This window comes from Lepisma saccharinum, chromosome 19 (genome assembly GCF_977018435.1).
Source record: "Lepisma saccharinum chromosome 19, izLepSacc3.1, whole genome shotgun sequence".
Taxonomy (NCBI): domain Eukaryota; kingdom Metazoa; phylum Arthropoda; class Insecta; order Zygentoma; family Lepismatidae; genus Lepisma; species Lepisma saccharinum.
Genome location: NC_139247.1, coordinates 7,269 through 79,357, shown reverse-complemented (window position 1 = coordinate 79,357; position 72,089 = coordinate 7,269). Strand labels below are relative to the sequence as shown.

General features: G+C 43.0%; 2 non-coding genes and 1 pseudogene across 2 annotated transcripts; all 3 read right to left on the bottom strand.

Moving 5' to 3' along the window:
- Positions 1–29,656: 29,656 nt before the first annotated feature.
- LOC146003203 (large subunit ribosomal RNA) lies at positions 29,657–38,623 on the bottom strand (annotated as a pseudogene).
- An 841-nt stretch (positions 38,624–39,464) lies between these two features.
- Positions 39,465–39,616, bottom strand: LOC146003205 (5.8S ribosomal RNA). The gene has a single exon (XR_014443807.1). It is a non-coding gene; the product is annotated as a 5.8S ribosomal RNA (ribosomal RNA).
- Positions 39,617–41,093: 1,477 nt separating this feature from the next.
- LOC146003201 (small subunit ribosomal RNA) lies at positions 41,094–42,924 on the bottom strand. Its single transcript, XR_014443805.1, has one exon. It is a non-coding gene; the product is annotated as a small subunit ribosomal RNA (ribosomal RNA).
- Positions 42,925–72,089: the final 29,165 nt, after the last annotated feature.

Sequence of the window (72,089 nt, the reverse complement as noted above, 5' to 3'; positions counted from 1 at the left end):
CGCAACGCTCTGAGTCCGTTTTTGGAAGCAAAAATGCAAAGCATGCCCCTTTCCGTTGCTTTTTTGGTGTTCCGTTGCTGTTTCGTGCATCCAGAAAAAAGCCTATTTGTAAGGTTCAAATGGAAGATAGCGCTAACCACTGAGCCACTGTGACAGAGGAAGGTCCCTGGAAGATAACTTAAACGTGACGTAATCGGGAGGTGTAGTGTTCGGGTCACTTTAATATTTTTATTCTAAATTCGAAATTCAGAGTAAATGATAAATTATAACGGTTTTTTCAAGTTTGAATTGCAAAGTCAGTTTTGGCGGGAATGTTTCAAAATTCGATAGGATGCAAGATGCAACATTGGACTACAATAATCAAAGTAAGGAAAGCTAAGCGCAACGGTTATAGTAAGTTTTCGGAAGCAAAAATGCCAAGCATGCCCGTTCCGTTGCTGTTTCGGTGATTCCGTTGCTTTTTTGTTCACTCATAAATCAGCCTTTTTGTCTCCTTCAAATGAATGATATCGCTAAGCCCTGAGAATGGGTGAAAGGAGAAGGTCATTGGAAGATAGCGTGATGGTATGGTAACAAGCAGGTTTAGGGTTCGAGTCACGGGAAATGTTTGATTCTCCATTGGAAATTCAGAGTAAATGCTCAATTTGAACGGTTTTTTCAAGTTTGAATTGCAAAGTCAGTTTTGGCGGGAATGTTTCAAAATTCGATAGGATGGATGATGCAACATTACACTACAACAATTAAAGCAAGGAAAGCAAAGCGCAACGCTCTGAGTCCGTTTTTGGAAGCAAAAATGCAAAGCATGCCCCTTTCCGTTGCTTTTTTGGTGTTCCGTTGCTGTTTCGTGCATCCAGAAAAAAGCCTATTTGTAAGGTTCAAATGGAAGATAGCGCTAACCACTGAGCCACTGTGACAGAGGAAGGTCCCTGGAAGATAACTTAAACGTGACGTAATCGGGAGGTGTAGTGTTCGGGTCACTTTAATATTTTTATTCTAAATTCGAAATTCAGAGTAAATGATAAATTATAACGGTTTTTTCAAGTTTGAATTGCAAAGTCAGTTTTGGCGGGAATGTTTCAAAATTCGATAGGATGCAAGATGCAACATTGGACTACAAGAATCAAAGTAAGGAAAGCTAAGCGCAACGGTTATAGTAAGTTTTCGGAAGCAAAAATGCCAAGCATGCCCGTTCCGTTGCTGTTTCGGTGATTCCGTTGCTTTTTTGTGCACTCATAAATCAGCCTTTTTGTCTCCTTCAAATGAAAGATATCGCTAAGCCCTGAGAATGGGTGAAAGGAGAAGGTCATTGGAAGATAGCGTGATGGTATGGTAACAAGCAGGTTTAGGGTTCGAGTCACGGGAAATGTTTGATTCTCCATTGGAAATTCAGAGTAAATGCTCAATTTGAACGGTTTTTTCAAGTTTGAATTGCAAAGTCAGTTTTGCCGGGAATGTTTCAAAATTCGATAGGATGGATGATGCAACATTACACTACAACAATTAAAGCAAGGAAAGCAAAGCGCAACGCTCTGAGTCCGTTTTTGGAAGCAAAAATGCAAAGCATGCCCCTTTCCGTTGCTTTTTTGGTGTTCCGTTGCTGTTTCGTGCATCCAGATAAAAGCCTATTTGTAAGGTTCAAATGGAAGATAGCGCTAACCACTGAGCCACTGTGACAGAGGAAGGTCCCTGGAAGATAACTTAAACGTGACGTAATCGGGAGGTGTAGTGTTCTGGTCACTTTAATATTTTTATTCTAAATTCGAAATTCAGAGTAAATGATAAATTATAACGGTTTTTTCAAGTTTGAATTGCAAAGTCAGTTTTGGCGGGAATGTTTCAAAATTCGATAGGATGCAAGATGCAACATTGGACTACAAGAATCAAAGTAAGGAAAGCTAAGCGCAACGGTTATAGTAAGTTTTCGGAAGCAAAAATGCCAAGCATGCCCGTTCCGTTGCTGTTTCGGTGATTCCGTTGCTTTTTTGTGCACTCATAAATCAGTCTTTTTGTCTCCTTCAAATGAAAGATATCGCTAAGCCCTGAGAATGGGTGAAAGGAGAAGGTCATTGGAAGATAGCGTGATGGTATGGTAACAAGCAGGTTTAGGGTTCGAGTCACGGGAAATGTTTGATTCTCCATTGGAAATTCAGAGTAAATGCTCAATTTGAACGGTTTTTTCAAGTTTGAATTGCAAAGTCAGTTTTGGCGGGAATGTTTCAAAATTCGATAGGATGGATGATGCAACATTACACTACAACAATTAAAGCAAGGAAAGCAAAGCGCAACGCTCTGAGTCCGTTTTTGGAAGCAAAAATGCAAAGCATGCCCCTTTCCGTTGCTTTTTTGGTGTTCCGTTGCTGTTTCGTGCATCCAGAAAAAAGCCTATTTGTAAGGTTCAAATGGAAGATAGCGCTAACCACTGAGCCACTGTGACAGAGGAAGGTCCCTGGAAGATAACTTAAACGTGACGTAATCGGGAGGTGTAGTGTTCGGGTCACTTTAATATTTTTATTCTAAATTCGAAATTCAGAGTAAATGATAAATTATAACGGTTTTTTCAAGTTTGAATTGCAAAGTCAGTTTTGGCGGGAATGTTTCAAAATTCGATAGGATGCAAGATGCAACATTGGACTACAAGAATCAAAGTAAGGAAAGCTAAGCGCAACGGTTATAGTAAGTTTTCGGAAGCAAAAATGCCAAGCATGCCCGTTCCGTTGCTGTTTCGGTGATTCCGTTGCTTTTTTGTGCACTCATAAATCAGCCTTTTTGTCTCCTTCAAATGAAAGATATCGCTAAGCCCTGAGAATGGGTGAAAGGAGAAGGTCATTGGAAGATAGCGTGATGGTATGGTAACAAGCAGGTTTAGGGTTCGAGTCACGGGAAATGTTTGATTCTCCATTGGAAATTCAGAGTAAATGCTCAATTTGAACGGTTTTTTCAAGTTTGAATTGCAAAGTCAGTTTTGGCGGGAATGTTTCAAAATTCGATAGGATGGATGATGCAACATTACACTACAACAATTAAAGCAAGGAAAGCAAAGCGCAACGCTCTGAGTCCGTTTTTGGAAGCAAAAATGCAAAGCATGCCCCTTTCCGTTGCTTTTTTGGTGTTCCGTTGCTGTTTCGTGCATCCAGAAAAAAGCCTATTTGTAAGGTTCAAATGGAAGATAGCGCTAACCACTGAGCCACTGTGACAGAGGAAGGTCCCTGGAAGATAACTTAAACGTGACGTAATCGGGAGGTGTAGTGTTCGGGTCACTTTAATATTTTTATTCTAAATTCGAAATTCAGAGTAAATGATAAATTATAACGGTTTTTTCAAGTTTGAATTGCAAAGTCAGTTTTGGCGGGAATGTTTCAAAATTCGATACGATGCAAGATGCAACATTGGACTACAAGAATCAAAGTAAGGAAAGCTAAGCGCAACGGTTATAGTAAGTTTTCGGAAGCAAAAATGCCAAGCATGCCCGTTCCGTTGCTGTTTCGGTGATTCCGTTGCTTTTTTGTGCACTCATAAATCAGCCTTTTTGTCTCCTTCAAATGAAAGATATCGCTAAGCCCTGAGAATGGGTGAAAGGAGAAGGTCATTGGAAGATAGCGTGATGGTATGGTAACAAGCAGGTTTAGGGTTCGAGTCACGGGAAATGTTTGATTCTCCATTGGAAATTCAGAGTAAATGCTCAATTTGAACGGTTTTTTCAAGTTTGAATTGCAAAGTCAGTTTTGGCGGGAATGTTTCAAAATTCGATAGGATGGATGATGCAACATTACACTACAACAATTAAAGCAAGGAAAGCAAAGCGCAACGCTCTGAGTCCGTTTTTGGAAGCAAAAATGCAAAGCATGCCCCTTTCCGTTGCTTTTTTGGTGTTCCGTTGCTGTTTCGTGCATCCAGAAAAAAGCCTATTTGTAAGGTTCAAATGGAAGATAGCGCTAACCACTGAGCCACTGTGACAGAGGAAGGTCCCTGGAAGATAACTTAAACGTGACGTAATCGGGAGGTGTAGTGTTCGGGTCACTTTAATATTTTTATTCTAAATTCGAAATTCAGAGTAAATGATAAATTATAACGGTTTTTCAAGTTTGAATTGCAAAGTCAGTTTTGGCGGGAATGTTTCAAAATTCGATAGGATGCAAGATGCAACATTGCACTACAAGAATCAAAGTAAGGAAAGCTAAGCGCAACGGTTATAGTAAGTTTTCGGAAGCAAAAATGCCAAGCATGCCCGTTCCGTTGCTGTTTCGGTGATTCCGTTGCTTTTTTGTGCACTCATAAATCAGCCTTTTTGTCTCCTTCAAATGAAAGATATCGCTAAGCCCTGAGAATGGGTGAAAGGAGAAGGTCATTGGAAGATAGCGTGATGGTATGGTAACAAGCAGGTTTAGGGTTCGAGTCACGGGAAATGTTTGATTCTCCATTGGAAATTCAGAGTAAATGCTCAATTTGAACGGTTTTTTCAAGTTTGAATTGCAAAGTCAGTTTTGGCGGGAATGTTTCAAAATTCGATAGGATGGATGATGCAACATTACACTACAACAATTAAAGCAAGGAAAGCAAAGCGCAACGCTCTGAGTCCGTTTTTGGAAGCAAAAATGCAAAGCATGCCCCTTTCCGTTGCTTTTTTGGTGTTCCGTTGCTGTTTCGTGCATCCAGAAAAAAGCCTATTTGTAAGGTTCAAATGGAAGATAGCGCTAACCACTGAGCCACTGTGACAGAGGAAGGTCCCTGGAAGATAACTTAAACGTGACGTAATCGGGAGGTGTAGTGTTCGGGTCACTTTAATATTTTTATTCTAAATTCGAAATTCAGAGTAAATGATAAATTATAACGGTTTTTCAAGTTTGAATTGCAAAGTCAGTTTTGGCGGGAATGTTTCAAAATTCGATAGGATGCAAGATGCAACATTGCACTACAAGAATCAAAGTAAGGAAAGCTAAGCGCAACGGTTATAGTAAGTTTTCGGAAGCAAAAATGCCAAGCATGCCCGTTCCGTTGCTGTTTCGGTGATTCCGTTGCTTTTTTGTGCACTCATAAATCAGCCTTTTTGTCTCCTTCAAATGAAAGATATCGCTAAGCCCTGAGAATGGGTGAAAGGAGAAGGTCATTGGAAGATAGCGTGATGGTATGGTAACAAGCAGGTTTAGGGTTCGAGTCACGGGAAATGTTTGATTCTCCATTTGAAATGCATGAAAAATGCTAAATTTTAACGGTTTTTCAAGTTTCAACGGAAAATCCAGTTTTGGCGCGATACTCAAATAATTTCTTAGGATGGAAGCTACATCTTTCCCATACACGAAAACATGCAGGGCTAGCCTAAATCAAAGTCGAAAGTTTGACTTTTCTAATTAAATCCGCGAGCCTGCGTCCTTCTCGTCCCCTAAACCGCCATTTCGGGAAAAGGCCGTTAAAGTGTACTTCGGGCTAACCGGGGAAGACAAAGGTTGGGATTCGGGTAATACAGTACCTCTCCTCACAGATTGTAAAATTTGATGAGGTTCGAACCAAGCAAAGTGTGAAAAAGTGAATAAAGAAAAAGACAATGTCCTTCTCGTCCCCTAAGAAGAGCTTCTCGCCCCCTAAGCCATTTTTTCGATTTCGAGCAATCGAGTTGAAATTTTACACAGACCTAGATCAAGTCAAGAGAACAAAAAAAGGTAAATGCCATTTTGAGATATTTCCAAAAACGCGGCCTCCATCTTGGAAAATGGCGGATTTTGTCCCCAGCGACCAGCACCTTCGCCCCTAAACATAAGTTGAAACTGGTTCCAGCAGACGCATCGCGCTAACGCCTAACGCAGGGTGGTAGGGGAAGGAGGCTGGAAGACAACGTGACGGTAAAGTAAGCAGTGGGTGGAGTGTTCGAGTCACGGGAAATGTTTGCAATTAAACCAACTATGTAGCAATCACCCAATATTGGGTTACTTAAACCCACAAATGTAGCTAGGGGCCATGGGTTTTGCAGCAGAAAGACCAATTTGTATTAGGGATTAGGTTATCTTCTTCGATCGTGGTAACCGAAATCCAAGCTCCGTATGTAACGAAAGTCCATATTTTCTTTCCGAGACTGTTGCACAAATAAGAGGAACGATATACGAGACCAGTTGAGAAAAACAAATCGAAGAAGCCATTTTTTCGATTTCGAGCAATCGAGTTGAAATTTTACACAGACCTAGATCAAGTCAAGAGAACAAAAAAAGGTAAATGCCATTTTGAGAAATTTCAAAAAACGCGGCATCCATCTTGGAAAATGGCGGATTTCGTCCCCAGCGACCAGCACCTTCGCCCCTAAACAAGCGTTGAAACTGGCTCCAGCCGGTGAATCGCGCTAACGCCTAACTCAGGGTGGTAGGTGAAGGAGGCTGGAAGACAACGTGACGGTAAAGTAAGCAGTGGGTGGAGTGTTCGAGTCACGGGAAACGTTTGATTCTCCATTTGAAATTCATGAAAAATGCTAAATTTTAACGGTTTTTCAAGTTTGAACGGAAAATCCAGTTTTGGCGCGAAACTCATAATATCGGGTGGGAGGGAAGCTGCATCATTCCCCTACACGAAAACATGCAGGGCTAGCCTAAAGCAAAGTCGGAAGTTTGACTTTTCTAATTAAATCCGCGAGCCTGCGTCCTTCTCGTCCCCTAAGATCAGCTTCTCGTCCCCTAAACCGCCATTTCGGGAAAAGGCCGTTAAAGTGTACTTCGGGCTAACCGGGGAACACCAAGCTCGGGATTCTGTTAATTCGGGACGTTTCCTTTCAGATTGTCAAATATGGCAAAGTTCGAACCACGCAAAGTGTGAAAAAGTGAATAAAGAAAAAGACAATGTCCTTCTCGTCCCCTAAGAAGAGCTTCTCGCCCCCTAAGCCATTTTTTCGATTTCGAGCAATCGAGTTGAAATTTTACACAGACCTAGATCAAGTCAAGAGAACAAAAAAAGGTAAATGCCATTTTGAGATATTTCCAAAAACGAGGCCTCCATCTTGGAAAATGGCGGATTTCGATCCCAGCGACCAGCACCTTCGCCCCTAAACAAGCGTTGAAACTGGCTCCAGCCGGTGAATCGCGCTAACGCCTAACGCAGGGTGGTAGGGGAAGGAGGCTGGAAGACAACGTGACGGTAAAGTAAGCAGTGGGTGGAGTGTTCGAGTCACGGGAAACGTTTGATTCTGCATTTGAAATTCATGAAAAATGCTAAATTTTAACGGTTTTTCAAGTTTGAACGGAAAATCCAGTTTTGGCGCGAAACTCATAATATCGGGTGGGAGGGAAGCTGCATCATTCCCCTACACGAAAACATGCAGGGCTAGCCTAAAGCAAAGTCGGAAGTTTGACTTTTCTAATTAAATCCGCGAGCCTGCGTCCTTCTCGTCCCCTAAGATCAGCTTCTCGTCCCCTAAACCGCCATTTCGGGAAAAGGCCGTTAAAGTGTACTTCGGGCTAACCGGGGAACACCAAGCTCGGGATTCTGTTAATTCGGGACGTTTCCTTTCAGATTGTCAAATATGGTAAAGTTCGAACCACGCAAAGTGTGAAAAAGTGAATAAAGAAAAACACAATGTCCTTCTCGTCCCCTAAGAAGAGCTTCTCGCCCCCTAAGCCATTTTATCGATTTCGAGCAATCGAGTTGAAATTTTACACAGACCTAGATCAAGTCAAGAGAACAAAAAAAGGTAAATGCCATTTTGAGATATTTCCAAAAACGCGGCATTTAAACATAAACGAAAATATATAACACAAAAATTTATCCACCTCTGATGAACCCCTACTAAATATACGTACCATTTTCTTCTATTTCATAAGTAAGGATCAACTTTAACCTACACTATATCACAGTACGGATTTACAAACACTGCAATCGGTAACTTCACAACCTTCGTCTCAGACAGCAAACAAGGAAGTGAAAGTTATCAACGTCCCAGGTGTCTCAAATTTCAATCAGTGGAGTGGGAGGGAAACAAGTTACTTCCCACTCACCTGCATATTTGGTTACAGAATGACAACTTAAACAATATCCAATGAAAATGAAAAAGTGAATAAAGAAAAAAAAATGTCCTTCTCGTCCCCTAAGAAGAGCTTCTCGCCCCCTAAGCCATTTTTTCGATTTCGAGCAATCGAGTTGAAATTTTACACAGACCTAGATCAAGTCAAGAGAACAAAAAAAGGTAAATGCCATTTTGAGATATTTCCAAAAACGCGGCCTCCATCTTGGAAAATGGCGGATTTCGTCCCCAGCGACCAGCACCTTCGCCCCTAAACATAAGTTGAAACTGGTTCCAGCAGACGCATCGCGCTAACGCCTAACGCAGGGTGGTAGGGGAAGGAGGCTGGAAGACAACGTGACGGTAAAGTAAGCAGTGGGTGGAGTGTTCGAGTCACGGGAAACGTTTGATTCTCCATTTGAAATTCATGAAAAATGCTAAATTTTAACGGTTTTTCAAGTTTGAACGGAAAATCCAGTTTTGGCGCGAAACTCATAATATCGGGTGGGAGGGAAGCTGCATCATTCCCCTACACGAAAACATGCAGGGCTAGCCTAAAGCAAAGTCGGAAGTTTGACTTTTCTAATTAAATCCGCGAGCCTGCGTCCTTCTCGTCCCCTAAGATCAGCTTCTCGTCCCCTAAACCGCCATTTCGGGAAAAGGCCGTTAAAGTGTACTTCGGGCTAACCGGGGAACACCAAGCTCGGGATTCTGTTAATTCGGGACGTTTCCTTTCAGATTGTCAAATATGGTAAAGTTCGAACCACGCAAAGTGTGAAAAAGTGAATAAAGAAAAAGACAATGTCCTTCTCGTCCCCTAAGCCATTTTGTCGATTTCCAACAATCGAGTTGAAATTTTACACAGACCTAGATCAAGTCAAGAGAACAAAAAAGGTAAATGCCATTTTGAGATATTTCCAAAAACGCGGCCTCCATCTTGGAAAATGGCGGATTTCGTCCCCAGCGACCAGCACCTTCGCCCCTAAACATAAGTTGAAACTGGTTCCAGCAGACGCATCGCGCTAACGCCTAACGCAGGGTGGTAGGGGAAGGAGGCTGGAAGACAACGTGACGGTAAAGTAAGCAGTGGGTGGAGTGTTCGAGTCACGGGAATCGTTTGATTCTCCATTTGAAATTCATGAAAAATGCTAAATTTTAACGGTTTTTCAAGTTTGAACGGAAAATCCAGTTTTGGCGCGAAACTCATAATATCGGGTGGGAGGGAAGCTGCATCATTCCCCTACACGAAAACATGCAGGGCTAGCCTAAAGCAAAGTCGGAAGTTTGACTTTTCTAATTAAATCCGCGAGCCTGCGTCCTTCTCGTCCCCTAAGATCAGCTTCTCGTCCCCTAAACCGCCATTTCGGGAAAAGGCCGTTAAAGTGTACTTCGGGCTAACCGGGGAACACCAAGCTCGGGATTCTGTTAATTCGGGACGTTTCCTTTCAGATTGTCAAATATGGTAAAGTTCGAACCACGCAAAGTGTGAAAAAGTGAATAAAGAAAAACACAATGTCCTTCTCGTCCCCTAAGAAGAGCTTCTCGCCCCCTAAGCCATTTTGTCGATTTCGAGCAATCGAGTTGAAATTTTACACAGACGTAGATCAAGTCAAGAGAACAAAAAAGGTAAATGCCGTTTTGAGATATTTCCAAAAACGCGGCATTTAAACATAAACGAAAATATATAACACAAAAATTTATCCACCTCTGATGAACCCCTACTAAATATACGTACCCTTTTCTTCTATTTCATAAGTAAGGATCAACTTTAACCTACACTATATCACAGTACGGGTTTACAAACACTGCAATCGGTAACTTCACAACCTTCGTCTCAGACAGCAAACAAGGAAGTGAAAGTTATCAACGTCCCAGGTGTCTCAAATTTCAGTCAGTGGAGTGGGAGGGAAACAAGTTACTTCCCACTCACCTGCATATTTGGTTACAGAATGACAACTTAAACAATATCCAATGAAAATGAAAAAGTGTGAAAAAGTGAATAAAGAAAAAAAAATGTCCTTCTCGTCCCCTAAGAAGAGCTTCTCGCCCCTAAGCCATTTTTTCGATTTCGAGCAATCGAGTTGAAATTTTACACAGACCTAGATCAAGTCAAGAGAACAAAAAAAGGTAAATGCCATTTTGAGATATTTCCAAAAACGCGGCCTCCATCTTGGAAAATGGCGGATTTCGTCCCCAGCGACCAGCACCTTCGCCCCTAAACAAGCGTTGAAACTGGCTCCAGCCGGTGAATCGCGCTAACGCCTAACTCAGGGTGGTAGGTGAAGGAGGCTGGAAGACAACGTGACGGTAAAGTAAGCAGTGGGTGTAGGGTTCGAGTCACGGGAAACGTTTGATTCTCCATTTGAAATTCATGAAAAATGCTAAATTTTAACGGTTTTTCAAGTTTGAACGGAAAATCCAGTTTTGGCGCGAAACTCATAATATCGGGTGGGAGGGAAGCTGCATCATTCCCCTACACGAAAACATGCAGGGCTAGCCTAAAGCAAAGTCGGAAGTTTGACTTTTCTAATTAAATCCGCGAGCCTGCGTCCTTCTCGTCCCCTAAGATCAGCTTCTCGTCCCCTAAACCGCCATTTCGGGAAAAGGCCGTTAAAGTGTACTTCGGGCTAACCGGGGAACACCAAGCTCGGGATTCTGTTAATTCGGGACGTTTCCTTTCAGATTGTCAAATATGGTAAAGTTCGAACCACGCAAAGTGTGAAAAAGTGAATAAAGAAAAACACAATGTCCTTCTCGTCCCCTAAGAAGAGCTTCTCGCCCCCTAAGCCATTTTGTCGATTTCGAGCAATCGAGTTGAAATTTTACACAGACGTAGATCAAGTCAAGAGAACAAAAAAAGGTAAATGCCATTTTGAGATATTTCCAAAAACGCGGCCTCCATCTTGGAAAATGGCGGATTTCGTCCCCAGCGACCAGCACCTTCGCCCCTAAACAAGCGTTGAAACTGGCTCCAGCCGGTGAATCGCGCTAACGCCTAACTCAGGGTGGTAGGTGAAGGAGGCTGGAAGACAACGTGACGGTAAAGTAAGCAGTGGGTGTAGGGTTCGAGTCACAGGAAACGTTTGATTCTCCATTCGAAATTCAGGGTAAACGCTAAATCTTAACGGTTTTTCAAGTTTGAACAGAAAATCCCGTTTTGGCGCGAAACTCAGAATATTTGGTGGGATGGAAACTGCATAATTCCCCTACATAAAAACATGCAAGGGTAGCTAAAAGTGACGTTTAGAATACGTTTCGGGAAGCAAAATTCCCAAGTCTGCGGATTGTGTGCTGTTTTGGCTACTTAAGGTGGACCTTTTTCAAAATTTCACACAAAATTCAATTTCATGCGCGAAAGTGTCAAAAGTCGGGTGGAAGCAGGCTAGGTCCTTGCCCTAACAGAATTTGTACAAGGGAGGTTTATCGCGAAGGGATGAGCACCCTTTTTTGAACCGAAATCGCGAGATTGCCGGATCGTGTACTGTTTTGGTTGCAATTAAACCAGATGCTGATAAAAGACCGGTTGCTAATAAACCAGCTGTGCAGCAAACACCCAATACCCGGTTTCGTAAACCCATAAATGGAACGAAAGACCATAGGTTTGGCAGCAGAAAGACCAATTTGTTTATCGCGAAGGGATGAGCACCCTTTTTTGAACCGAAATCGCGAGATTGCCGGATCGTGTACTGTTTTGGTTGCAATTAAACCAGATGCTGATAAAAGACCGGTTGCTAATAAACCAGCTGTGCAGCAAACACCCAATACCCGGTTTCGTAAACCCATAAATGGAACGAAAGACCATAGGTTTGGCAGCAGAAAGACCAATTTGTGTTAGGTTAGGTTAGGTTAGGTTAGGTTAGGTTAGGTTAGGTTAGGTTAGGTTAGGTTAGGTTAGGTTAGGTTAGGTTAGGTTCTCTCGTGGTAACCAAAATCCAACCTCCGGATGTAGCACATATACGTGGAACTATTTGTGGAACCAGTTGAGAAAGACATTTTTAGAGTGGAATAAAGAAAGTGTTACTCAATATTTGTTTTAAATTAAATGATCATTTATTATTTCAAATAACATGCAACAGAGTGAAAGTACATATTTCTTTATTAACAATAAGTGAATTATTTAAACTGCACTCCACAATACACAAAATAGAAAACACTTTTCTTTACATTAAATATGGGAGATACACATTCAAGTTCGAAAAACTTCTGAATATTTGTTTTAAATTAAATGTTCATTTATTATTTCAAATTACGTGCAACAGAGTGAAAGCACATTTTTTATTATCAATGAGTGATTTATTTAAACTAACTGCACTCCACAATACACAAAATAGAAAACACTGTTCTTTACATTAAATTTGCAAGATACACATTCAAGTTCGTAAAGTTTCTTCTGTATGCGATTCGTTCGTTTTCAATGTCCAAGAGAATAAACAATACAAAGTTTCAGCCTCATCAACGTATACTGAAGATTGAAAAATTATTATAAATATCTGATTTTAAAAATACCAACAGCAAATATTTCAGTCAAAATGCATAAGGCCTACAGCCACCAACGAGCTTTCAAAAAGTTTTATATCAAAGTTTTTTATCTTTTCTTGTTCCCCGAAGCACGTAACCATCTTCCAATCTCACGATACTCGGCGAGACAGCGTTCTGCCTCGTCTGATGAAATGGCCTTCCTTCGAAGCTCAAGAAATTTAACAAAACGAGAAATGGAACCTAGATAAGATAGACACGTCCCAGGTCTTCTATCCCGTATTTGATCTCGAAAGAAGAGACCGACTTTGGCAATTGCCGGTTCCTTGGCGATTTCGTCGTGACTTTCCAGACCGGCGGTGTCGATGACCGACTTCGCCTGTGACATGTGCTGTGCTGCAATCCTAGAATCGGTGCTCCCATCCGTCGATCTCAACCACTCCCGGAATTCGGCAAACGAGTCCATTTCGGGGTTGGGGGGACATGCTTGTTCTTTCTCGTAGTTGTGGTTGGCAACCTGCTCCAAGCAGTTCGACGACTCGGCCGTGAACTTTCCGAAAGGCATCGCGTTCTTCTTGTAACCGTGAACAAACTTGCAGTGCTTATCCAACCTTTTCACCTTCGAAGGACAACCAGGAAGAGGACAGTCCTTGCGACGCCCTGCCCTGATACATTCCCTCAATCCTCCCGGCGTGTAGCGATAGCCCGCAGATCTCTCGTGGCTCCAGGAATGCTTCCTGCGGAGATGTCTCGGGACGTTGACTAAACTGGCTTCACATTCTGGACAGACCTTTTTCATCCTCTTCCGCTCGCTGCCGGTAACCTGAAAAGATAAGAAGTTCCAAGTAATTATAATCAAGCTTTCCGATCGCACAATTTTAAAGATGAATCGGAAAAAAAAGTTTAGAACATGCATCATATTGCTATCCTGGCAATGCAGTGGACGTGGGTTCGAATCCCGGCCAACATGACACCGTCGTGATTACCTCAACTGCATAAAATGGACTGGGAGTTTACGTGGAATAGAACACCATTCAAAGGAGTAAGCAACAATGGGAGCAAGTACCTTGTGCAAAACAATCATGCCCAAATGCACGTTGTAGTGTGTACTAAATACGTAAGAATGATGTTTTTAATACGTGATAAATGAAATATAAGTAAGCAAGCATACAAACAAATGTAACAAAAAGTTACTATATCAAGATAAATTATTACAATTATAATATAGATTGATAAGAAAGAAAACTTCACACACTTGAATACACGCACAGAGAATGAAAGTAAAAAATTACCATGGCCTTTTCCTTGATCCTTCTGTACGCTCGCAAGAGCCCCATCGTAAAGGCGACATCCTTTGGAACTAGCGAGTTTGACTCCGTTTCCTGCAACTCTGGGAGAGTGGTTAGAGTTTGAACGCTTTCGGTCTCCCCCGGCTTCAGGCCTTCCAACTCGATGCGGCCAACTTCCTCTGCCTGGTGAGGCAGGACTCGCAAGAATCCACCTTCTCCCTCAAATTTGTCGATGGGTGCAACAGCATCGCTGCTCACCGAGGTGCATTGGTCTTTAGGTTCCTCCATGAAGCTCAAAGAACTGTGCGGAAAGTAGCACAAACCCCAAATGCAACAGAGAGAAGATGACACGCTTCCTTTTATAAGCGAAGTTAAGGGATGCCAAAAGTCAAACAGGGAGTCGCAAAGATCAGGGTGTACTCTGGAGACCGTGACTTGTGCTACATAGCAACGCGAACAGCTTTAGGTGATTGAATCACCACTCATCCTCGTCTTCGCGATTAGCGAAAAGTGTCAGAATAGCGAATTAGAAATAAACCACGGGAATGGAATGAATGGAATTACTTCTAGGACGGTAAGGCTAATCTACAGTACGAACCATCTGTGTATCGAACCCGTGACCCCTTTATTACAAAGCGTCCAGCTACATAAACAAACTACCATAATTAATAATTTGTGTAGTTATGTTGTTGAATACGTAATTCATTACATTGAACCTATCAGATATTTTTATGATATATATATATATATATATATATATATAAATATATGCTGGTGCCGACCTCCGTGGTGTAGTGGTTAGCACGAAAAATCCCGGTGTATCATCACTTGTCCTTACCTTGGCAATTATCCGTCAATCAATCAATATCCTTGATGCAGACACGTGTAATGTAACTCTTTCCATAAGGAAAGGTCAAGGTTTTCTCACAGAAATATTGATTGATTTGGTGTTTTAAGTCCACTTTGTGCACAGTAAGGCTAATCGGGATGCGACCTACAGTTTAAAGTGGGATCCGAACCACTATGTGCCTCCACCGGGTATCGAACCCGGGACCTCTTGATTACAAGGCGACGAACTCTACCACTGCGCCATCGGGGAGGCCCTTACACAGAAATATTCAATTGCAGGTAGATTCTTACACATCATTAGAAAAATAGTAATGTACGTAATTTCCATGTTTTATTGCGTAATCTATACAATACCTCACAAAAATAGCAATTACGTTAAACATTGATATCTAGAGTACACTTACACGATTAAAATAATGAGAGCACGACTTGTCGGAAAACATTTTCCCTTATCTACAGTGATCACAACAAAGATGAGAGATACATTGGTTGAAAATACATTTGTTCACACTTGAAGGATTGATCTAACTTATTTCAAATTTTACTAAAGATGAGAGATAATGATTAAAAATACACCAAATGCATTTGTTCATACTTGAACGATCGATCTAGCCTTATTTCAAATTATACTATAGATGAGAGATAATTACACATTTGTTCAAACATGTTTCAAATTACACTGCGGCACAACACAAACTGAAACATACACGTGTCAATTTCACAAAGGCTGAATGTCCTCATTTCTTATTGCATCCGAGTGTGGTGCGCTGGTTGGTTTCCTCAGCATGTTTTGAAGGGTTACCGATGTTAAAGCACTCTGGTAGGGACGCGTGTAAAACTTGTAAGTGTTCTCAGCCGTGGTGAGCGAATGGCTCATCAAACCTGCCAGATCGTTCCTTTCGTTCGGCGCTTGGGAGTGTACAAGAGAAACAGCCGTCTTTCTCATAACCCTGGAGGTAATCTTGGTGTTGCACCCAGCCTGGGCCCATATACTCTGTATGCAGTGTGAAAATTGGGAAACCGACATCCTCTTCCCTCCGTCTGTAACGAAGACAAAGTCGTGATCGGGGAAACAGCCGGGTCTAATGTTTTCAACGTAGGTCTTCAAATGGCCGTACACTTTGTGGGTGACGCAAATGTTAGCAGGTCCACAGTGTGCCGCCGTCTTGTGATCATGAACTCTAATGACGTGCACATCACGTTTCCCTTTCTCCACCTGTACCTGCAAGCAGGAAGTCTCCTGGAATTCCTTCAGTGTCATGTTTACAATTGCTGACGGCCTTTGCGCGGTGGAGAGTAGAATCTGCAACAACAAGTAGTTGCGGACAGTGGTGCGATCAGCTCTTGATGGCGTGAAGCTTTCGTCCGAAGTTACCTTCCGCAGAATCTCCTCGAAGCGCCGGGATACCGGCCCATTTTCAAACTTTGACACATTTTCGGGGGTTACGGCATTTTTCTGTTCTATTTCCATCACCTCGGATCGCCTCTTCTTCTCCAGAACTCGGAACGACTTTGCCCATTTCTGGTAGTGACCGAGACAGCATCCAGCTTGCTCGGAAGAAACCAATTTCCGCTGCAGCGCAAATTTCACAAGGTTCGACAGAGAACCGAGGTAGGAGAGGCAAGTTCCCGGTCTTCGGTCGGCCAGGCTGTCTTCGAAAAAAGCTCTAGTCTTGGAGATCCCTCGAGCCGAAGCTAACTCGTTCAGATGTTCCAAGCAAGCAAAGTCAATCGCCGACTTTGCCTGAAATGCATGTTGATCCACTATCCGACGTTCCCTTACGAGCCCGCCATCCAGCGTCCCAAGCCACGACCGAAAATTTGCATACAGTCGTTCCGATATCACAGATCTTGCATCCACCACATCCTCTTCATATTCTCCACCAGCACCATCTTCATCCTCTCGGCACGATCTTGAGTCGACTCTCATTCGCCGCTCCTCTGCAAGCAGACCTCTGTAGTCCTTGGAACTCCTGTCGTATCCGTGAACCACCACCAAATGCTGGTCCAACCTCCTCACCTTAGCAGGGCAGCCGGAAATCGGGCAAACTTTCAAACGTCTCTTTTGAATGCTTTTCCTCAAAGAGCTTGGCAAGTAACGGAATGCAGAAGACTTCTCGCGGCTCCATCCGTGTTTGTTTCTGAGATGCCTCGGGACGTCCATCATGGAAATTCCGCAAGCCGGGCACACCTTCCTGTTGCGTGCACGCTTGTTTTCCTGGAGACAAAAGAAAACAAAGTTTTACTTTACATCTTAATTACCATTTTCATTCACAATGAAACATAAAGAGCACATACAGGTAAGAGGATTGCAAGTGTACGACGATAAAGCTGTCAATCAGAACATATCAGGTGTTGCTGAATGAGGAAAGGCAGATGCGAAAGTGCTTAAAACAATGCAGAAAGTTGATATTTTGAATGAGAACAAATGTTCGGATAAAATGCCGTAAACGTATCTAAACCAATGCAGAATGTTGAATCACTACCTTCACTTAAAACGAAGATTAAACTCACCATCCAGGGGAGATGCCAGAACAAGTTCCACCGTAACCGCTCGCCCGCGCACCGTCTTGCTCCAGCTATCAAAGAGAGACCTCGTCAAGAGGTTGCAGAGGCGTCAACTGAGGATAAGCACGCTCGAACGTAGGCTTTGTGTTTCCATATTGACTGTGCTCCTAGAGCACGCTACATGATTTGTGCTTCGATGGAATCCAAAGGACCCTGCAGCATTTGCGCCTCAATGGAAACTGTGCTTAGATAGGATTCCACTTTAAACTGTAGGTCCAGTCCTGATTAGCCTTTCTGTGCATAAAGTGGACTTGAGACAACAATTAAATATTCATTTTTGCGATTAAACTAAATGATTCGGGTCGCACTTGAAACTGTATGTCCAGTCCTGATTAGCCTTTCTGTGCATAAAGTGGACTTGAGACAACAATTAAATATTCATTTTTGCGATTAAACTAAATGGTTCGAGTCCCACTTTAAACTGTAGGTCCAGTCCTGACTAGCCTTTCTGTGCATAAAGTCCAGTCCTGATTAGCCTTTCTGTGCATTAAGTGGACTTGAGACAACAATTAATTATTCATTTTTCCGATTAAGCTAAATGGTTCGGGGCCCACTTTAAACTGTTGGTCCAGTCCTGATTAGCCTTTCTGTGCATAAAGTGGACTAAAGACAACAATTCGATCATCATCAACCACGGTTATATCATAACTGTTATATGTATTTCATTTCTTTAACCTTTAACAAAACCAAAATGTTCATTACAAAAACAAGAAGCAAAAATGGTTTAAATAAAATTCCTCACGTACAGTTTTTAAAACGTAAATATACTTTTATTTCTTAAATAAAAACAATCAAACAATTAAAATAAATATGGAAATACCAAATTTTATAAAAATATCAATAGAAGAAAAAACGCATAACATATTTTGAATTAGAGAAATTATTCAAAAAAATATTGATCAAAACAAAAACAAAGAAACCAAGAAATTAAACACATTTATAAAATAATCCGTCGTCTCCTACGATGCCCGAACCCAGCCTCTGGAAAGGGCCATCATATCCTTATATTCTCTCGTCCCCTTCACCATCCCGTGCTGTTGCACAAGATGCTGCCCCATCTTCACAACAGTCCCCTGGCAGCCCTCCATCCTACACCTGAGGCGGCGGCCAGCATTCCTTATTCTCCTCTTCCCCTCGGAGGAGGCAAAGTACATCTCCATCATCTTCCTCGAGTAAGAGTGCCTCCTCCGCAGGTGTCGAGGAACTGCAGCAGACTCCTCCCCGCACTCTGGGCAGATCTTCTGAAAAACACAAAGGCATGAGTTTAACACTGACACGCATAGATTTATCGATTTACAATTAAATACAGGCAGAGAGGGAACATTTGAATTTCAACGAATTACTCACCTTGCGCCTTATGTTGTTCCTCTTCTCTTTCAGTGCGGGTAGAGGTGGGGGAGCCGGAGCCTCAAGTTGTTGTTGTTGTTCGGGCATCACCTCCTCTATATGTTGTTGCGGTGGGAAATGCTGTGTTTCTTGTCGCTGCAAAGACAAGAATGAAAACAAAATAGCTGTAGAAACGGCAACAACATTTTAAAAGATTGCACACACGAAAATACAAGTGAAACATCGTCTCTGTTACCGTACTCAACTTACTATTAACTCCTCTACGATCTTCAAGGATCTTTCCAGTTGCTCCACAGACATATTCTCGGGTTCCGGGATTCGCAACTCCCTCTTGTCAAGTTCAAGTTGCACCAATTCGCCCGAAATGGAGTCCAGGAATTTAATATCTTCGTCGGTAAGGCCTCCTTCGACTGGCGTTGCATAATTCGGCAGCATAGGATCGTTACTGTTGGAGAAGAAAGGTATTCGTTTAATGAAAAGACATCGTTATGCGCGTGGCACAAAATAACACAACAAATAGCGCATTTTAAAATCCACACACTCACCTGAAATCCATCTTGAGATTTTGGATTCGCTTCCTTTCAGCTCCAAGACAAGCAATGCAATGAAGGGAATAAGAAACGGTTGCCCAAGGAAGATTTCCAGTTCGAATTTAAATTACGAGGTAATTTATTGGTCAGTCAATCGGATTTACGCGACCGACCGGCCGAAGAAGAAGGGAGGGGGTGGGGGAGAAATGTAGCTGGACTCCCAAAGCAGGTATCTGAGAACCGTGCAAGACCGGTTTCTCCCACCATCGAGTGTCGAAAGTCTACTTCCCAGCCATCTGTGCAGCAAACACCCTATAAACGGTTTCTCAAACCCAAAAATGTAGCGAAAGACCATGGGTGACCATGTTTGATTCTCCATTTGAAATTCAGTGTAAATGCTAAACTATAACGGTTTTTTCAAGTTTGAATTGCAAAGTCACTTTTGGCGGGAATGTTTCAAAATTCGATAGGATGCAAGATGCAACATTGCACTACAATAATTAAAGTAAGGAAAGCTAAGCGCAACGGTTATAGTAAGTTTTTTTAATGAAAAATCGCAAGGGTGCTCGTTCTGATGCTGTTTCACCGACTCATAAATCAACCTATTTGTCCCCTTCAAATGAAAGATATCGCTAAGCGCTTTGAATTGGTGAAAGGGGAAGGTCATCGGAAGATAGCGTGACGGTATGGTAACAAGCAGGTTTAGGGTTCGAGTCACGGGAAATGTTTGATTCTCCATTGGAAATTCAGAGTAAATGCTAAATTATAACGGTTTTTTCAAGTTTGAATTGCAAAGTCAGTTTTGGCGGGAATGTTTCAAAATTCGATAGGATGCAAGATGCAACATTACACTACAATAATCAAAGCAAGGAAAGCAAAGCGCAACGCTCTGAGTAAGTTTTTTGAAGCAAAAATCCAAAGAATGCCCGTTCTGATGCTGTTTCACCGACTCATAAATCAACGTATTTGTTCCCTTCAAATGAAAGATATCGCTAAGCGCTTTGAATCGGTGAAAGGGGAAGGTCATTGGAAGATAGCGTGACGGTAAGGTAACATGCAGGTTTAGGGTTCGAGTCACGGGAAACGTTTGATTCTCCATTTGAAATTCAGAGTAAATGCTAAATTTCAACGGTTTTTTCAAGTTTGAATTGCAAAGTCACTTTTGGCGGGAATGTTTCAAAATTCGATAGGATGCAAGATGCAACATTGCACTACAATAATTAAAGTAAGGAAAGCTAAGCGCAACGGTTATAGTAAGTTTTTTTAATGAAAAATCGCAAGGGTGCTCGTTCTGATGCTGTCTGAAGCCGTTCTGATGCTGATGTTAAACTGGTCCCAGCAGACGCATCGCGCTAACCCCTAACGCAGGGTGGTAGGCGAAGAGAAGGTGACGGTAAAGTAAGCAGTGGGTGGAGTGTTCGAGTCACGGGAAATGTTTGCAATTAAACCAACTATGTAGCTATCACCCAATATAGGGTTACTTAAACCCATAAATGTAACAAGAGGCCATGGGTTTTGCCGCAGAAAGACCAATTTGTATTAGGGATTAGGTTATCTTCTTCGATCGTGGTAACCGAAATCCAAGCTCCGTATGTAACGAAAGTCCATATTTTCTTTCCGAGACTGTTGCACAAATAAGAGGAACGATATACGAGACCAGCACAAATTAAAAAGCCAATTTGTAAGGTTCAAATGGAAGATAGCGCTAACCACTGAGCCACTGTGACAGAGGAAGGTCCCTGGAAGATAACTTAAACGTGACGTAATCGGGAGGTGTAGTGTTCGAGTCACTTTAATATTTTTATTCTCCATTCGAAATTCAGAGTAAATGCTAAATTATAACGGTTTTTCAAGTTTGAATTGAAAAGTCAGTTTTGGCGGGAATGTTTCAAAATTCGATAGGATGCAAGATGCAACATTACACTACAATAATCAAAGCAAGGAAAGCAAAGCGCAACGCTCTGAGTAAGTTTTTTGAAGCAAAAATCCCAAGTGTGCCCGTTCTGATGCTGTCTGAAGCCGTTCTGATGCTGTTTCACCGACTCATAAATCAACGTATTTGTCCCCTTCAAATGAAAGATATCGCTAAGCGCTTTGAATTGGTGAAAGGGGAAGGTCATCGGAAGATAGCGTGACGGTATGGTAACAAGCAGGTTTATGGTTCGAGTCACGGGAAACGTTTGATTCTCCATTTGAAATGGAAGATGCAACATTACACTATCCAACTTCGAGCTAGCGACTTCAAATTTTACACACAGGTAGATCAAGTAAAGAGAACAAAAAAAAACACTCTGTTGTGTGTTTGTCGGCCTACACAAGCATCTACTCTACAGCAAGAGATCTCTGCCGGCACATGTGCAAGTTGCAAGGCGATGCATACGTTTTCTGCAGGCCAAACTTTTCATTCTAAAACACAGAAACAAACATCTTTCCTTCGCAAGAAATTACAGTGATAAAGTTCCCCTTCAGCTTAAATATGCTACCTATGCACCTTGGGAAAACGACTGACAGATGTAGTCTAAAACTTACAACATATAAAATAAAAAAAAATTGGCAATGACACACACAAATATCCTCCTCCGTTTTCTTCCCAGCTTGACTTTCTATTCGGGTTTCGCTCCACAGATTACCGTCAAGGGCAAAAATTCTGGGAGAATAAAGCATCCCAAGAAACTTGTACAAGCAACGCAATGTGACAGTGACACAATAATATCCTCCTCTGTTTTCTTCCCAGCTTGACTTTCTATGCGGCTTTTGCTCCAGAGATTCCCGTCAAAAGTAAAAGTTCTGGGAGAATAAAGCTTCCCAGCTTTACTTTCTATTCGGCTTTTTCTCCAGAGATTACCGTTAAAGGTAAAAGTTCTGGGTGAATGAAGCTTCCCAGCTTGAATTCTATTCGGCTTTTGCTCCAGAGATTACCGTTAAAGGCAAAAATTCTGGGAGAATAAAGCATCCCAAGAAACTTGTACAAGCAACGCAATGTGGCAGTGACACAATAATATCCTCCTCTGTTTTCTTCCCAGCTTGACTTTCCATTCGGCTTTTGCTCCAGAGATTTCCGTTAAAGGCAAAAAAAAATCTGGGAGAATAAAGCTTCCCAAGAAACGTGTACAAGCAACGCGACAGTGACACAATATCATCCTGCTCTGTTTTCTTCCCAGCTTGACTTTCCATTCGGCTTTTGCTCCAGAGATTGCCGTCAGAGCTAAAAGTTCTGGGTGAATGAAACAAACTTCTAAAAGCACGGTAATGTGGCAAAGGCATACGCACACACAAACAATTCTCCTCCTGAGTTTTCTTCCCAGCTTTACTTTCTATTCGGCTTTTGCTCCAGAGATTGCCGTTAAAGGCAAAAAAAATTCTGGGAGAATAAAGCTTCCCAAGAAACTTGTACAAGCAACGCGGCAGTGACACAATATCATCCTGCTCTGTTTTCTTCCCAGCTTGACTTTCCATTCGGCTTTTGCTCCAGATATTGCCGTCAAAGCTAAAAGTTCTGGGTGAATGAAACAAACTTCTAAAAGCACGGTAATGTGGCAAAGGCACACACACACAAACAATTCTCCTCCTCAGTTTTCTTCCCAGCTGTACTTTCTATTCGGCTTTTGCTCCAGAGATTGCAGTTAAATGCAAAAATTCTGGGAGAATAAAGCCTCCCAAGAAACTTGTACAAGCAACGCAACGTGGCAGTGACACAATATCATCCTCCCCTGTTTTCTTCCCAGCTTGACTTTCCATTCGGCTTTTGCTCCAGAGATTCCCGTCAAAGGTAAAAGTTCTGGGTGAATGAAACAAACTTCTAAAAGAACGGTAATGTGGCAAAGGCACACCCTCACAAACAATTCTCCTCCTCAGTTTTCTTCCCAGCTTTACTTTCTATTCGGCTTTTGCTCCAGAGATTACCGTTAAAGACAACAATTCTGGGAGAATAAATCTTCCCAACAAACTTGTCCAAGCAACGCAACGTGGCAGTGACACACTATCATCCTCCTTTGTTTCATTCCCAGCTTGACTTTCCATTCGGGTTTTGCTCCAGAGATTACCGTCAAAGGCAAAAATTCTGGGAGAATGGATCTTCCCAACAAACATCTACAAGCACCGCAATGTGGCAAAGGCACACCCTCACAAACAATTCTCCTCCTCAGTTTTCTTCCCAGCTTGACTTTCTATGCGGTATTTGCTCCAGAGATTACCGTTAAAGGCAAAAAACAATCTGGGAGAATAAAGCTTCCCAAGAAACTTGAACAAGCAACATAATGTGGCAGTGACACAATATCATCCTCCTCTGTTTTCTTCCCAGCTTGGCTTTTTGTTCGGCTTTTGCTCCATAGATTTCCGTTAAAGGTAAAAGTTCTGGGTGAATGAAGCTTCTCGACAAACTTCTAAAAGCACGGTAATGTGGCAAAGGCACACCAACACAAACAATTGTCCTCCTCAATTTTCTTCCCAGCTTTACTTTCTATTCGGCTTTTGCTCCAGATATTGCCGTTAAAGGGAAAAATTCTGGGAGAATAAAGCTTCCCAAGAAACTTGTACAAGCAAGGCAATGTGGCAGTGACACAATATCATCCTCCTCCGTTTTCTTCCCAGCTTGGCTCTCTGTTCGGCTTTTGCTAAATAGATTACCGTTGAAGGTAAAAGTTCTGGGTGAATGAAGCTTCCCAGCTTGACTTTCTATTCGGCTTTTGCTCCAGAGATTGCCGTTAAAGTAAAAAAATAATCTGGGAGAATAAAGCTTCCCAAGAAACTTGTACAAGCAACATAATGTGGCAGTGACACAATATCATCCTCCTCTGTTTTCTTCCCAGCTTGGCTTTCTCTTCGGCCTTTGCTCCATAGATTACCGTTAAAGGTAAAGGTTCTGGGTGAATGAAGCTTCCCAGCTTGGCTTTCTGTTCGGATTTTGCTCCATAGATCACCGTGAAAGGTAAAAGTTACGGGTGAATGAAGCTTCCCAGCTTGACTTTCTATTCGGCTTTTGCTCCAGAGATTGCCGTCAAAGGCAAAAAATAACCTGGGAGAATAAAGCTTCCCAAGAAACTTGTACAAGCAACATCATGTGGCAGTGACAGAATACCATGCTCCTCTGTTTTCTTCCCAGCTCGACTTTCTATTCGGCTTTTGCTCCAGAGATTGCCGTCAAAGCTAAAAGTTCTGGGTGAATGAAACAAACTTCTAAAAGCACAGTAATGTGGCAAAGGCATACGCACACACAAACAATTCTCCTCCTGAGTTTTCTTCCCAGCTTTACTCTCTATTCGGCTTTTGCTCCAGAGATTTCCGTTAAAGGCAAAAATTCTGGGAGAATGGATCTTCCCAACAAACATCTACAAGCACCGCAATGTGGTAAAGGCACACAAATCTGCTTCTGTTTTCTTCCCAGCTTGACTTTCTATGCGGTATTTGCTTGAGTTTCTATTCGGCTTTTGCTCCAGAGATTGCCGTTAAAGGCAAAAATTCTGGGAGAATAAATCTTCCCAACAAACTTCTAAAAGCAGGGTAATGTGGCAAAGGCACACACACACAAACAATTCTCCTCCTCAGTTTTCTTCCCAGCTTTACTTTCTATTCGGCTTTTGCTCCAGAGATTGCCGTTAAAGCAAAAATTCTGGGAGAATAAATCTTCCCAACAAACTTGTCCAAGCAACGCAACGTGGCAGTGACACACTATCATCCTCCCTTGTTTCATTCCCAGCTTGACTTTCCATTCGGGTTTTGCTCCAGAGATTACCGTCAAAGGCAAAATTTCTGGGAGAATGGATCTTCCCAGCAAACATCTACAAGCACCGCAATGTGGCAAAGGCACACAAATCTGCTTCTCTGTTTTCTTCCCAGCTTGACTTTCTATGCGGTATTTGCTTGAGTTTCTATTCGGCTTTTGCTCCAGAGATTGCCGTTAAAGGCAAAAATTCTGGGAGAATAAATCTTCCCAACAAACGTGTCCAAGCAACGCAACGTGGCAGTGACACACTATCATCCTCCCTTGTTTCATTCCCAGCTTGACTTTCTATTCGGCTTTTGCTCCAGAGATTGCCGTTAAAGGCAAAAATTCTGGGAGAATAAATCTTCCCAACAAACTTCTAAAAGCACGGTAATGTGGCAAAGGCACACACACACAAACAATTCTCCTATTCAGTTTTCTTCCCAGCTTTACTTTCTATTCGGCTTTTGCTCCAGAGATTGCCGTTAAAGGCAAAAATTCTGGGAGAATAAATCTTCCCAAGAAACTTGTCCAAGCAACGCAACGTGGCAGTGACACACTATCATCCTCCCTTGTTTCATTCCCAGCTTGACTTTCTATTCGGCTTTTGCTCCAGAGATTGCCGTTAAAGGCAAAAATTCTGGGAGAATAAATCTTCCCAACAAACTTCTAAAAGCACGGTAACGTGGCAAAGGCACACACACACAAACAATTCTCCTCCTCAGTTTTCTTCCCAGCTTTACTTTCTATTCGGCTTTTGCTCCAGAGATTGCCGTTAAAGGCAAAAATTCTGGGAGAATAAATCTTCCCAAGAAACTTTTACAAGCAACGCAACGTGGCAGTGACACAATATCATCCTGCCCTGTTTTCTTCCCAGCTTGACTTTCCATTCGGCTTTTGCTCCAGAGATTTCCGTCAAAGGTAAAAGTTCTGGGTGAATGAAACAAACTTCTAAAAGCACGGTAATGTGGCAAAGGCATACGCACACACAAACAATTCTCCTCCTCAGTTTTCTTCCCAGCTTTACTTTCTATTCGGCTTTTGCTCCAGATATTACCGTTAAAGGGAAAAATTCTGGGAGAATAAAGCTTCCCAAGAAACTTGTACAAGAAAGGCAATGTGGCAGTGACACAATATCATCCTCCTCCGTTTTCTTCCCAGCTTGGCTCTCTGTTCGGCTTTTGCTAAATAGATTACCGTTGAAGGTAAAAGTTCTGGGTGAATGAAGCTTCCCAGCTTGACTTTCTATTCGGCTTTTGCTCCAGAGATTGCCGTTAAAGTCAAAAAATAATCTGGGAGAATAAAGCTTCCCAAGAAACTTGTACAAGCAACATAATGTGGCAGTGACACAATATCATCCTCCTCTGTTTTCTTCCCAGCTTGGGTTTCTCTTCGGCTTTTGCTCCATAGATTACCGTTAAAGGTAAAAGTTCTGGGTGAATGAAGCTTCCCAGCTTGGCTTTCTGTTCGCATTTTGCTCCATAGATCACCGTGAAAGGTAAAAGTTACGGGTGAATGAAGCTTCCCAGCTTGACTTTCTATTCGGCTTTTGCTCCAGAGATTGCCGTCAAAGGCAAAAAATAACCTGGGAGAATAAAGCTTCCCAAGAAACTTGTACAAGCAACATCATGTGGCAGTGACAGAATACCATGCTCCTCTGTTTTCTTCCCAGCTTGACTTTCTATTCGGCTTTTGCTCCAGAGATTCCCGTCAAAGCTAAAAGTTCTGGGTGAATGAAACAAACTTCTAAAAGCACAGTAATGTGGCAAAGGAATACGCACACACAAACAATTCTCCTCCTGAGTTTTCTTCCCAGCTTTACTCTCTATTCGGCTTTTGCTCCAGAGATTGCCGTTAAAGGCAAAAATTCTGGGAGAATGGATCTTCCCAACAAACATCTACAAGCACCGCAATGTGGCAAAGGCACACAAATCTGCTTCTGTTTTCTTCCCAGCTTGACTTTCTATGCGGTATTTGCTTGAGTTTCTATTCGGCTTTTGCTCCAGAGATTGCCGTTAAAGGCAAAAATTCTGGGAGAATAAATCTTCCCAACAAACTTCTAAAAGCACGGTAACGTGGCAAAGGCACACACACACAAACAATTCTCCTCCTCAGTTTTCTTCCCAGCTTTACTTTCTATTCGGCTTTTGCTCCAGAGATTGCCGTTAAAGGCAAAAATTCTGGGAGAATAAATCTTCCCAAGAAACTTTTACAAGCAACGCAACGTGGCAGTGACACAATATCATCCTGCCCTGTTTTCTTCCCAGCTTGACTTTCCATTCGGCTTTTGCTCCAGAGATTTCCGTCAAAGGTAAAAGTTCTGGGTGAATGAAACAAACTTCTAAAAGCACGGTAATGTGGCAAAGGCATACGCACACACAAACAATTCTCCTCCTCAGTTTTCTTCCCAGCTTTACTTTCTATTCGGCTTTTGCTCCAGAGATTACCGTTAAAGGCAACAATTCTGGGAGAATAAATCTTCCCAACAAACATCTACAAGCACCGCAACGTGGCAGTGACACACTACCATCCTCCTTTGTTTCATTCCCAGCTTGACTTTCCATTCGGGTTTTGCTCCAGAGATTACCGTCAAAGGCAAAAATTCTGGGAGAATGGATCTTCCCAACAAACTTCTAAAAGCACGGTAATGTGGCAAAGGCACACAAATCTGCTTCTCTGTTTTCTTCCCAGCTTCACTTTCTATGCGGTATTTGCTCCACAGATTACCGTTAAAGGCAAAAATTCTGGGAGAATAGATCTTCCCAACAAACTTGTACAAGCAACGCGGCAGTGACACAATATCATCCTGCTCTGTTTTCTTCCCAGCTTGACTTTCTCTTCGGCTTTTGCTCCATAGATTACCGTTAAAGGTAAAAGTTCTGGGTGAATGAAGCTTCCCAGCTTGGCTTTCTGTTCGCATTTTGCTCCATAGATCACCGTGAAAGGTAAAAGTTACGGGTGAATGAAGCTTCCCAGCTTGACTTTCTATTCGGCTTTTGCTCCAGAGATTGCCGTCAAAGGCAAAAAATAACCTGGGAGAATAAAGCTTCCCAAGAAACTTGTACAAGCAACATCATGTGGCAGTGACAGAATACCATGCTCCTCTGTTTTCTTCCCAGCTTGACTTTCTATTCGGCTTTTGCTCCAGAGATTCCCGTCAAAGCTAAAAGTTCTGGGTGAATGAAACAAACTTCTAAAAGCACAGTAATGTGGCAAAGGAATACGCACACACAAACAATTCTCCTCCTGAGTTTTCTTCCCAGCTTTACTCTCTATTCGGCTTTTGCTCCAGAGATTGCCGTTAAAGGCAAAAATTCTGGGAGAATGGATCTTCCCAACAAACATCTACAAGCACCGCAATGTGGCAAAGGCACACAAATCTGCTTCTGTTTTCTTCCCAGCTTGACTTTCTATGCGGTATTTGCTTGAGTTTCTATTCGGCTTTTGCTCCAGAGATTGCCGTTAAAGGCAAAAATTCTGGGAGAATAAATCTTCCCAACAAACTTCTAAAAGCACGGTAACGTGGCAAAGGCACACACACACAAACAATTCTCCTCCTCAGTTTTCTTCCCAGCTTTACTTTCTATTCGGCTTTTGCTCCAGAGATTGCCGTTAAAGGCAAAAATTCTGGGAGAATAAATCTTCCCAAGAAACTTTTACAAGCAACGCAACGTGGCAGTGACACAATATCATCCTGCCCTGTTTTCTTCCCAGCTTGACTTTCCATTCGGCTTTTGCTCCAGAGATTTCCGTCAAAGGTAAAAGTTCTGGGTGAATGAAACAAACTTCTAAAAGCACGGTAATGTGGCAAAGGCATACGCACACACAAACAATTCTCCTCCTCAGTTTTCTTCCCAGCTTTACTTTCTATTCGGCTTTTGCTCCAGAGATTACCGTTAAAGGCAACAATTCTGGGAGAATAAATCTTCCCAACAAACATCTACAAGCACCGCAACGTGGCAGTGACACACTACCATCCTCCTTTGTTTCATTCCCAGCTTGACTTTCCATTCGGGTTTTGCTCCAGAGATTACCGTCAAAGGCAAAAATTCTGGGAGAATGGATCTTCCCAACAAACTTCTAAAAGCACGGTAATGTGGCAAAGGCACACAAATCTGCTTCTCTGTTTTCTTCCCAGCTTCACTTTCTATGCGGTATTTGCTCCACAGATTACCGTTAAAGGCAAAAATTCTGGGAGAATAGATCTTCCCAACAAACTTGTACAAGCAACGCGGCAGTGACACAATATCATCCTGCTCTGTTTTCTTCCCAGCTTGACTTTCCATTCGGCTTTTGCTCCAGAGATTACCGTTAAAGGCAAAAAAAATTCTGGGAGAATAAAGCTTCCCAACAAACATCTACAAGCACCGCAATGTGGCAAAGGCACACAAATCTGCTTCTCTGTTTTCTTCCCAGCTTCACTTTCTATGCGGTATTTGCTCCACAGATTACCGTTAAAGGTAAAAATTCTGGGAGAGTAAACTTGCTCCTTCACAAACTTCTCGGCCATGCACCATCAACAGCACTTTGCATTAAGTGACAACATATACTCCCAGCTTGGCTTCGAATGTGGACATGCTTTTTATTCTTCACTTACTTTATAGTTAAGTTCAACCTAAAAGGCAAATCTTTCTGCTTTCGTTCTCTACAGTTAGTTTCTAACTGCAAAAGAAACAACATTTTTCATTGCCTCCCAGGCTAACCTGGGAGGTGTTTCTCGTTTGGTCGGCTGGGTCGAAACCCCCAAGTCCGGCGATCCGCCACCTGCCGGAAGCCCCGGTCGCCAGCACCCGGTGAAGGTGTCGGCTTCCGGTTTGGGAGTCCTCCCCCGGTCGAAACCGGGGTCTGGACTCCCGACGGAGGTCCCGGAGGGACCTCCTAACATAATGGGAGTTGTTTAATCAGGTGCCGTGAAGCCGACATCACGAACCTGCAAGCGAGGGCTGCCTTTCAACGGGTCGCCACCGTACGGAGGCTTCACCGCTCACGACGCCCCGCCAGATACTCAAGTCGTCTACGAGTGGTTCAAGGGTCCCTACTTCCAAGTGCTTGATTACCCCGTGAATCCCCATCTAGAATCCCAAAGACCTCGGTCAGTGGGGCAAGTGGGCGGAGTCTCGATGGCACTACTCGCGGGGAGCCTTGGGTGAGTTTCCCCACCCGTTTGGTGGCTCCCCGCCTTACCGGTCCCCCGTGAGGGGGTCCAGCGTTGGTGGTTCTGCCTTTGAGAGTGCAGGGACCCACGGTCACGCAGCTCCGGGCACGGCTTCGGCCTTAGAGGCGTTCAGGCTTCAGCCGTCGGACGTAGCTTCGCACCAAGGTTCGATCGAACCGGCGCGGTACCATTGGTCCGAACCTGGGGTTCCTCTCGTACTAACCAGGATTACCTTGGCCGCGTTCTAAACGCCAGGAGGATAAAATTAACCTGTTTCACAACGGTCTAAACCCAGCTCACGTTCCTTGTTGGTTGGTGAACAATCATACGCTCGGGGAGCGCTGCGTCCCCACGGTAAGAAGAGCCGACATCGAAGGATCAAAAAGCCGCGTCGCTATGAACGCTTGGCGGCCACGAGCCAGTTATCCCTGTGGTAACTTTTCTGTCACCTCCCGCCGAAGATCCTTCGGACGGGGAGGATCGATAGGCCCCGGTTTCCCGGGTCCCACCCGTACTGAGGGTGCGGATCAGGGCGGCTTTTGCCCTTTCGCTCTACCCGAGGTTTCTGGCCTCGGTGAGCCGCCCTTAGGACACCTGCGTTATCCTTTGACAGATGTTCCGCCCCAGACGAACTCCCCACCTGCCGTTGTCCCCAGATCGGGTCGGCCCCCTGTCCGGCACGGACCAGGAGTCGAGTCCGGTCCGGCCGGCCAGTAGCAGGGGCCTTGGTTCATGAACGGCGTGCGACGAGGCCGGAGCCCCGACGCCCGCGTCCCGCCCAACCGGGTGAGTCGGGAAACCGTGAGAGTAGTGGTATTTCACCGGCGGGCACCCGAAGGAGCCCTCCCACTTATGCTACACCTCGTCACGTCTCCCGACAGCGGCAGACTAGAGTCAAGCTCAACAGGGTCTTCTTTCCCCGCTGACATTCTCCAAGCCCGTTCCCTTGGCTGTGGTTTCGCTAGACAGTAGGTAGGGACAGAGGGAATCTCGTTAATCCATTCATGCGCGTCACTAATTAGATGACGAGGCATTTGGCTATTCCACAGGGCCTAGTAGCCTCGTCTTTCCCAAACAATATGTTTGGTATGTCATTTATAGGATATCTATACAGATAAAATATGAGGTCCTTTGTGCACGGGACTCTTCAGGATGGCATCCCTACGGATGTTTCACCTTTGTTCCCTTTTGTGCCACGAAGCAATCCCTCTAAAAAAAAAACAGGGAAAAATTCTGATCCATAATAAATATTGTTCAACCAATCAACAAGGTGAGCTTATGACAGGTTAGTTAAATTAAAAATATTATTATATCCATAAAATATAGTAAAAGTTATTTTGATGCCAGTAACATTTGGCATATGTCTAAAAGATCCATTAAAATAATGTAATATTGAAATTACCTGAAATTGCTAGTGAAATATAAACTCCAGCATTTATCAAATTCATTTTGAGTCCAAATGACCATTTAGAATTCTAATACTAGTCCTGATAGCGATTAAGCTAATGGTCTTCATTAATTTATAAGAGTAAATTCCTAATTTCTTTAGAGAAGTTACCGTTCCAGATGGTAGAGCTCCTCTTGAACCCACAATGATGGGTGTATGCACTATTGTTTTAACATTAAGTTTGTCTATAAGTACAGGATTTAACCTTGAGTATTTTCTGACTTTTTCATGGTGGGCTTCTTTAAGTGATTGCCCACTTTCTAATCTTACTGTAACGTCTGTTACATAAGCAGTATCTCCTTTTATAGCTACTAAATCTGGTTTTAGAATTTCATTATTGTTAATAAATGTTTGCTCCTTAGCTATTCTCATATCCTGTAAGTTCTTTGAGATTAGATCCGTAATTTCATCGTGTCTTTTCACTCTTAATCCTTTATTAGCTGGGCATTGGCCCAGGACGTGACCCATGGTTTCAGGTGAAGCCTGACATCGTCTGCACAGATCGCTGGATACGCATTTTGCAATTTTCAATATTGAGTTTAAACCCACAGTGTTGGTTCGCATCCTGAGAAAATCATTGTACATATTAGGTTTAAGCAAATCTGGGTCGAATAAAACCATATTGGATTTTGGGTCGTCCTTAAAATATTCTATACCCATACCTTGTATGGGTTTGGATTTCCAATCCGAGAATGACTTAACCTTTAAATGATTCTTGGCTAGGTTTATTTGCTTAACGTTTAATTCTCCCGATATTCCCAATGTTTTAGCAATGGCTTTGGATCTATTTTCTAAATTTGTATATTGGTACAAAAATGTCACATTGCTATCCTTTGAAAGTTTAAACTTATTCCAACTATTTAAGATTGCTAATTGGACGATGTTTGACATCTTAGGGATCCCTAAGCCTCCATCCCTCCTTCTAGAGTAGAAGAGCGAGTCTGTCGTGTTACTTGGAATTTTATAAATGATCTTGTGAAATTTCCTGGTTTCGAAATCTATTTTCTCTAGGAAATTCTTAGAGAGCCCTGCATTTGTCCAGTTGTATTGGAGTTTGGGTAAAATATACTTACATACTATGGTTGATTTTTGATGAGGTTTGAGTGATAGTTTGCAAACATTGGTGAGAATTTGTTGAAATCTTTGTATGGTAAATTTATTCGATATTCCCTGTGCAACTGTATACGGGTTGCCTAAGTACTCAAATGGTTCATCACACTTAACAGTTTTAATCGGTATACCTGTAATGTACAATGCCGGTTCGGAAGAAATCCAATTTCGTTTTGAGTTTTCTATGGCAAATCCAATACACTTGTTATGAGCTAGGGTCATATCAAGTTTACCTAGTTCTTCAACCACTAAATCTAATTGTAACTGCATGTCATCTTCTTTGGTTGTGAAAAGTATTATATCATCTGCGTAGGCTAGTGCGGATAGATTTTGATTGTCAAGGGGGATTCCTAGATTTGTAGATTTAAGATCTTTAATGATCTGGTCGAACACCAGATTGAACAGAAACGGACTTAGACAGTCTCCCTGTTTGATACCTCTATTGATATTAATTAGTTTACCTTCAATTAGTGTTTGTGCTCCTTGATACATACTTTCAATCACAGCTATTATATGTGGGTGTAACCCTTTGCTTTGCAAAGCAGCTATTATAGCTTTGTGAGGCACTGTATCAAATGCTTTACTAATGTCGATGGTGCAACCAATCATCTTTCCCTTACTCTGTTTCTTTGTATAATATATTATCTTATCCAGTAGAAATGCGTTAACAGAGCAACTTGTACCTTTTATAAAACCTTTCTGTTCATCACAAAAGTCTATTGATGTTCTTAGTGTCTCATCAACTATACTTGTGAAGAATCTGCATAAAATTGAGCTGATTGTAATAGGTCTCCAGTTGCTGACGACCCTTCTGTCCTTCCCTGCCTTTGGAATAAAGATTGTACGATTCTTATTCCAACATTTAGGGAAATATCCCGTGAACCAAATTAGATTGATCAATAATGTTAATGTTATATTTATGCCTTTAGTTCTAAGGTGACATCTTTTCAAACCATCAGTACCAGCGGCACTGTCCTTAAGTTTTTTAAGCTTATTATTAATTCTTGCGTGAGAAATTGGTTTTAACATTCTACTGTTATTGTCTTTTTTAATTGGATCATAATCGAAGTCAAGTCTATTTGATCCTTCTGATCCCCATAAGTCCTCATAGAATGTAACAAAGTCATTAGCCGTTGGTTTTTCTTCTGTTTCATTCAGGAATTCGTTGGAATTTTGCATAATAGAGTCGGCTATTTTCTGGGGGCACTTCCGAAATACTGCTTGAGTTTTCCCATACATTTTGGATTTTTCATTTTTGTTACATGAATTCTTGGGATGTTGTTTTCTTATAACTTGGTCTGCTTCTTGGTTTGTAGTTTTAAGAGTTGTGGTAAGTTCATCTATAATGATGTCAATCTCTGTTTCTACCTTTTTCCTACCCTGGTTAAAGAAACTTTTAATCTTTGCATCAATTTGTCTCAACTCAGAGTTCGGATTAATGGGTAGAGATCGAATCATTTCCATGTATGAATCGTGATCTATATATGAACGATCAGGGATCGATTGGTCCTTTCTATTAGGTGTATCCATTTGTGGATCGTTTTGATCATCGCAAATCATTGATATTTCAGAGATCCCTTTCCCCCCCATAGAAAGAGGTATTCCAAAATAGGATCCTTCCATCCCTGATCTATCATATGTCCGTTCTTCGCAACCTAGCTGCTGATAATGAGATGGTTCTATCTCTTGATACGGCCGTTCCATGGTCGAGAGGCCCGTTTCTTTTACTATGTCCTTTTGCGGACCATTGGTGTCACAATTATCTGCAATTGTAACTAAAGCCCCTATTCCCCCCCGTGAACTATTGTGCTTACAACAGGGCGTCTCCACCATGGACTGATCGTATTTTTGTTTCTTATTATCGATCTGAGAACCAATAGCTTCAGAAGTGGACGTCTCCATCCTGGAGTGATCATGCTCTTGTTTCTTATTACCTGTTATGAATGTTTGAACATTACCCAAAGGGGTACTTACATGTTTGTTAGACTTATATACATGCTGTACTCGGTAGTTTCGTAGTGCGTTCTTGCGAGGTGCGTCCAGGGCTGAGACATCACTATTTGAGTAGTCATCCTCTTCAGAGGATGACTCACTTGATAAATCCAAGTCAGAAGAACTAGAAAACCCAGTAATGAGGCTACTCCTATCTAGCACATCAAATGCATTACTGCGCTTACGCAGATTATAACGGCCTGAGGGGCCCTCTCCCAGAATAGGAGATTCTTGTCTAGTATCCTCCCTGAATTGTACCAGCGAGGATGAGATGTTGTTAGTTTTCGTAGGAGATAGGGATAGATCAAATCCCATATCTATTTGTTTAGGGTCATTAAATTTCTTAGGGAGTTTACCCTGTAAGGTTAGTTGTCTTCTCTTATCTCTAAATTGTCGCAATGACTTATTGGGAAATGTAGCAATTAGTTTATTCCTTTTAGTCTCTAAATCTAACAATTCCATTTCTATGTCAATGAACCTTTCGGTTTCTTCGATAGTCCATGCTTTGAGTCTATTAGGATTCATCTTAGGTTTAGCTGTTGGTCGTATTCTTTTAGTCTTGACGCTGTTCCAATATTCGCGATGGGTGGCTCTTTGATGTTGTCCCAAACCGTTAGCTGTTTTAAATCTTCTATTACAGCTCTGTGCATTACTAGTAACACTACAGACAAATCTCAATTTGGATATATCTTTAGGTTTACATTTGGGGTAGTGTGTTTCCATAGCATGAGCGCCGCTCCATAGTTCTTTGCATTTAGAACACTGAAACATTAAATTCTTCTGGTGATCAGATTTATAATGTTTCATAATATTCGTACCTGAAGTGAATATTAAGTTTTTATGCTTCTCGCATTGGAACAACCCGTCATTTGTATTAGAGACTATTGGGAATCCAACTACAAAGTAGTTTTTGTCTATTTCAATATGTAAAGATTCCTCGAGTAACGAAATCGTCAAATTATTATCATTGGTGATGATACTAGCGTCCATACTATCATTCCTATTATTACCCTTACAACTAACCGCTAGCCGGCCGGTTTCTGCCGTCTCGTCCTCGAGGAGCGAATTCGCTCCCCGGGGACGAGCCGTTGCCCGGTGGTGACCTCTTGGAGGCTCATCCCTCAGCTGAGGGATGGACCGGCCGGTGGCAATTGCATTGCCGATCTCGTCAGACATGTTTATAAAATACAATGCGGATACAATGCAGACTAACAAATACTGTAAAATAATAAATAAATAAAATATATAAATAGAGATATAAGTTATAAATATATAAAAATAAATAAAATAGGGTGGTATCACCGGTACACACTCGGTGGTCAAGAATAAAATTGCGAGATCGGTCCAAAAGAAGTGTTCTTCGTGATTCTTCTTCCTGTCGAGTTGTTTCTATGTAAAGACTTGTCACGTACTTTTCTCCTACTGAGTAAAGTAAACTAATACAATTGCCATGCACCTGTCTTAAGAGAGTCATAGTTACTCCCGCCGTTTACCCGCGCTTCCCTGAATTTCTTCAGCGCGACATTCAGAGCACTGGGCAGAAATCACATCCCGTAAACACCCTTCCAGGCTTTCGGGATGCTTTGTTTTAATTAAACAGTCGGATTCCCCTGGTCCGTGCCGGTTCTGAGTCGACCGTTCGTCGGCGGCCGACTCGAGGGGAGGCACTTTCCCCCCAAAGCCCAGAAAAGGGCAAGGGGTTAGGTGCGTTCACCTCAGAGAGCCCAGGGACGCTCGCGGAAGTCCGACGCGCGGTCCAAGCTTGGAACAACCCCGGAAGGATGTCCCTCGCTAAGACCCACGCCGGACCGAACCCGCGGTGGCCCCCCGGGCCCCGACCGGCCCCGGTCCCCAGAGCCAATCCTTGTTCCGAAGGTACGGATCCAGATTGCCGACTTCCCTTACCCACATTAGTCTATCGTCAAGAGGCTCTTTACCTCGGAGGCCAGATGCGGATTCGGGTACGGCCAGGCCTCGGGACTCTGCTGCGCTGTTCCCACCAAGATTTTCAAGGTCCGACGGGCACCCGGGGAAACCGCACCCAACTACGGTTCTCTTAGCTTTCCCCAGTGTCCCCTTCTCCTTCTGGGAAGATTCCGGGGAGCGTAGGGGATCGCTCTGACAGAACAGACAACTCTGCCCCCGGGACCCGACAGATTCTCCTGGTGCCACCAGTTACCTGGACTTACGGACTTCGAGGGAACCCGCGACGCACTCCCGGTCCCGAGACGCGGCGGAGGGCTGGATACCCCACTTCCCTTTCGACCGCGGCCGAGACGCCGGCGCCTCGCGCTAACCACTACACCTCTCCCGGTGGCAGCGCGAAACTGACCCGACGCATCGGTGGGAGTTTTCCGCGGTCTAAGGACCGGCTCACCCGCCTGCAACTGCTGTTGAGGCGGAACCCTTCTCCACGTCTGACCTCAGCGAGGTCTCATCAGATTATTTGCTACTACCACCAAGATCTGCAACGACGGCGGCTCCAGGCAGGCTCGCGCCCAGACCCTTCCACGCTCACCGCCGCGCCCTCCTACTCACCGCCGCATCATTCTTGCATTGATGCCAATGCATTAGCATTGCGGCGGCGGCCGGGTATAGGCACGACGCTCGATTGCCATCCATTTTCAGGGCCGGTTGCTTCGGCAGGTGAGTCGTTACACACTCCTTAGCGGATGCCGACTTCCATGGCCACCGCCCTGCTGTCTTGAGCAACCGACGCCTTTCATGGTTTGAGCAGCGTCGATTCAGGCGCCTTAACCCGGCGTTTGGTTCATCCCACAGCGCCAGTCCTGCTTACCAGGAGCGGCCCACTGAGCACTCGGGTCCAAGAAGGCCCCGCTTCGCCCTAGGGGCAAGCGGGACCTCCATCCCGTTCAGAGTTTGAGAGTGGGTCGAGGCCGTTTCGGCCCCGAGGCCCCCGGTCATTCGCTTTACCGGGATGGACCCCCCTTGCGAGCGCCAGCTGTCCTGAGGGACACTTCGGAGGGAACCAGCTACTAGACGGTTCGATTGGCCTTTCGCCACTATGCTTAGCTCAGACGGTCGATTTGCACGTCAGAGGCGGTTCGGACTTCCACCAGGGTTTCCCCTGGATTCGTCCTGGCCGAGCATAGTTCACCATCTTTCGGGTCCCAGCGAGTGGGCTCTTAGGTACGATCCCCGCACCCGGAGGTGGGAGATCGCCCCGGGACTGCGCGAGGGCCCTTCGTTGAGCGACTCCGGGTCACCTCGATCGTCCCAGTCGCTTTGACTGCGCCTTCGGGTTTAGTGATTCCCTTAGACTCGCCCACGCGCTAGACTCCTTGGTCCGTGTTTCAAGACGGGTCGGATGGGCCACTCGTTGAACACCGCACGGGCCCGGGGCTCACAGTACGCCCCCCGCGAACCCCCGGACGAGCGGGGGACGGGGGGGACACTGCCAGGCACGCCACATTGCTGCGACCTCTACGCCTTCCGCCTAAAAACGGCGGCGGATCCCCAGGCCTGCCCATGAGCCGTCGGGTTCCGTCCGGGTCACCGGGGGTTCTCCGGACGAGCCGGAGAGCTCCACCCCAGGCCCTTAGGACGGATCCCAACGAGCCGCGGTGCCCTACCGGGCGCGGAATGAAGGGGGACAGTCCCGGACGCACCCTCGCAGACGGGAGGTCCCTAAGGAAGGGGACAACCCCGCTCGGGGGCCGGAGACTTGGTCCTTAACCCTTGAATCACCTTCCCCCATCGAACTCTCGAGCTCCATCCGTTTGACCCCCAGGCGGTTTCACGTACTGTTGAACTCTCTCTTCAAAGTTCTTTTCAACTTTCCCTCGCGGTACTTGTTCGCTATCGGTCTCGTGGTGATATTTAGCCTTAGGAGGAATCTACCTCCCACTTAGGGATGCATTCCAGAGCATCCCGAATCCTTGGGAAAGCGCCCAGCCCGACTCGGCAAGGCGGAGGTTCGCACGGGCCTAGCACCCTCTGTGGGATGTTGGTCCTTTCAAGTTACACTTAGAACCTCCCGCCGAGCGGGATTTACGGACGCTCCCTTCCACCAAATCGCCCGCCGGCTCGGATAACCGTGCCGGAGGCTTGGGTGACGGGCTTCTCCCTTTTCGCTCGCGGCTACCGAGGGAATCATTGTTATTTTCTTTTCCTCCGCATATTGATATGCTTAAATCGTGCGGGTGGTCAACCCTGAGTCGAGGTCGGGTGCTAACTTTAAATTTCGGTTTCCTAGGAGGTCCGAGGGATCTTCCTCGTCGCCCAACGCAGGTCCTCCCGTCTGGACGGTAGGGCGGCTCTCGAGCTTCGGCGGAAACCTCTAAAGTTAACCGAAGCTCTCCTTCCGCGCGAACCGAACGGACGGGCTCTTCCACGACTGTTGGAAACTTTCCATGCGTTCAACGCGAGGCACCCGCCCGGACGAAACTGAGTCGTCCGGCCGGCTCTCCCACTCCACGTAATTCCAAACTTTGGAAATTTAACCTTCCGAGCATCAGAGTGGTCCAGCCACAATGTCCGAAGAAGCCTACATCCCGATCACCGGCGAGCAACTATAGTATATAACCTTTTTCATTCTCCACGTGCTTTCTTTACGGTGCTCTACAGCTAGGTCTAAACCTAACTGCAAAAGACAACCATCTCTGCTTGGACTTCTGCAAGTGCCGGTCAATTATAGTCTCCACGTGCTTTCTTTAAGTTGCTCTACAGCTAGGTTCAACCTAACTGCACAAGACAACCATCTCTGCAAGTTGCTCGCCCCTGAATGCTCGGAAAGCTGCTTCCGGGATACGGATCCGGACTGCTCCGGGATGACCCCGCTCCTTCGAGGCCCCTTCCACGCACGCGCGGATCCGTAGACCGGTCTTTCCACTTCTTGTACTAGAATGGAGTCCTCCGAGAAGACGACCTCAAGGCCGACTCCTTATGATCCTGTTTCGGATTCGACCTCGCGACCGCTCTTACCTCGCTGAGAGAGGCGGTCGCGAGACTTTCGTGGCGTGCTGTTACACGCGCTGTGCTCGCAAGAGCACGTCATTTAGAAACTTCCGACACTCAACCAGGACCGACCCAGGTAAAGACCCGGGCCGCAATGTGCATTCGAAACCGTCGATGCTCTCTGTTTTGCAGATCGCAAATTGACTCGCAGCTAGCTGCGTTCTTCATCGACCCACGAGCCAAGTGATCCCCCGCCTGGGGTTGTTGTTTGTGGTTTGCCGAAGTGCGACAGGTCGCACTTCGGCGGAATGATGTGTCTGTTCATCGGGAAGCGCCCTCGCGAGCCTCCCCGGATGATACCTACCCCCCCGTCTCCAAGGCCTCGAGACGGGGTTCGGGTGCATGTTTTAGCGGGGCGATACCTTTAAAGGTCGAGTCTCACCTACCCCTGTTAACGTGCAACTTTGAAAGTGCCGGGCAATTATAGTCTGGCCGACGCAAGCGTCGGCCGGACGGACATGCATTGCATGTCTGCCGGCAACTTTTTCATTCTCAACGTGCTTTCTTTAAGTTGCTCTACTGCTAGGTTACACCTAACTGCAAAAGACAAGCATCTCTGCCCGCACTTGTGCGAGTGTAGGTCAATTACAGTCTGGCCGACGCAAGCGCCGGCCGGACGGACATGCATTGCATGTCTGCCGGCAACTTTTTCATTCTCAACGTGCTTTCTTTAAGTTGCTCTACAGCTAGGTTACACCTAACTGCAAAAGACAAGCATCTCTGCCCGCACTTGTGCGAGTGTAGGTCAATTACAGTCTGGCCGACGCAAGCGCCGGCCGGACGGACATGCATTGCATGTCTGCCGGCAACTTTTTCATTCTCAACGTGCTTTCTTTAAGTTGCTCTACAGCTAGGTTACACCTAACTGCAAAAGACAAGCATCTCTGCCCGCACTTGTGCGAGTGTAGGTCAATTACAGTCTGGCCGACGCAAGCGCCGGCCGGACGGACATGCATTGCATGTCTGCCGGCAACTTTTTCATTCTCAACGTGCTTTCTTTAAGTTGCTCTACAGCTAGGTTACACCTAACTGCAAAAGACAAGCATCTCTGCCCGCACTTGTGCGAGTGTAGGTCAATTACAGTCTGGCCGACGCAAGCGCCGGCCGGACGGACATGCATTGCATGTCTGCCGGCAACTTTTTCATTCTCAACGTGCTTTCTTTAAGTTGCTCTACAGCTAGGTTACACCTAACTGCAAAAGACAAGCATCTCCGCCCGCACTTGTGCGAGTGCCGGTCAATTATAGTCTGGCCGGCACGAATGCCGGTCATGTACATTGCTCCAAGTGGTCGGCTGGGTGATGGGGTACCGACATTGGGGTACCCACAAAACCCCAAGTCCAGCGATCCGCCACCTGCCGGAAGCCCCGGCTGGCCACGCATGCCGGTTAGGGAGTTCTCCCCCGGTCGAAACCGGGGTCTGAACTTCCGGCGAAGGGCTCCGGAGGAGCCCTCCTTAGAAAAAACAGCGTAGTGGAGCGAAGGGGGAATCGCCTTACTCCGCACACCCGCTCAGCCAGGCATTCCCTGCGAGGGGGAATGCCCCCGTTGGGGGCCGAGGACCGATTCTTGACCCTTCAACAACCAACTACGTACCATCCGCCGGCTCCGGGGTTTTTGGTCCCCCTTCAACGCACTCGCGGATGGACGACAAGGTGAAGAAGCGGATATACCGTACGGTAATGATCCTTGGGCAGGTTCTCCTACCCAAACCTTGTTACGACTTTTGCTTCCTCTAAGTGACCAGGTTCGGCCGTCTTCCCGACGGTTCCTGCGGAAGGTGGAACCCCCGCAGGGCGCCGGTCCAAAGGCCTCACCGTATCACTCGATCGGATGCATCGACGGGCGGTGTGCACAAAGGGCAGGGACTCGATCAACGCGAGCTGATGACTCGCGCTTACTGGGCATTCCTCGTTCGCGGGGAATAATTGCAATCCCCGGTCCCTATCACGAAGGAGGTTCAGCGGTTACCCGTACCTCTCGGCAGGGGAAGACGCGTTGTCTCCTTCAGTGTGACGCGCGTGCGGCCCAGGGCATCGAAGGGCATCACTGACCTGATTTAGCTCCCACTCTTGCTGCTTGCGACAACCGGTCCCTCTAAGAAGAGGTTTGATGCGCCGGGGGAACACATACCCCGACGCCTAGTTAATAGGCAGGAGTCTCGTTCGTTATCGCAATCAAGCAGACAAATCGCTCCACCAACTAAAATCGGCCATGCACCACCATCCACCGAATCACGAGAGAGCTCTCAATCTGTCAATCCTTGCGGTGTCCGGGCCTGGTAAGTTTGCCGTGTTGAGTCAAGTTGAGCCGCACGTCCCACGCCTTGTGGTGCCCTTTCGTCAATTCCTTTAAGTTTCAGCTTTGCAACCATACTCCCCCCGGAACCCGAAATCTCTGGTTTCCCGGAGGCTGCGCGCACGGTGTTCTTGAACCTTGCGCATCGCTGGATGGCATCGTTTATGGTTAGAACTAGGGCGGTATCTAATCGCCTTCGAACCTCTAACTTTCGTTCTTGATTAATGAAAACATTCTTGGCAAATGCTTTCGCTGTAGGTAGTCTTGCGAGGATCCTAGAATTTCACCTCTCCCCTCGCAATACTAATGCCCCCGTCAATCCCTTTTAATCATTACCTCTGGTTCGAAAACCAACAGAGAGAACCGAGGTCCTGTTCCATTATTCCATGCAAGGAGCATCCAGGCGAATAGCCTGCTTTGAGCACTTTAATTTGTTCAAAGTAAACGTCCCGGAATCCCCCGGTCCACTCGGTGAAGAGCAGACCGGGGAAACCGAGAAGACGTCCGGTACGGCCAGTTGAACGCCTGACGGCGAACCGACCGCCCGAGACCCAGATCCAACTACGAGCTTTTTAACCGCAGCAACTTTAGTATACGCTATCGGAGCTGGACTTACCGCGTCTGCTGGCACCAGACTTGCACTCCGATAGGTTCACCCAACTGTTTAGGGTGGATCCATTCCGATTACGGGGCCTCGGATGAGTCCCGCATCGTTATTTTTCGTCACTACCTCCCCGTGCCGGGAGTGGGTAATTTGCGTGCCTGCTGCCTTCCATAGATGTGGTAGCCGTTTCTCAGGCTCCCTCTCCGGAATCGAACCCTGATTCCCCGTTACCCGTAATCACCATGGTGGGCCAATAACCCACCATCCACAGTGTGATGAGGCAGACATTTGATAGATGCGTCGCCGGTGCTTGACCGTGCGATCTGCCTAGAGGTTACTTAGAGTCACCAAATGAGTCGGCCCGCAGAAGCGGACCGTTTGGTCTTTTGAATGGTAACGGCACCCCGTCCGGTTGCCCGGCCGGAGACACCGTGAGCATGTATTAGCTCTGGAATTGCCACAGGTATCCAAGTAGGATGCGTACGATCTAAGGAACCATAACTGATGTAATGAGCCATTCGCGGTTTCACTTTGGTAAAGTCTGTACTGAGACATGCATGGCTTAGGCTTTGAGACGAGCATATGACTACTGGCAGGATCAACCAGGGTACGGTGCATACGGTGCGTATGCAGCACTCGCGCGAGGCAGAGTGCCATGTTTTAAGCGAGGAAAGCGGCTCGCCACTAACTTAGGCAACGCAACACTGACGCTTGAAGAACGACAGGTTACACCGCTTTCCAGAAAACATAATTATACTACTCCCACTACTTCGGTTAGAGGTCTACGTAGTTCCACTTTCTTTAAAGCTGGAAACTTCGAGACGTTCGTTTGCGCGCGGGAACGGCGAACCGACTTCTTCGATTGGCACCGTGCCCGCATTCTGGTTCTGTTCCTTGCCTGGGAGGCTGGGAGCTCCCAGCGAACAGCCGTGCCTGTACGGCAACAGGCAGCCACTCAAGACGGCGCTCCGGAGAACGCACGCTTCGACGGACACCCGTACCAAGTTCTCGGGAACCTTCGGGTTTAGGTTGTCTCGCCACGGAGGCTGGCACGTCCGCTGCTTTCCTTCGGTGCAGGCTTCGACTTAGAGTCGTTCGGTCGAGCCGGAGTTCCCGAAGTGGGCAGAACGGACGGGTCAACTTCAGAAACGATGCAACGCAAACCGGAGAAGGCATCGCCGTCACCGGGAGAGAAAAGAGAGAGCTAGCTTGCTTTCCCTTGGTGCATGTTTCATCCTAGAGTCGTTCGGATGAACCGGAGTTCCCAAGGTAGGCAAGCGAACACCGGTCGGGTACCTTGTGTCACTTCCCGCTGACCGAAATGTGAAAAAGTAGCTCACTGTCCCATCCCCCTCTACCTAGAGTCGTTTGGAAGAGAGAAGGTGGGCGAGTTACCGTCAAAACGTCGGCGTTGCTTTCCACGGTGCAGGCTTCAACCTACATTCGTTCGGATGAGCCGGAATTCCCGAGGTAGGCAATCGCCGGCGATTGACGTCTCGTCACTTTTCGGCAGCGAGGGCTGACAAAATGAATTGCTTTAACTCGGTGCAGGCTTCATCCTACATTCGTTCGGATGAGCCGGAGTTCCCGAGGTGGGCAAGTGCTCCCGCAGGACCGGTTCTCTTAACTCGCTCGGCTTCCGACGGTTGACGTTTTACCTTACTTTCCCTCGGAGTGCTCAGCCTATAGACGTTCGGAAGAACGGAGGTAGGCAAGTTATCCGCTTGAGAGGCACCTTGATTTGACATGCTAAGCTTAACCTCGGTGCAGGCTTCAACCTAGAGTCGTTCGGATGAGCCGGAGTTCCCGAAGTAAGCTAAGCTTCCCCACTAGGGTGGGTAAGTCAATTCAAGGTGTCTGATGCTCAACCTACATGCGTTCGGAAGAGCACAAACGGTTACGCCACGTGTCGGAGGCGAACCACCGTGTACGAGGGCTGACAAGTTAGTAGCAACGAACTTGGTTCAGGTTAAACCAGTCTTCCAAGGAAGGCTACCTTCCCGCTTGCGCGGCTCTGTCACTTACTCGTACACGGTGCAGAAACAAAGATGGGTGCCGTGAATTTTCCGAAAACTATGAATACAGCAATGCTTTTCGGAAAACAATTCGAACCCCAACTTCCCACGTGAGTGGGGTTGCCTTTGAACGCATAGCTAACGTTCGCTTCGGGTCTCATCCGTGAGGATGATCCCTACTCCATCCACGAAATTGCAACCGGCGGTTGACCGACAGTGAAGGCATTGATACCGATTGGTATACCTACCTCCCCGGTTGCTTGCGTGGCGGGTGAACAGTTGGGTTCGAATTAGACTAGATGCCTGAACCGAGGTCCATGCACCTCTGAGGTGGTTGCTTCACCTCAACGTGACTCGCAAGTGGGACAAGCTTGCTATATTGCCCTGTGCTCGCCACGAAATGCACAGGGCATCGCTCAAGAGCATGTTAAGCATGCACAAGAGCCACCATTCCCACCATATATCAAAATGAATTGATTTACTCTTTTTTGACCATGCAAACTTGCACCTCCATCGTTACGTTAAGCAACAGATGCAAGCTCAACTAAAGTAAAGAGTAGTAGCTTGGGAAAAGCTTTCTCTTTGCGAATAGAGTCGAATGCTCTTTGGTTGACGGTCTATGTACCGATATACGGTATGAGACTGGGAAACTTACAACTCCTTAACTTTCCCAGAAAGACAAATCTATCTGAAACTCCAAGCGTGGTTCAAGCCAAGCTTTGTTGCACTCGGAGGTTTTAGTAGTTCCAGCTCTTCGTGACTCGCAACCTGTGCAAAGGTGCTGTATCGCCCTGTGCTCGCCACTTAAACACAGGGCATCGCTCAAGAGCATGTTAAGCACGCCCAAGAGCCACCATTCCCACCATATATCAAAATGAATTGATTTACTCTTTTTTGACCATGCAAACTTGCACCTCCATCGTTACGTTAAGCAACAGATGCAAGCTCAACTAAAGTCAAAGAGTAGTAGCTTGGGAAAAGCTTTCTCTTTGCGAATAGAGTCGAATGCTCATTGGTTGACGGTCTATGTACCGATATACGGTAAGAGACTGGGAAACTTACAACTCCTTAACTTTCCCAGACAGACAAATCTATCTGAAACTCCAAGCGTGGTTGAAGCCAAGCTCCATCACCCTCGGAGGTGGTTGCTTCACCTCAACGTGACTCGCAAATGGGACAAGCTTGCTGTATCGCCCTGTGTTCGCCACATATACACAAGGCATCGCTCAAGAGCATGTTAAGCACGCCCAAGAGCCACCATTCCCACCATATATCAAAATGAATTGATTTACTCTTTTTTGACCATGCAAACTTGCACCTCCATCGTTACGTTAAGCAACAGATGCAAGCTCAACTAAAGTCAAAGAGTAGTAGCTTGGGAAAAGCTTTCTCTTTGCGAATAGAGTCGAATGCTCTTTGGTTGACGGTCTATGTACCGATATACGGTATGAGACTGGGAAACTTACAACTCCTTAACTTTCCCAGAAAGACAAATCTATCTGAAACTCCAAGCGTGGTTCAAGCCAAGCTTTGTTGCACTCGGAGGTTTTAGTAGTTCCAGCTCTTCGTGACTCGCAACCTGTGCAAAGGTGCTGTATCGCCCTGTGCTCGCCACTTAAACACAGGGCATCGCTCAAGAGCATGTTAAGCACGCCCAAGAGCCACCATTCCCACCATATATCAAAATGAATTGATTTACTCTTTTTTGACCATGCAAACTTGCACCTCCATCGTTACGTTAAGCAACAGATGCAAGCTCAACTAAAGTCAAAGAGTAGTAGCTTGGGAAAAGCTTTCTCTTTGCGAATAGAGTCGAATGCTCATTGGTTGACGGTCTATGTACCGATATACGGTAAGAGACTGGGAAACTTACAACTCCTTAACTTTCCCAGACAGACAAATCTATCTGAAACTCCAAGCGTGGTTGAAGCCAAGCTCCATCACCCTCGGAGGTGGTTGCTTCACCTCAACGTGACTCGCAAGTGGGACAAGCTTGCTGTATCGCCCTGTGTTCGCCACATATACACAAGGCATCGCTCAAGAGCATGTTAAGCACGCCCAAGAGCCACCATTCCCACCATATATCAAAATGAATTGATTTACTCTTTTTTGACCATGCAAACTTGCACCTCCATCGTTACGTTAAGCAACAGATGCAACCTCAACTAAAGTCAAAGAGTAGTAGCTTGGGAAAAGCTTTCTCTTTGCGAATAGAGTCGAATGCTCTTTGGTTGACGGTCTATGTACCGATATACGGTATGAGACTGGGAAACTTACAACTCCTTAACTTTCCCAGAAAGACAAATCTATCTGAAACTCCAAGCGTGGTTCAAGCCAAGCTTTGTTGCACTCGGAGGTTTTAGTAGTTCCAGCTCTTCGTGACTCGCAACCTGTGCAAAGGTGCTGTATCGCCCTGTGCTCGCCACTTAAACACAGGGCATCGCTCAAGAGCATGTTAAGCACGCCCAAGAGCCACCATTCCCACCATATATCAAAATGAATTGATTTACTCTTTTTTGACCATGCAAACTTGCACCTCCATCGTTACGTTAAGCAACAGATGCAAGCTCAACTAAAGTCAAAGAGTAGTAGCTTGGGAAAAGCTTTCTCTTTGCGAATAGAGTCGAATGCTCATTGGTTGACGGTCTATGTACCGATATACGGTAAGAGACTGGGAAACTTACAACTCCTTAACTTTCCCAGACAGACAAATCTATCTGAAACTCCAAGCGTGGTTGAAGCCAAGCTCCATCACCCTCGGAGGTGGTTGCTTCACCTCAACGTGACTCGCAAGTGGGACAAGCTTGCTGTATCGCCCTGTGTTCGCCACATATACACAAGGCATCGCTCAAGAGCATGTTAAGCACGCCCAAGAGCCACCATTCCCACCATATATCAAAATGAATTGATTTACTCTTTTTTGACCATGCAAACTTGCACCTCCATCGTTACGTTAAGCAACAGATGCAAGCTCAACTAAAGTCAAAGAGTAGTAGCTTGGGAAAAGCTTTCTCTTTGCGAATAGAGTCCAATGCTCTTTGGTTGACGGTCTATGTACCGATATACGGTAAGAGACTGGGAAACTTACAACTCCTTAACTTTCCCAGACAGACAAATCTATCTGAAACTCCAAGCGTGGTTGAAGCCAAGCTCCATCACCCTCGGAGGTGGTTGCTTCACCTCAACGTGACTCGCAAGTGGGACAAGCTTGCTGTATCGCCCTGTGTTCGCCACATATACACAAGGCATCGCTCAAGAGCATGTTAAGCACGCCCAAGAGCCACCATTCCCACCATATATCAAAATGAATTGATTTACTCTTTTTTGACCATGCAAACTTGCACCTCCATAGTTACGTTAAGCAACAGATGCAAGCTCAACTAAAGTCAAAGAGTAGTAGCTTGGGAAAAGCTTTCTCTTTGCGAATAGAGTCGAATGCTCTTTGGTTGACGGTCTATGTACCGATATACGGTATGAGACTGGGAAACTTACAACTCCTTAACTTTCCCAGAAAGACAAATCTATCTGAAACTCCAAGCGTGGTTCAAGCCAAGCTTTGTTGCACTCGGAGGTTTTAGTAGTTCCAGCTCTTCGTGACTCGCAACCTGTGCAAAGGTGCTGTATCGCCCTGTGCTCGCCACTTAAACACAGGGCATCGCTCAAGAGCATGTTAAGCACTCCCAAGAGCCACCATTCCCACCATATATCAAAATGAATTGATTTACTCTTTTTTGACCATGCAAACTTGCACCTCCATCGTTAAGTTAAGCAACAGATGCAAGCTCAACTAAAGTCAAAGAGTAGTAGCTTGGGAAAAGCTTTCTCTTTGCGAATAGAGTCGAATGCTCATTGGTTGACGGTCTATGTACCGATATACGGTAAGAGACTGGGAAACTTACAACTCCTTAACTTTCCCAGACAGACAAATCTATCTGAAACTCCAAGCGTGGTTGAAGCCAAGCTCCATCACCCTCGGAGGTGGTTGCTTCACCTCAACGTGACTCGCAAGTGGGACAAGCTTGCTGTATCGCCCTGTGTTCGCCACATATACACAAGGCATCGCTCAAGAGCATGTTAAGCACGCCCAAGAGCCACCATTCCCACCATATGTCAAAATGAATTGATTTACTCTTTTTTGACCATGCAAACTTGCACCTCCATCGTTACGTTAAGCAACAGATGCAAGCTCAACTAAAGTCAAAGAGTAGTAGCTTGGGAAAAGCTTTCTCTTTGCTTCTATGCGACTTTAGTCGCAAGCTCAACGTTTGACGGTCTAAATACCGATATACGGTAACAGCCTGGGAAACTTATCTTTCTCACACACTTCTCCCAGACTCAATTCACATGCGGTTCCTTCTGCAGGTATTGCCCTTTTGTGCAAGCACGCTGGGAAAACTCAATCATTATTCACTTTTCCCAGACAGAGCAATCTATCACGAACTGCAAGCGTGGTTCCAGCCAAGTTCCATCGCCCTCGCAGGTGGTTGCTCCATCTCTCCGTGACTCGCAAGCGGACCCAACTTGCTCTTTCGCCCTGTGGTCGCCACCTACTCACAGGGCACCTTCTCCACCTATATATCCCTAAGGATTGATCCGCTCTGTATAAACCATGGAGCTTTCCACCTCTCCTCTTTAATTCGCACCAGCACTCTGCGGACCATTGCCGTTATTATACCCAAACTGGGAAAGACTTGTGTCAAGTCACCCAGATACCCTAAAGCCCCAAGTATCTTTGGTGCCAATTCCGTAGAACGACACATGTGATACGTTTTCCCAGCCTCACTTCTTTCTCGGCCACCCTTACGTCCATTGCCGTTATTATGCCCAAACTGGGAAAGACTTTTGTCAAGTCACCCAGATACCCTAAACCCCCCAAGTATCTTTCATGCCAATTCCGTAGAACGACACATGTGATACGTTTTCCCAGCCTCACTTCTTTCTCGGCCACCCTTACGTCCATTGCCGTTATTATGCCCAAACTGGGAAAGACTTGTGTCAAGTCACCCAGATACCCTCCACCCCCCAAGTATCTTTGGTGCCAATTCCGTAGAACGACACATGTGATACGTTTTCCCAGCCTCACTTCTTTCTCGGCCACCCTTACGTCCATTGCCGTTATTATACCCAACCTGGGAAAGACTTGAGTCAAGTCACCCAGATACCTCCCACCCCCCAAAGAGAAAACGGCTAAAAAAAGGTCACTCTTCACCCTAAAATCATGAAACCTCATTTTTTTTTTTATATTTTTAAATGAATCGTATATGCATGTAGATAATGAAAAAAAAACTCCCGAACCTCAAAATCGCTGTTTTCTATATGTTTTTGGACTTAGAAAATTTTTTTCAAGAATTTTCAAGTTCGAGCTAGGGAATCAAAATTCGGCACGAAGGTAGCCTAGGTTAAAGGAATAAATGTTTCGAATGCGATTTTCAGATTTCTCCAAAACCGCGGCGGCCATCTTGGAAAATGGCGGATTTGGTCCCCAGCGACACGCACCTCCGCCCCTGAACATGCTTTCAAACTGGTTCCAGCAGACGTATCGCGCTAACGCCTAAGGCAGGGTGGTAGGGGAAGGAGGCTGGAAGACAACGTGACGGTAAAGTAAGCACTGGGTGTAGGGTTCGAGTCACGGGAAATGTTTGATTCTCCATTTGAAATTCAGAGTAAATGCTCAATTTCAACGGTTTTTCAAGTTTGAATTGCAAAGTCAGTTTTGGCGGGAATGTTTCAAAATTCGATAGGATGCAAGATGCAACATTGCACTACAATAATCAAAGCAAGGAAAGCTAAGCGCAACGGTTATAGTAAGTTTTTGGAAGCAAAAATGGCAAGCATGCCCGTTCCGTTGCTGTTTCGGTGATTCCGTTGCTTTTTTGTGCACTCATAAATCAGCCTTTTTGTCTCCTTCAAATGAAAGATATCGCTAAGCCCTGAGAATGGGTGAAAGGAGAAGGTCATTGGAAGATAGCGTGATGGTATGGTAACAAGCAGGTTTAGGGTTCGAGTCACGGGAAATGTTTGATTCTCCATTGGAAATTCAGAGTAAATGAAAAATTATAACGGTTTTTCAAGTTTGAATTGCAAAGTCAGTTTTGGCGGGAATGTTTCAAAATTCGATAGGATGCAAGATGCAACATTGCACTACAATAATCAAAGCAAGGAAAGCTAAGCGCAACGGTTATAGTAAGTTTTTGGAAGCAAAAATGCAAAGCATGCCCGTTCCGTTGCTATTTCGATGGTTCCGTTGCTGTTTTCTGCACACATAAAAAAGCCAATTTGTAAGGTTCAAATGGAAGATATCGCTAAGCGCTTTGAATTGGTGAAAGGGGAAGGTCATTGGAAGATAGCCTGACGGTATGGTAACAAGCAGGTTTAGGGTTCGAGTAAAAAAAAATGTTTGATTCTCCATTGGAAATTCAGAGTAAATGCTCAATTATAACGGTTTTTTCAAATTTGAATTGCAAAGTCAGTTTTGGCGGGAATGTTTCGAAATTCGATAGGATGCAAGATGCAACATTGCACTACAATAATCAAAGCAAGGAAAGCTAAGCGTAACGGTTATAGTAAGTTTTTGGAAGCAAAAATGCAAAGCATGCCCGTTCCGTTGCTATTTCGATGGTTCCGTTGCTGTTTTCTGCACACATAAAAAAGCCAATTTGTAAGGTTCAAATGGAAGATATCGCTAAGCGCTTTGAATTGGTGAAAGGGGAAGGTCATTGGAAGATAGCCTGACGGTATGGTAACAAGCAGGTTTAGGGTTCGAGTAAAAAAAAATGTTTGATTCTCCATTGGAAATTCAGAGTAAATGCTCAATTATAACGGTTTTTTCAAATTTGAATTGCAAAGTCAGTTTTGGCGGGAATGTTTCGAAATTCGATAGGATGCAAGATGCAACATTGCACTACAATAATCAAAGCAAGGAAAGCTAAGCGTAACGGTTATAGTAAGTTTTTGGAAGCAAAAATGCAAAGCATGCCCGTTCCGTTGCTATTTCGATGGTTCCGTTGCTGTTTTCTGCACACATAAAAAAGCCAATTTGTAAGGTTCAAATGGAAGATATCGCTAAGCGCTTTGAATTGGTGAAAGGGGAAGGTCATTGGAAGATAGCCTGACGGTATGGTAACAAGCAGGTTTAGGGTTCGAGTAAAAAAAAATGTTTGATTCTCCATTGGAAATTCAGAGTAAATGCTCAATTATAACGGTTTTTTCAAATTTGAATTGCAAAGTCAGTTTTGGCGGGAATGTTTCGAAATTCGATAGGATGCAAGATGCAACATTGCACTACAATAATCAAAGCAAGGAAAGCTAAGCGTAACGGTTATAGTAAGTTTTTGGAAGCAAAAATGCAAAGCATGCCCGTTCCGTTGCTATTTCGATGGTTCCGTTGCTGTTTTCTGCACACATAAAAAAGCCAATTTGTAAGGTTCAAATGGAAGATATCGCTAAGCGCTTTGAATTGGTGAAAGGGGAAGGTCATTGGAAGATAGCCTGACGGTATGGTAACAAGCAGGTTTAGGGTTCGAGTAAAAAAAAATGTTTGATTCTCCATTGGAAATTCAGAGTAAATGCTCAATTATAACGGTTTTTTCAAATTTGAATTGCAAAGTCAGTTTTGGCGGGAATGTTTCGAAATTCGATAGGATGCAAGATGCAACATTGCACTTCAATAATCAAAGCAAGGAAAGCTAAGCGTAACGGTTATAGTAAGTTTTTGGAAGCAAAAATGCAAAGCATGCCCGTTCCGTTGCTATTTCGATGGTTCCGTTGCTGTTTTCTGCACACATAAAAAAGCCAATTTGTAAGGTTCAAATGGAAGATATCGCTAAGCGCTTTGAATTGGTGAAAGGGGAAGGTCATTGGAAGATAGCCTGACGGTATGGTAACAAGCAGGTTTAGGGTTCGAGTAAAAAAAAATGTTTGATTCTCCATTGGAAATTCAGAGTAAATGCTCAATTATAACGGTTTTTTCAAATTTGAATTGCAAAGTCAGTTTTGGCGGGAATGTTTCGAAATTCGATAGGATGCAAGATGCAACATTGCACTACAATAATCAAAGCAAGGAAAGCTAAGCGTAACGGTTATAGTAAGTTTTTGGAAGCAAAAATGCAAAGCATGCCCGTTCCGTTGCTATTTCGATGGTTCCGTTGCTGTTTTCTGCACACATAAAAAAGCCAATTTGTAAGGTTCAAATGGAAGATATCGCTAAGCGCTTTGAATTGGTGAAAGGGGAAGGTCATTGGAAGATAGCCTGACGGTATGGTAACAAGCAGGTTTAGGGTTCGAGTAAAAAAAAATGTTTGATTCTCCATTGGAAATTCAGAGTAAATGCTCAATTATAACGGTTTTTTCAAATTTGAATTGCAAAGTCAGTTTTGGCGGGAATGTTTCGAAATTCGATAGGATGCAAGATGCAACATTGCACTACAATAATCAAAGCAAGGAAAGCTAAGCGTAACGGTTATAGTAAGTTTTTGGAAGCAAAAATGCAAAGCATGCCCGTTCCGTTGCTATTTCGATGGTTCCGTTGCTGTTTTCTGCACACATAAAAAAGCCAATTTGTAAGGTTCAAATGGAAGATATCGCTAAGCGCTTTGAATTGGTGAAAGGGGAAGGTCATTGGAAGATAGCCTGACGGTATGGTAACAAGCAGGTTTAGGGTTCGAGTAAAAAAAAATGTTTGATTCTCCATTGGAAATTCAGAGTAAATGCTCAATTATAACGGTTTTTTCAAATTTGAATTGCAAAGTCAGTTTTGGCGGGAATGTTTCGAAATTCGATAGGATGCAAGATGCAACATTGCACTACAATAATCAAAGCAAGGAAAGCTAAGCGTAACGGTTATAGTAAGTTTTTGGAAGCAAAAATGCAAAGCATGCCCGTTCCGTTGCTATTTCGATGGTTCCGTTGCTGTTTTCTGCACACATAAAAAAGCCAATTTGTAAGGTTCAAATGGAAGATATCGCTAAGCGCTTTGAATTGGTGAAAGGGGAAGGTCATTGGAAGATAGCCTGACGGTATGGTAACAAGCAGGTTTAGGGTTCGAGTAAAAAAAAATGTTTGATTCTCCATTGGAAATTCAGAGTAAATGCTCAATTATAACGGTTTTTTCAAATTTGAATTGCAAAGTCAGTTTTGGCGGGAATGTTTCGAAATTCGATAGGATGCAAGATGCAACATTGCACTACAATAATCAAAGCAAGGAAAGCTAAGCGTAACGGTTATAGTAAGTTTTTGGAAGCAAAAATGCAAAGCATGCCCGTTCCGTTGCTATTTCGATGGTTCCGTTGCTGTTTTCTGCACACATAAAAAAGCCAATTTGTAAGGTTCAAATGGAAGATATCGCTAAGCGCTTTGAATTGGTGAAAGGGGAAGGTCATTGGAAGATAGCCTGACGGTATGGTAACAAGCAGGTTTAGGGTTCGAGTAAAAAAAAATGTTTGATTCTCCATTGGAAATTCAGAGTAAATGCTCAATTATAACGGTTTTTTCATGTTTAAATTGCAAAGTCAGTTTTGGCGGGAATGTTTCGAAATTCGATAGGATGCAAGATGCAACATTGCACTACAATAATCAAAGCAAGGAAAGCTAAGCGTAACGGTTATAGTAAGTTTTTGGAAGCAAAAATGCAAAGCATGCCCGTTCCGTTGCTATTTCGATGGTTCCGTTGCTGTTTTCTGCACACATAAAAAAGCCAATTTGTAAGGTTCAAATGGAAGATATCGCTAAGCGCTTTGAATTGGTGAAAGGGGAAGGTCATTGGAAGATAGCCTGACGGTATGGTAACAAGCAGGTTTAGGGTTCGAGTAAAAAAAAATGTTTGATTCTCCATTGGAAATTCAGAGTAAATGCTCAATTATAACGGTTTTTTCAAGTTTGAATTGCAAAGTCAGTTTTGGCGGGAATGTTTCGAAATTAGATAGGATGCAAGATGCAACATTGCACTACAATAATCAAAGCAAGGAAAGCTAAGCGTAACGGTTATAGTAAGTTTTTGGAAGCAAAAATGCAAAGCATGCCCGTTCCGTTGCTATTTCGATGGTTCCGTTGCTGTTTTCTGCACACATAAAAAAGCCAATTTGTAAGGTTCAAATGGAAGATATCGCTAAGCGCTTTGAATTGGTGAAAGGGGAAGGTCATTGGAAGATAGCCTGACGGTATGGTAACAAGCAGGTTTAGGGTTCGAGTAAAAAAAAATGTTTGATTCTCCATTGGAAATTCAGAGTAAATGCTCAATTATAACGGTTTTTTCAAATTTGAATTGCAAAGTCAGTTTTGGCGGGAATGTTTCGAAATTCGATAGGATGCAAGATGCAACATTGCACTACAATAATCAAAGCAAGGAAAGCTAAGCGTAACGGTTATAGTAAGTTTTTGGAAGCAAAAATGCAAAGCATGCCCGTTCCGTTGCTATTTCGATGGTTCCGTTGCTGTTTTCTGCACACATAAAAAAGCCAATTTGTAAGGTTCAAATGGAAGATATCGCTAAGCGCTTTGAATTGGTGAAAGGGGAAGGTCATTGGAAGATAGCCTGACGGTATGGTAACAAGCAGGTTTACGGTTCGAGTAAAAAAAATGTTTGATTCTCCATTGGAAATTCAGAGTAAATGCTCAATTATAACGGTTTTTTCAAATTTGAATTGCAAAGTCAGTTTTGGCGGGAATGTTTCGAAATTCGATAGGATGCAAGATGCAACATTGCACTACAATAATCAAAGCAAGGAAAGCTAAGCGTAACGGTTATAGTAAGTTTTTGGAAGCAAAAATGCAAAGCATGCCCGTTCCGTTGCTATTTCGATGGTTCCGTTGCTGTTTTCTGCACACATAAAAAAGCCAATTTGTAAGGTTCAAATGGAAGATATCGCTAAGCGCTTTGAATTGGTGAAAGGGGAAGGTCATTGGAAGATAGCCTGACGGTATGGTAACAAGCAGGTTTAGGGTTCGAGTAAAAAAAAATGTTTGATTCTCCATTGGAAATTCAGAGTAAATGCTCAATTATAACGGTTTTTTCAAATTTGAATTGCAAAGTCAGTTTTGGCGGGAATGTTTCGAAATTCGATAGGATGCAAGATGCAACATTGCACTACAATAATCAAAGCAAGGAAAGCTAAGCGTAACGGTTATAGTAAGTTTTTGGAAGCAAAAATGCAAAGCATGCCCGTTCCGTTGCTATTTCGATGGTTCCGTTGCTGTTTTCTGCACACATAAAAAAGCCAATTTGTAAGGTTCAAATGGAAGATATCGCTAAGCGCTTTGAATTGGTGAAAGGGGAAGGTCATTGGAAGATAGCCTGACGGTATGGTAACAAGCAGGTTTAGGGTTCGAGTAAAAAAAAATGTTTGATTCTCCATTGGAAATTCAGAGTAAATGCTCAATTATAACGGTTTTTTCAAATTTGAATTGCAAAGTCAGTTTTGGCGGGAATGTTTCGAAATTCGATAGGATGCAAGATGCAACATTGCACTACAATAATCAAAGCAAGGAAAGCTAAGCGTAACGGTTATAGTAAGTTTTTGGAAGCAAAAATGCAAAGCATGCCCGTTCCGTTGCTATTTCGATGGTTCCGTTGCTGTTTTCTGCACACATAAAAAAGCCAATTTGTAAGGTTCAAATGGAAGATATCGCTAAGCGCTTTGAATTGGTGAAAGGGGAAGGTCATTGGAAGATAGCCTGACGGTATGGTAACAAGCAGGTTTAGGGTTCGAGTAAAAAAAAATGTTTGATTCTCCATTGGAAATTCAGAGTAAATGCTCAATTATAACGGTTTTTTCAAATTTGAATTGCAAAGTCAGTTTTGGCGGGAATGTTTCGAAATTCGATAGGATGCAAGATGCAACATTGCACTACAATAATCAAAGCAAGGAAAGCTAAGCGTAACGGTTATAGTAAGTTTTTGGAAGCAAAAATGCAAAGCATGCCCGTTCCGTTGCTATTTCGATGGTTCCGTTGCTGTTTTCTGCACACATAAAAAAGCCAATTTGTAAGGTTCAAATGGAAGATATCGCTAAGCGCTTTGAATTGGTGAAAGGGGAAGGTCATTGGAAGATAGCCTGACGGTATGGTAACAAGCAGGTTTAGGGTTCGAGTAAAAAAAATGTTTGATTCTCCATTGGAAATTCAGAATAAATGCTCAATTATAACGGTTTTTTCAAATTTGAATTGCAAAGTCAGTTTTGGCGGGAATGTTTCGAAATTCGATAGGATGCAAGATGCAACATTGCACTACAATAATCAAAGCAAGGAAAGCTAAGCGTAACGGTTATAGTAAGTTTTTGGAAGCAAAAATGCAAAGCATGCCCGTTCCGTTGCTATTTCGATGGTTCCGTTGCTGTTTTCTGCACACATAAAAAAGCCAATTTGTAAGGTTCAAATGGAAGATATCGCTAAGCGCTTTGAATTGGTGAAAGGGGAAGGTCATTGGAAGATAGCCTGACGGTATGGTAACAAGCAGGTTTAGGGTTCGAGTAAAAAAAAATGTTTGATTCTCCATTGGAAATTCAGAGTAAATGCTCAATTATAACGGTTTTTTCAAATTTGAATTGCAAAGTCAGTTTTGGCGGGAATGTTTCGAAATTCGATAGGATGCAAGATGCAACATTGCACTACAATAATCAAAGCAAGGAAAGCTAAGCGTAACGGTTATAGTAAGTTTTTGGAAGCAAAAATGCAAAGCATGCCCGTTCCGTTGCTATTTCGATGGTTCCGTTGCTGTTTTCTGCACACATAAAAAAGCCAATTTGTAAGGTTCAAATGGAAGATATCGCTAAGCGCTTTGAATTGGTGAAAGAGGAAGGTCATTGGAAGATAGCCTGACGGTATGGTAACAAGCAGGTTTAGGGTTCGAGTAAAAAAAAATGTTTGATTCTCCATTGGAAATTCAGAGTAAATGCTCAATTATAACGGTTTTTTTCAAATTTGAATTGCAAAGTCAGTTTTGGCGGGAATGTTTCGAAATTCGATAGGATGCAAGATGCAACATTGCACTACAATAATCAAAGCAAGGAAAGCTAAGCGTAACGGTTATAGTAAGTTTTTGGAAGCAAAAATGCAAAGCATGCCCGTTCCGTTGCTATTTCGATGGTTCCGTTGCTGTTTTCTGCACACATAAAAAAGCCAATTTGTAAGGTTCAAATGGAAGATATCGCTAAGCGCTTTGAATTGGTGAAAGGGGAAGGTCATTGGAAGATAGCCTGACGGTATGGTAACAAGCAGGTTTAGGGTTCGAGTAAAAAAAAATGTTTGATTCTCCATTGGAAATTCAGAGTAAATGCTCAATTATAACGGTTTTTTCAAATTTGAATTGCAAAGTCAGTTTTGGCGGGAATGTTTCGAAATTCGATAGGATGCAAGATGCAACATTGCACTACAATAATCAAAGCAAGGAAAGCTAAGCGTAACGGTTATAGTAAGTTTTTGGAAGCAAAAATGCAAAGCATGCCCGTTCCGTTGCTATTTCGATGGTTCCGTTGCTGTTTTCTGCACACATAAAAAAGCCAATTTGTAAGGTTCAAATGGAAGATATCGCTAAGCGCTTTGAATTGGTGAAAGGGGAAGGTCATTGGAAGATAGCCTGACGGTATGGTAACAAGCAGGTTTAGGGTTCGAGTAAAAAAAAATGTTTGATTCTCCATTGGAAATTCAGAGTAAATGCTCAATTATAACGGTTTTTTCAAATTTGAATTGCAAAGTCAGTTTTGGCGGGAATGTTTCGAAATTCGATAGGATGCAAGATGCAACATTGCACTACAATAATCAAAGCAAGGAAAGCTAAGCGTAACGGTTATAGTAAGTTTTTGGAAGCAAAAATGCAAAGCATGCCCGTTCCGTTGCTATTTCGATGGTTCCGTTGCTGTTTTCTGCACACATAAAAAAGCCAATTTGTAAGGTTCAAATGGAAGATATCGCTAAGCGCTTTGAATTGGTGAAAGGGGAAGGTCATTGGAAGATAGCCTGACGGTATGGTAACAAGCAGGTTTAGGGTTCGAGTAAAAAAAAATGTTTGATTCTCCATTGGAAATTCAGAGTAAATGCTCAATTATAACGGTTTTTTCAAATTTGAATTGCAAAGTCAGTTTTGGCGGGAATGTTTCGAAATTCGATAGGATGCAAGATGCAACATTTCACTACAATAATCAAAGCAAGGAAAGCTAAGCGTAACGGTTATAGTAAGTTTTTGGAAGCAAAAATGCAAAGCATGCCCGTTCCGTTGCTATTTCGATGGTTCCGTTGCTGTTTTCTGCACACATAAAAAAGCCAATTTGTAAGGTTCAAATGGAAGATATCGCTAAGCGCTTTGAATTGGTGAAAGGGGAAGGTCATTGGAAGATAGCCTGACGGTATGGTAACAAGCAGGTTTACGGTTCGAGTAAAAAAAAATGTTTGATTCTCCATTGGAAATTCAGAGTAAATGCTCAATTATAACGGTTTTTTCAAATTTGAATTGCAAAGTCAGTTTTGGCGGGAATGTTTCGAAATTCGATAGGATGCAAGATGCAACATTGCACTACAATAATCAAAGCAAGGAAAGCAAAGCGTGACGGTTATAGTAAGTTTTTGGAAGCAAAAATGCAAAGCATGCCCGTTCCGTTGCTATTTCGATGGTTCCGTTGCTGTTTTCTGCACACATAAAAAAGCCAATTTGTAAGGTTCAAATGGAAGATATCGCTAAGCGCTTTGAATTGGTGAAAGGGGAAGGTCATTGGAAGATAGCCTGACGGTATGGTAACAAGCAGGTTTAGGGTTCGAGTAAAAAAAAATGTTTGATTCTCCATTGGAAATTCAGAGTAAATGCTCAATTATAACGGTTTTTTCAAATTTGAATTGCAAAGTCAGTTTTGGCGGGAATGTTTCGAAATTCGATAGGATGCAAGATGCAACATTGCACTACAATAATCAAAGCAAGGAAAGCTAAGCGTAACGGTTATAGTAAGTTTTTGGAAGCAAAAATGCAAAGCATGCCCGTTCCGTTGCTATTTCGATGGTTCCGTTGCTGTTTTCTGCACACATAAAAAAGCCAATTTGTAAGGTTCAAATGGAAGATATCGCTAAGCGCTTTGAATTGGTGAAAGGGGAAGGTCATTGGAAGATAGCCTGACGGTATGGTAACAAGCAGGTTTAGGGTTCGAGTAAAAAAAAATGTTTGATTCTCCATTGGAAATTCAGAGTAAATGCTCAATTATAACGGTTTTTTCAAATTTGAATTGCAAAGTCAGTTTTGGCGGGAATGTTTCGAAATTCGATAGGATGCAAGATGCAACATTGCACTACAATAATCAAAGCAAGGAAAGCTAAGCGTAACGGTTATAGTAAGTTTTTGGAAGCAAAAATGCAAAGCATGCCCGTTCCGTTGCTATTTCGATGGTTCCGTTGCTGTTTTCTGCACACATAAAAAAGCCAATTTGTAAGGTTCAAATGGAAGATATCGCTAAGCGCTTTGAATTGGTGAAAGGGGAAAGTCATTGGAAGATAGCCTGACGGTATGGTAACAAGCAGGTTTAGGGTTCGAGTAAAAAAAAATGTTTGATTCTCCATTGGAAATTCAGAGTAAATGCTCAATTATAACGGTTTTTTCAAGTTTAAATTGCAAAGTCAGTTTTGGCGGGAATGTTTCGAAATTCGATAGGATGCAAGATGCAACATTGCACTACAATAATCAAAGCAAGGAAAGCTAAGCGTAACGGTTATAGTAAGTTTTTGGAAGCAAAAATGCAAAGCATGCCCGTTCCGTTGCTATTTCGATGGTTCCGTTGCTGTTTTCTGCACACATAAAAAAGCCAATTTGTAAGGTTCAAATGGAAGATATCGCTAAGCGCTTTGAATTGGTGAAAGGGGAAGGTCATTGGAAGATAGCCTGACGGTATGGTAACAAGCAGGTTTAGGGTTCGAGTAAAAAAAAATGTTTGATTCTCCATTGGAAATTCAGAGTAAATGCTCAATTATAACGGTTTTTTCAAGTTTGAATTGCAAAGTCAGTTTTGGCGGGAATGTTTCGAAATTAGATAGGATGCAAGATGCAACATTGCACTACAATAATCAAAGCAAGGAAAGCTAAGCGTAACGGTTATAGTAAGTTTTTGGAAGCAAAAATGCAAAGCATGCCCGTTCCGTTGCTATTTCGATGGTTCCGTTGCTGTTTTCTGCACACATAAAAAAGCCAATTTGTAAGGTTCAAATGGAAGATATCGCTAAGCGCTTTGAATTGGTGAAAGGGGAAGGTCATTGGAAGATAGCCTGACGGTATGGTAACAAGCAGGTTTACGGTTCGAGTAAAAAAAAATGTTTGATTCTCCATTGGAAATTCAGAGTAAATGCTCAATTATAACGGTTTTTTCAAATTTGAATTGCAAAGTCAGTTTTGGCGGGAATGTTTCGAAATTCGATAGGATGCAAGATGCAACATTGCACTACAATAATCAAAGCAAGGAAAGCTAAGCGTAACGGTTATAGTAAGTTTTTGGAAGCAAAAATGCAAAGCATGCCCGTTCCGTTGCTATTTCGATGGTTCCGTTGCTGTTTTCTGCACACATAAAAAAGCCAATTTGTAAGGTTCAAATGGAAGATATCGCTAAGCGCTTTGAATTGGTGAAAGGGGAAGGTCATTGGAAGATAGCCTGACGGTATGGTAACAAGCAGGTTTAGGGTTCGAGTAAAAAAAAATGTTTGATTCTCCATTGGAAATTCAGAGTAAATGCTCAATTATAACGGTTTTTTCAAGTTTGAATTGCAAAGTCAGTTTTGGCGGGAATGTTTCGAAATTCGATAGGATGCAAGATGCAACATTGCACTACAATAATCAAAGCAAGGAAAGCTAAGCGTAACGGTTATAGTAAGTTTTTGGAAGCAAAAATGCAAAGCATGCCCGTTCCGTTGCTATTTCGATGGTTCCGTTGCTGTTTTCTGCACACATAAAAAAGCCAATTTGTAAGGTTCAAATGGAAGATATCGCTAAGCGCTTTGAATTGGTGAAAGGGGAAGGTCATTGGAAGATAGCCTGACGGTATGGTAACAAGCAGGTTTAGGGTTCGAGTAAAAAAAATGTTTGATTCTCCATTGGAAATTCAGAGTAAATGCTCAATTATAACGGTTTTTTCAAGTTTGAATTGCAAAGTCAGTTTTGGCGGGAATGTTTCGAAATTAGATAGGATGCAAGATGCAACATTGCACTACAATAATCAAAGCAAGGAAAGCTAAGCGTAACGGTTATAGTAAGTTTTTGGAAGCAAAAATGCAAAGCATGCCCGTTCCGTTGCTATTTCGATGGTTCCGTTGCTGTTTTCTGCACACATAAAAAAGCCAATTTGTAAGGTTCAAATGGAAGATATCGCTAAGCGCTTTGAATTGGTGAAAGGGGAAGGTCATTGGAAGATAGCCTGACGGTATGGTAACAAGCAGGTTTAGGGTTCGAGTAAAAAAAAATGTTTGATTCTCCATTGGAAATTCAGAGTAAATGCTCAATTATAACGGTTTTTTCAAATTTGAATTGCAAAGTCAGTTTTGGCGGGAATGTTTCGAAATTCGATAGGATGCAAGATGCAACATTGCACTACAATAATCAAAGCAAGGAAAGCTAAGCGTAACGGTTATAGTAAGTTTTTGGAAGCAAAAATGCAAAGCATGCCCGTTCCGTTGCTATTTCGATGGTTCCGTTGCTGTTTTCTGCACACATAAAAAAGCCAATTTGTAAGGTTCAAATGGAAGATATCGCTAAGCGCTTTGAATTGGTGAAAGGGGAAGGTCATTGGAAGATAGCCTGACGGTATGGTAACAAGCAGGTTTAGGGTTCGAGTAAAAAAAATGTTTGATTCTCCATTGGAAATTCAGAGTAAATGCTCAATTATAACGGTTTTTTCAAATTTGAATTGCAAAGTCAGTTTTGGCGGGAATGTTTCGAAATTCGATAGGATGCAAGATGCAACATTGCACTACAATAATCAAAGCAAGGAAAGCTAAGCGTAACGGTTATAGTAAGTTTTTGGAAGCAAAAATGCAAAGCATGCCCGTTCCGTTGCTATTTCGATGGTTCCGTTGCTGTTTTCTGCACACATAAAAAAGCCAATTTGTAAGGTTCAAATGGAAGATATCGCTAAGCGCTTTGAATTGGTGAAAGGGGAAGGTCATTGGAAGATAGCCTGACGGTATGGTAAAAAGCAGGTTTAGGGTTCGAGTAAAAAAAAATGTTTGATTCTCCATTGGAAATTCAGAGTAAATGCTCAATTATAACGGTTTTTTCAAATTTGAATTGCAAAGTCAGTTTTGGCGGGAATGTTTCGAAATTCGATAGGATGCAAGATGCAACATTGCACTACAATAATCAAAGCAAGGAAAGCTAAGCGTAACGGTTATAGTAAGTTTTTGGAAGCAAAAATGCAAAGCATGCCCGTTCCGTTGCTATTTCGATGGTTCCGTTGCTGTTTTCTGCACACATAAAAAAGCCAATTTGTAAGGTTCAAATGGAAGATATCGCTAAGCGCTTTGAATTGGTGAAAGGGGAAGGTCATTGGAAGATAGCCTGACGGTATGGTAACAAGCAGGTTTAGGGTTCGAGTAAAAAAAAATGTTTGATTCTCCATTGGAAATTCAGAGTAAATGCTCAATTATAACGGTTTTTTCAAATTTGAATTGCAAAGTCAGTTTTGGCGGGAATGTTTCGAAATTCGATAGGATGCAAGATGCAACATTGCACTACAATAATCAAAGCAAGGAAAGCTAAGCGTAACGGTTATAGTAAGTTTTTGGAAGCAAAAATGCAAAGCATGCCCGTTCCGTTGCTATTTCGATGGTTCCGTTGCTGTTTTCTGCACACATAAAAAAGCCAATTTGTAAGGTTCAAATGGAAGATATCGCTAAGCGCTTTGAATTGGTGAAAGGGGAAGGTCATTGGAAGATAGCCTGACGGTATGGTAACAAGCAGGTTTAGGGTTCGAGTAAAAAAAAATGTTTGATTCTCCATTGGAAATTCAGAGTAAATGCTCAATTATAACGGTTTTTTCAAATTTGAATTGCAAAGTCAGTTTTGGCGGGAATGTTTCGAAATTCGATAGGATGCAAGATGCAACATTGCACTACAATAATCAAAGCAAGGAAAGCTAAGCGTAACGGTTATAGTAAGTTTTTGGAAGCAAAAATGCAAAGCATGCCCGTTCCGTTGCTATTTCGATGGTTCCGTTGCTGTTTTCTGCACACATAAAAAAGCCAATTTGTAAGGTTCAAATGGAAGATATCGCTAAGCGCTTTGAATTGGTGAAAGGGGAAGGTCATTGGAAGATAGCCTGACGGTATGGTAACAAGCAGGTTTACGGTTCGAGTAAAAAAAAATGTTTGATTCTCCATTGGAAATTCAGAGTAAATGCTCAATTATAACGGTTTTTTCAAATTTGAATTGCAAAGTCAGTTTTGGCGGGAATGTTTCGAAATTCGATAGGATGCAAGATGCAACATTGCACTACAATAATCAAAGCAAGGAAAGCTAAGCGTAACGGTTATAGTAAGTTTTTGGAAGCAAAAATGCAAAGCATGCCCGTTCCGTTGCTATTTCGATGGTTCCGTTGCTGTTTTCTGCACACATAAAAAAGCCAATTTGTAAGGTTCAAATGGAAGATATCGCTAAGCGCTTTGAATTGGTGAAAGGGGAAGGTCATTGGAAGATAGCCTGACGGTATGGTAACAAGCAGGTTTAGGGTTCGAGTAAAAAAAAATGTTTGATTCTCCATTGGAAATTCAGAGTAAATGCTCAATTATAACGGTTTTTTCAAATTTGAATTGCAAAGTCAGTTTTGGCGGGAATGTTTCGAAATTCGATAGGATGCAAGATGCAACATTGCACTACAATAATCAAAGCAAGGAAAGCTAAGCGTAACGGTTATAGTAAGTTTTTGGAAGCAAAAATGCAAAGCATGCCCGTTCCGTTGCTATTTCGATGGTTCCGTTGCTGTTTTCTGCACACATAAAAAAGCCAATTTGTAAGGTTCAAATGGAAGATATCGCTAAGCGCTTTGAATTGGTGAAAGGGGAAGGTCATTGGAAGATAGCCTGACGGTATGGTAACAAGCAGGTTTAGGGTTCGAGTAAAAAAAAATGTTTGATTCTCCATTGGAAATTCAGAGTAAATGCTCAATTATAACGGTTTTTTCAAATTTGAATTGCAAAGTCAGTTTTGGCGGGAATGTTTCGAAATTCGATAGGATGCAAGATGCAACATTGCACTACAATAATCAAAGCAAGGAAAGCTAAGCGTAACGGTTATAGTAAGTTTTTGGAAGCAAAAATGCAAAGCATGCCCGTTCCGTTGCTATTTCGATGGTTCCGTTGCTGTTTTCTGCACACATAAAAAAGCCAATTTGTAAGGTTCAAATGGAAGATATCGCTAAGCGCTTTGAATTGGTGAAAGGGGAAGGTCATTGGAAGATAGCCTGACGGTATGGTAACAAGCAGGTTTAGGGTTCGAGTAAAAAAAAATGTTTGATTCTCCATTGGAAATTCAGAGTAAATGCTCAATTATAACGGTTTTTTCAAATTTGAATTGCAAAGTCAGTTTTGGCGGGAATGTTTCGAAATTCGATAGGATGCAAGATGCAACATTGCACTACAATAATCAAAGCAAGGAAAGCTAAGCGTAACGGTTATAGTAAGTTTTTGGAAGCAAAAATGCAAAGCATGCCCGTTCCGTTGCTATTTCGATGGTTCCGTTGCTGTTTTCTGCACACATAAAAAAGCCAATTTGTAAGGTTCAAATGGAAGATATCGCTAAGCGCTTTGAATTGGTGAAAGGGGAAGGTCATTGGAAGATAGCCTGACGGTATGGTAACAAGCAGGTTTAGGGTTCGAGTAAAAAAAAATGTTTGATTCTCCATTGGAAATTCAGAGTAAATGCTCAATTATAACGGTTTTTTCAAATTTGAATTGCAAAGTCAGTTTTGGCGGGAATGTTTCGAAATTCGATAGGATGCAAGATGCAACATTGCACTACAATAATCAAAGCAAGGAAAGCTAAGCGTAACGGTTATAGTAAGTTTTTGGAAGCAAAAATGCAAAGCATGCCCGTTCCGTTGCTATTTCGATGGTTCCGTTGCTGTTTTCTGCACACATAAAAAAGCCAATTTGTAAGGTTCAAATGGAAGATATCGCTAAGCGCTTTGAATTGGTGAAAGGGGAAGGTCATTGGAAGATAGCCTGACGGTATGGTAACAAGCAGGTTTAGGGTTCGAGTAAAAAAAAATGTTTGATTCTCCATTGGAAATTCAGAGTAAATGCTCAATTATAACGGTTTTTTCAAATTTGAATTGCAAAGTCAGTTTTGGCGGGAATGTTTCGAAATTCGATAGGATGCAAGATGCAACATTGCACTACAATAATCAAAGCAAGGAAAGCTAAGCGTAACGGTTATAGTAAGTTTTTGGAAGCAAAAATGCAAAGCATGCCCTTTCCGTTGCTATTTCGATGGTTCCGTTGCTGTTTTCTGCACACATAAAAAAGCCAATTTGTAAGGTTCAAATGGAAGATATCGCTAAGCGCTTTGAATTGGTGAAAGGGGAAGGTCATTGGAAGATAGCCTGACGGTATGGTAACAAGCAGGTTTAGGGTTCGAGTAAAAAAAAATGTTTGATTCTCCATTGGAAATTCAGAGTAAATGCTCAATTATAACGGTTTTTTCAAGTTTGAATTGCAAAGTCAGTTTTGGCGGGAATGTTTCGAAATTCGATAGGATGCAAGATGCAACATTGCACTACAATAATCAAAGCAAGGAAAGCTAAGCGTAACGGTTATAGTAAGTTTTTGGAAGCAAAAATGCAAAGCATGCCCGTTCCGTTGCTATTTCGATGGTTCCGTTGCTGTTTTCTGCACACATAAAAAAGCCAATTTGTAAGGTTCAAATGGAAGATATCGCTAAGCGCTTTGAATTGGTGAAAGGGGAAGGTCATTGGAAGATAGCCTGACGGTATGGTAACAAGCAGGTTTAGGGTTCGAGTAAAAAAAATGTTTGATTCTCCATTGGAAATTCAGAGTAAATGCTCAATTATAACGGTTTTTTCAAGTTTGAATTGCAAAGTCAGTTTTGGCGGGAATGTTTCGAAATTCGATAGGATGCAAGATGCAACATTGCACTACAATAATCAAAGCAAGGAAAGCTAAGCGTAACGGTTATAGTAAGTTTTTGGAAGCAAAAATGCAAAGCATGCCCGTTCCGTTGCTATTTCGATGGTTCCGTTGCTGTTTTCTGCACACATAAAAAAGCCAATTTGTAAGGTTCAAATGGAAGATATCGCTAAGCGCTTTGAATTGGTGAAAGGGGAAGGTCATTGGAAGATAGCCTGACGGTATGGTAACAAGCAGGTTTAGGGTTCGAGTAAAAAAAAATGTTTGATTCTCCATTGGAAATTCAGAGTAAATGCTCAATTATAACGGTTTTTTCAAATTTGAATTGCAAAGTCAGTTTTGGCGGGAATGTTTCGAAATTCGATAGGATGCAAGATGCAACATTGCACTACAATAATCAAAGCAAGGAAAGCTAAGCGTAACGGTTATAGTAAGTTTTTGGAAGCAAAAATGCAAAGCATGCCCGTTCCGTTGCTATTTCGATGGTTCCGTTGCTGTTTTCTGCACACATAAAAAAGCCAATTTGTAAGGTTCAAATGGAAGATATCGCTAAGCGCTTTGAATTGGTGAAAGGGGAAGGTCATTGGAAGATAGCCTGACGGTATGGTAACAAGCAGGTTTACGGTTCGAGTAAAAAAAAATGTTTGATTCTCCATTGGAAATTCAGAGTAAATGCTCAATTATAACGGTTTTTTCAAATTTGAATTGCAAAGTCAGTTTTGGCGGGAATGTTTCGAAATTCGATAGGATGCAAGATGCAACATTGCACTACAATAATCAAAGCAAGGAAAGCTAAGCGTAACGGTTATAGTAAGTTTTTGGAAGCAAAAATGCAAAGCATGCCCGTTCCGTTGCTATTTCGATGGTTCCGTTGCTGTTTTCTGCACACATAAAAAAGCCAATTTGTAAGGTTCAAATGGAAGATATCGCTAAGCGCTTTGAATTGGTGAAAGGGGAAGGTCATTGGAAGATAGCCTGACGGTATGGTAACAAGCAGGTTTAGGGTTCGAGTAAAAAAAAATGTTTGATTCTCCATTGGAAATTCAGAGTAAATGCTCAATTATAACGGTTTTTTCAAATTTGAATTGCAAAGTCAGTTTTGGCGGGAATGTTTCGAAATTCGATAGGATGCAAGATGCAACATTGCACTACAATAATCAAAGCAAGGAAAGCTAAGCGTAACGGTTATAGTAAGTTTTTGGAAGCAAAAATGCAAAGCATGCCCGTTCCGTTGCTATTTCGATGGTTCCGTTGCTGTTTTCTGCACACATAAAAAAGCCAATTTGTAAGGTTCAAATGGAAGATATCGCTAAGCGCTTTGAATTGGTGAAAGGGGAAGGTCATTGGAAGATAGCCTGACGGTATGGTAACAAGCAGGTTTAGGGTTCGAGTAAAAAAAAATGTTTGATTCTCCATTGGAAATTCAGAGTAAATGCTCAATTATAACGGTTTTTTCAAATTTGAATTGCAAAGTCAGTTTTGGCGGGAATGTTTCGAAATTCGATAGGATGCAAGATGCAACATTGCACTACAATAATCAAAGCAAGGAAAGCTAAGCGTAACGGTTATAGTAAGTTTTTGGAAGCAAAAATGCAAAGCATGCCCGTTCCGTTGCTATTTCGATGGTTCCGTTGCTGTTTTCTGCACACATAAAAAAGCCAATTTGTAAGGTTCAAATGGAAGATATCGCTAAGCGCTTTGAATTGGTGAAAGGGGAAGGTCATTGGAAGATAGCCTGACGGTATGGTAACAAGCAGGTTTAGGGTTCGAGTAAAAAAAAATGTTTGATTCTCCATTGGAAATTCAGAGTAAATGCTCAATTATAACGGTTTTTTCAAATTTGAATTGCAAAGTCAGTTTTGGCGGGAATGTTTCGAAATTCGATAGGATGCAAGATGCAACATTGCACTACAATAATCAAAGCAAGGAAAGCTAAGCGTAACGGTTATAGTAAGTTTTTGGAAGCAAAAATGCAAAGCATGCCCGTTCCGTTGCTATTTCGATGGTTCCGTTGCTGTTTTCTGCACACATAAAAAAGCCAATTTGTAAGGTTCAAATGGAAGATATCGCTAAGCGCTTTGAATTGGTGAAAGGGGAAGGTCATTGGAAGATAGCCTGACGGTATGGTAACAAGCAGGTTTAGGGTTCGAGTAAAAAAAAATGTTTGATTCTCCATTGGAAATTCAGAGTAAATGCTCAATTATAACGGTTTTTTCAAATTTGAATTGCAAAGTCAGTTTTGGCGGGAATGTTTCGAAATTCGATAGGATGCAAGATGCAACATTGCACTACAATAATCAAAGCAAGGAAAGCTAAGCGTAACGGTTATAGTAAGTTTTTGGAAGCAAAAATGCAAAGCATGCCCTTTCCGTTGCTATTTCGATGGTTCCGTTGCTGTTTTCTGCACACATAAAAAAGCCAATTTGTAAGGTTCAAATGGAAGATATCGCTAAGCGCTTTGAATTGGTGAAAGGGGAAGGTCATTGGAAGATAGCCTGACGGTATGGTAACAAGCAGGTTTACGGTTCGAGTAAAAAAAAATGTTTGATTCTCCATTGGAAATTCAGAGTAAATGCTCAATTATAACGGTTTTTTCAAGTTTGAATTGCAAAGTCAGTTTTGGCGGGAATGTTTCGAAATTCGATAGGATGCAAGATGCAACATTGCACTACAATAATCAAAGCAAGGAAAGCTAAGCGTAACGGTTATAGTAAGTTTTTGGAAGCAAAAATGCAAAGCATGCCCGTTCCGTTGCTATTTCGATGGTTCCGTTGCTGTTTTCTGCACACATAAAAAAGCCAATTTGTAAGGTTCAAATGGAAGATATCGCTAAGCGCTTTGAATTGGTGAAAGGGGAAGGTCATTGGAAGATAGCCTGACGGTATGGTAACAAGCAGGTTTAGGGTTCGAGTAAAAAAAATGTTTGATTCTCCATTGGAAATTCAGAGTAAATGCTCAATTATAACGGTTTTTTCAAGTTTGAATTGCAAAGTCAGTTTTGGCGGGAATGTTTCGAAATTCGATAGGATGCAAGATGCAACATTGCACTACAATAATCAAAGCAAGGAAAGCTAAGCGTAACGGTTATAGTAAGTTTTTGGAAGCAAAAATGCAAAGCATGCCCGTTCCGTTGCTATTTCGATGGTTCCGTTGCTGTTTTCTGCACACATAAAAAAGCCAATTTGTAAGGTTCAAATGGAAGATATCGCTAAGCGCTTTGAATTGGTGAAAGGGGAAGGTCATTGGAAGATAGCCTGACGGTATGGTAACAAGCAGGTTTAGGGTTCGAGTAAAAAAAAATGTTTGATTCTCCATTGGAAATTCAGAGTAAATGCTCAATTATAACGGTTTTTTCAAATTTGAATTGCAAAGTCAGTTTTGGCGGGAATGTTTCGAAATTCGATAGGATGCAAGATGCAACATTGCACTACAATAATCAAAGCAAGGAAAGCTAAGCGTAACGGTTATAGTAAGTTTTTGGAAGCAAAAATGCAAAGCATGCCCGTTCCGTTGCTATTTCGATGGTTCCGTTGCTGTTTTCTGCACACATAAAAAAGCCAATTTGTAAGGTTCAAATGGAAGATATCGCTAAGCGCTTTGAATTGGTGAAAGGGGAAGGTCATTGAAAGATAGCCTGACGGTATGGTAACAAGCAGGTTTAGGGTTCGTGTAAAAAAAAATGTTTGATTCTCCATTGGAAATTCAGAGTAAATGCTCAATTATAACGGTTTTTTCAAATTTGAATTGCAAAGTCAGTTTTGGCGGGAATGTTTCGAAATTCGATAGGATGCAAGATGCAACATTGCACTACAATAATCAAAGCAAGGAAAGCTAAGCGTAACGGTTATAGTAAGTTTTTGGAAGCAAAAATGCAAAGCATGCCCGTTCCGTTGCTATTTCGATGGTTCCGTTGCTTTTTTCTGCACACATAAAAAAGCCAATTTGTAAGGTTCAAATGGAAGATATCGCTAAGCGCTTTGAATTGGTGAAAGGGGAAGGTCATTGGAAGATAGCCTGACGGTATGGTAACAAGCAGGTTTAGGGTTCGAGTAAAAAAAAATGTTTGATTCTCCATTGGAAATTCAGAGTAAATGCTCAATTATAACGGTTTTTTCAAATTTGAATTGCAAAGTCAGTTTTGGCGGGAATGTTTCGAAATTCGATAGGATGCAAGATGCAACATTGCACTACAATAATCAAAGCAAGGAAAGCTAAGCGTAACGGTTATAGTAAGTTTTTGGAAGCAAAAATGCAAAGCATGCCCGTTCCGTTGCTATTTCGATGGTTCCGTTGCTGTTTTCTGCACACATAAAAAAGCCAATTTGTAAGGTTCAAATGGAAGATATCGCTAAGCGCTTTGAATTGGTGAAAGGGGAAGGTCATTGGAAGATAGCCTGACGGTATGGTAACAAGCAGGTTTAGGGTTCGAGTAAAAAAAAATGTTTGATTCTCCATTGGAAATTCAGAGTAAATGCTCAATTATAACGGTTTTTTCAAATTTGAATTGCAAAGTCAGTTTTGGCGGGAATGTTTCGAAATTCGATAGGATGCAAGATGCAACATTGCACTACAATAATCAAAGCAAGGAAAGCTAAGCGTAACGGTTATAGTAAGTTTTTGGAAGCAAAAATGCAAAGCATGCCCGTTCCGTTGCTATTTCGATGGTTCCGTTGCTGTTTTCTGCACACATAAAAAAGCCAATTTGTAAGGTTCAAATGGAAGATATCGCTAAGCGCTTTGAATTGGTGAAAGGGGAAGGTCATTGGAAGATAGCCTGACGGTATGGTAACAAGCAGGTTTAGGGTTCGAGTAAAAAAAAATGTTTGATTCTCCATTGGAAATTCAGAGTAAATGCTCAATTATAACGGTTTTTTCAAATTTGAATTGCAAAGTCAGTTTTGGCGGGAATGTTTCGAAATTCGATAGGATGCAAGATGCAACATTGCACTACAATAATCAAAGCAAGGAAAGCTAAGCGTAACGGTTATAGTAAGTTTTTGGAAGCAAAAATGCAAAGCATGCCCGTTCCGTTGCTATTTCGATGGTTCCGTTGCTGTTTTCTGCACACATAAAAAAGCCAATTTGTAAGGTTCAAATGGAAGATATCGCTAAGCGCTTTGAATTGGTGAAAGGGGAAGGTCATTGGAAGATAGCCTGACGGTATGGTAACAAGCAGGTTTAGGGTTCGAGTAAAAAAAAATGTTTGATTCTCCATTGGAAATTCAGAGTAAATGCTCAATTATAACGGTTTTTTCAAATTTGAATTGCAAAGTCAGTTTTGGCGGGAATGTTTCGAAATTCGATAGGATGCAAGATGCAACATTGCACTACAATAATCAAAGCAAGGAAAGCTAAGCGTAACGGTTATAGTAAGTTTTTGGAAGCAAAAATGCAAAGCATGCCCGTTCCGTTGCTATTTCGATGGTTCCGTTGCTGTTTTCTGCACACATAAAAAAGCCAATTTGTAAGGTTCAAATGGAAGATATCGCTAAGCGCTTTGAATTGGTGAAAGGGGAAGGTCATTGGAAGATAGCCTGACGGTATGGTAACAAGCAGGTTTAGGGTTCGAGTAAAAAAAAATGTTTGATTCTCCATTGGAAATTCAGAGTAAATGCTCAATTATAACGGTTTTTTCAAGTTTGAATTGCAAAGTCAGTTTTGGCGGGAATG